The 72,089-nt window shown below is 36.7% G+C and overlaps 3 protein-coding genes and 1 long non-coding RNA gene across 5 annotated transcripts in view; 1 reads left to right on the forward strand and 3 right to left on the reverse strand.

The window, feature by feature from the left end:
* The window catches only part of LOC145111293 (Single-stranded nucleic acid binding R3H protein), a 2,336-nt gene extending 886 nt beyond the window's left edge, over positions 1 to 1,450 (reverse strand). The window contains exons 1-2 of one of the 2 annotated variants that reach the window (XM_079047586.1): positions 929 to 1,450; positions 1 to 336 (exon numbers count right to left, since the gene is read on the reverse strand). The exon at positions 1 to 336 is cut by the window's left edge and continues 223 nt beyond it. In XM_079047586.1, coding sequence (XP_078903712.1) covers positions 1 to 336; positions 929 to 1,049 — 457 coding nt within the window. In that variant the 5' untranslated portion in view covers positions 1,050 to 1,450. The remainder of the gene's footprint in view (positions 337 to 928) is intronic. The other variant, XM_079047585.1, reaches the window with a different exon arrangement.
* A 19,568-nt stretch (positions 1,451 to 21,018) lies between these two features.
* On the forward strand, positions 21,019 to 22,970 carry NUDT16 (nudix hydrolase homolog 16). Its single transcript, XM_079047587.1, has 4 exons — positions 21,019 to 21,711; positions 22,245 to 22,359; positions 22,437 to 22,520; positions 22,661 to 22,970. The coding sequence occupies exons 1-4, from the start codon at positions 21,641 to 21,643 to the stop codon at positions 22,922 to 22,924; spliced, it is 534 nt and encodes a 177-aa protein (XP_078903713.1). The 5' UTR covers positions 21,019 to 21,640; the 3' UTR covers positions 22,925 to 22,970.
* Positions 22,849 to 23,846, reverse strand: LOC145111295 (uncharacterized). The gene is made up of 2 exons (XR_013710236.1): positions 23,742 to 23,846; positions 22,849 to 23,636 (listed from the first exon to the last, which is right to left on the reverse strand). It is a non-coding gene; the product is annotated as an uncharacterized LOC145111295 (long non-coding RNA).
* Positions 23,847 to 32,268: 8,422 nt separating this feature from the next.
* Positions 32,269 to 33,114, reverse strand: LOC145113906 (uncharacterized). Its single transcript, XM_079049947.1, has one exon. It carries the CDS (start codon positions 33,112 to 33,114, stop codon positions 32,269 to 32,271), a length of 846 nt encoding a protein of 281 aa, XP_078906073.1.
* Between the last annotated feature and the right edge of the window lie 38,975 nt (positions 33,115 to 72,089).

Genomic DNA, 72,089 nt, shown 5'->3' on the forward strand with positions numbered 1-72,089 from the left:
AATTACACTTCTTTCCCTGATCATTTGTTCCATCAAAAGACGATTTTGGCCTTGGCTTTAGAACAATCTTCACATCTTTCTTTTCGTTTTCAGACTGTTTGGTTGGGATATCGGATAGACAGATTGAAGGGTATTTGGATTCGGGTAGTTTCTTGACCAAAATCCGGGTCCCTTGACCATCTGTGAAGTTATCAAGAACCATGGTTTGAAGCCCATAGTGTTGGGCCACACGATGGGCTGCTAGGCGAAGATAGGATGTAGGAAAATGTTGGAATTCGAATTGATGTTGTTCATTGTTCTGGATGAACTTCTGAATGTCAAGTTCCATTCGAAGAACTGAAATGAAATAGAGAAATTTAGTTTGAACTTTGAACATTAGAACAATGTGTAAGATGGAGGTTTTGAAGGATATATCATTCCAAAAAAGTGTTGAATTAAATGCTGGTTTGAATATGGTTGCTAGTTGCTACAGCTGTTCATGGTGTATTAGATTTGGGGGACTTCATTCCTATTAATCTGTGAAGAAATTTAACGTGATTGATGGATTTACTTCACTAAAATAGAAAATTTTCCCAACAAAATGTTGGTTTAAGAAAAAAATCCGATGAAAAAAGATCTGGTACAGAATGCAATGGTTATATATAGTATTAACAACAGATGTGGTATGTGACTTCATTGACAACAGTAATTGATGTAATCCTCCGTATTATGCAGGATTCCTATGTACGATATCAAGCATCAAAACCAGATCTACAGCTCCGCTAACCCTAATCATCATATAGCTAGAAGAATCAAACTTTGACGCCATGAGAAACCACAAACAAACACAATCTAACACACCCGATAAAAAAAGAAACGAATAGATCGAGAAATCAGCATCTAAATTTAGGGCAAAATTGAGAAAAATAAAATTGAAAAAATAACTAACTGGAGAGACGATGACGAGGGTTCTGGAGAGCCTCAACCAAGAAAGGATCCACCGCCATAGTCGCGTAAGAAGGTTCCGTCGTCGTTGTGGTTACTGACGATACTGAATTTTGGTGTTCCATCGTATCTTTTTTTTTCTATATTTTCTCCTCAAAAAAAAGTTAACCAATTAATCGAATCGCTAACCTAATATCTCATATGTAAGTATTGGTATCTGATAATTGTTCTCCAAAACCCAGATTGGAGAAACAAAGAATCTTCTTCTCTCTCCTATATCCCGAAAGGGAGAAGGTTTAAGAAGAAGAAACTTGTAGGCTTGTGCAGGGAGCGTCGTTTCGATTGATTGCTCCTCTTATCTTGAGGCGACAGGTCCCAAGAGAGATAGAGAAATACTCGGGGTAAGATATTTTTTTGCCATTTTTGAGAATAGGGTTACAGATTCAATTTTCAATGTGAAATCTTTCGTCAACGCAGTAGCCCAATCGGAGTTATGGTGGGCTTTGTGGTTGGTGACAACTCACTCACATAGTCACATGCCTTTGCTTTGGGGTTGGTAAGAATCTTGTTGCCATTCATGGCTCTTCCCATGTTTTATACAAAACAATCGGATAACAAAACTATTTGGGTGCCCATGTTTTCCCATTTTCTAATGTAAAACTTATTGTTCACATATAAGTTGAGTAGGATTTCTTTTTAAAGACAAAAACGACTTATTATGCAAAACGATATATGTGTGTACTTATGTTTTTCGATCTTTTGAATGTAAAACGAAGTTTTCATATAATGCGAGAACGGTTTTCTCTTCTACAAAGACGAATATTATTTGTAAGAAAGTATCGCAGGATTGATTTGGACTCTATCTCTAACATTTGATTACTTGAAAGAAAAAGAATCTAAAAAGCGCAAGTATTGTAGTTGTTTTTTGTTAGGATGAAAACATCTTCTTTTACTTGTATGAAAATCTACGAAGTAAAATCTCAAAATGTTTGAAATTTGAATTAATTGAAATATGTTATGTGTTTGTTTGACATGGAATATAATTTATTCTCTACTTTATTTGAGATTTGTCAAAAAAAAAATTATGTAATATGATCAAAATTAGTTTTTATTGATTTCTTGCAACTCAAGAATAAAAATGATAAAAACTTACATTTATTAAACTCTTATCTGATCAAAACTATGTGGGCTTGTTGGTGTAGGGATAGGCGAGTGCTTATGGGTATGAATGTAGGTGTAGGGGCATGGTGGGGTGGGCATCGACTTCGATGTTGGCGTGGGATTTTTGGTGTGGATGTGTCAGTGTGCATGTGGGTGTGGATAGGGATGAGATTTAATGCCATAAAATCGAACCAAAACCGTTAGAACAAAAATATGTAGAATCGGTCCGGGTTCCGAGTTTAAAGAATGACTTTATCCGGATTTCGGGCAATCCAGGTTTGGGTTATTCGGGTTCGGGTAAACCGGATTTAAGAACCGGAACTGGTGTTAGGAACCCAGAACCGGTTTTAGGAGCTAGAACAGGTTTCTTTGAAAGGTTTAAAACATGCATGTCTCATTTGTTTAAAGTCGGATTGGCATGAAGTTTTTTCCAACACATAGTTTAGAGTTTGTACGTGATTATAGACTATATTATGACTTACAGTCCCCCAAATTCGGGATATCAAAGTTGGAAATCTCCACTTTTTCATATTTTTGTATTCAGTGAAAATTGTAAAACATGCATATATATATATATATATATATATATATATATATATATATATATATATATCAGTTTCATTTGAAATCGGATTAGCGCGATGTTTTTTCAAACGTATAATTTAGAGTTTATACATGATTTTAGACTATAATTTTGATATTTTTAGTTTATATTCAGTGTCTTACAATCCCCTAAAGTCGGGAAATCAAAGTTAGAAATTTCCAGTTATTCAATTTTTTTTTTTTTTGTATTCTGTGAAACTTTTAAAACATGTATATATCTAATTCATTTGAAGTCAGATTAGCATGCATGTAACGGTACAAATTTCAAACATTTTTTTTCATTTTAAAATTCTCGAAACATAGTTCATAGCATCAAGCTGGTGTGTACAATCATGTCAGTGCCTTCCCGCGACCCTGTGAAGTATTTGAAACACATTAATCAACATTGTAAGCACAAAGCTTAATGAGTTCCCCAAAATACCATGTATACAAGTAATTAGCCTCTCGTGGCTAAATCTCAATAAGGACCCTCCGGTCATGTGTCTTAGTGAAGACCCTCCGGTCTCACATCTCGGTATGGAACCTCCGGTCATTGCTTAATAAATACACATAATGACATAACAGCATAAGTCATAAAGACAAAATGCATAATAACACATAAATAGATAAGACTCGCCGGTCAGTAATACAAATCAGACCCTTCGGTCACACAAAAGTTACCACACAAGTAAGTATAGTGAGAAGACTCACCTCTCGTAGTGTCACACCCCCAAATCGGAACGGCGGAAACATTCGGGGAGGAGGACGTCATGTACAGTACCACAACAATTGCATAATAGTAATCAAAGCAAACACAACCATTACATTGATAGAATATAGTGTTTACATCTGTTCAATACATAATTTGTATGACATCAAAAATGTATAGCAAAAGTATAAAAGACGCGACTCTACAAAGCTCCGTCTTCTCAAAACCTGTGGGTGTACCTGTCTACCGGTTCCATAAGAATACAAGTGGTTTTGAAAGTGTATCAACATTTAAGTTGGTGAGTTCATAAGTATGTTTTGAGATGGGAAGCTTGTCTTTGTTCTTTGAAAATGTTATAGTGTACTTCCAGAAAATCCATTATTTTCTTTAGTAGATGAAATATAGTCTTAGGACTTAAGACCAAAATATATGTTTGTTACTGTACTCTGAAATAGTAAACTGTACTCTGGAATAGTAAATTGTAGTCTTATTAATATATAAAACTATATCATAAATGTTTGTTGAAATTGTATGTTGTACTAGTGTACTTTGTACTGAAATAGCAGTGTATCGTAGTAGTGTTTGTATGGAAACCTTTTGTATGTGTTCCTGGAATCCATCAGCTGTAGTGTAAAATAGTGTACTGTGGTTTCATTATTTAAAATAAAACCTTTTGTATGAGTGTATGGAATCCACCAGTTATAGTGTAAAAATAATGTACTGTAGTTTCATTATTTAAAATAAAACCTTTGAAGTAGTGATAATCTCGTAAACAAATGTTTTAGTTGATACTATTGTGAGTTTCATATAACTATGCTGGTATCGCCTAGTGACCTCTACGACATTCTTCAGGCGTCGGAATGTTATGACATTTATCACCCTAGGCCTACCGGCCTAGCTGTTGCAAGCAGCTCAGGTGCGGGATTGTCAGTCTCGTATAGATCTATACACAAATTCACGCTCTCCCTCCAGGAGACTCTGTTTATAATTTATAGGACTTGGACATGTACCCCGATGGGTACAACGAAGTAATGCCTCACAACTCTGTATTAACTAGTTTACGTGTAGTGTAGTAGTGTTCTCTTGTACTAGAAACTGTATATATTACCTTGTAGTAGTGTACTTTGTAATGTAAAATAATTATACTTAAATAAATATTTTAGTAGTGTATCCTTGAATTAGTGAAATAGAGTAGTGTTCCATAAACTATACATTTTATAGTTTATATACTTGTTTCTGTATAGTGTTCTTGAGCTTGTAAAATAGTGTAGTGTTTCCCAAACAATACCTATTATAGTTTAAATGTATGTTCTTGTATCGTTTATTGAACTTAGCAAAATAGTGTAGCGATTCACAAACTATACCAACTATAGTTTAAATGTATGCCCTGTAATGAACTGTAGCATTTGCAATTTAACAGTGTGTATAAAGCGGTAGTAAGAGATTTATGAAAAATTCCATTTTGCTCGACATGCTACAAAAGGGTTATATATATATATATATATATATATATATATATATATATATATATATATATATATATATATATACAGCGATAAATCGGTTTGAAACAATTGCAAATGGTTTGAAATGGTTTGAAATAGTTTGAATGTTAACACAAGAGTCCTTGTGTTTAACTTGTACCCCCCCCCCCTAAAAACATTGAAAAATAGTGAAAACGTAGGGGTATGAACTCAGCTCTAGTGTGTGTTGTGTTCAGGTAGCGAAATTGTAGAGATGATCCTCGGGCTAACGTATGTGGAAATAACGGTATCCTAATAATATTTAAACATGTAATCGTATTTAAATTAGAGAAATAATTTATTAAAGTGTTAGACAACACTTAATTTATGTAAGGAATACTTACAAAAATTATCGAGAATTATTTGGAGTGTTGCTAGGTGATTTCGGTCTAGCCCTCACCGAAATCCCTTGATTTCGGTCTAAAACGTCAACCGAAAACCAAGTTCACGGTCTTAAGGTGTTCTCGGTCAGGAAGGATGTCGGTCTAGTGGTTCTCGGTCCAGATGGTTTTCGGTCAGCTTGAAGAATTGAAGATTGTTCTTGGTGTTCTTGGTGTTCTTGGTGAATTTATGAAGATTTGAAGGATTATGCTTGAAGATTTGAAGATTCTTGGATGATACTTGAGAGCAAAATGAATGTGTTTTCGGTTTGAAAAGTGAGAAATGATTCATGTTTTCGGGTGAAATCATATATATAACGAGGGTTTTCGGTCGAGGGGAGTTTTCGGTCGTGGAGGGTTCTCGGTGGGGTTTGCGGTCCGAGAGTGAGGTTTGCGGTCCGAGTTTTCGATCCGAAGAGTAGGACCTTTCGCATGTTCTCGATTCCTATTTTTGGCCCCAAAATTGTGTTTTGGTCTAAATGTTTTTATCCTAAACATTAAAATACTTATATAAAAACATCATTTATATATTTTAAATCATATTTAACCCTTATGATCTTAACAAAATAAACAAAACTCGAATTTTATTTAGAGGGTTTGACTTTTATCGACTTTTGTTGACTTTTATTGACTTGAAAATAACGGGTTGTTACACGTAGAAAAGCAAGTAACCCCGTACCCGAACTGCCGGTCTAGAATCCTCCTAAACGTGCCACATATAACTCTAATTAATAATAATATCAATAACCCCAAATTGCTAGACCAATCCTCTAAACTAAATCTAAGAAGGGTAAAAGACCATTTTGCCCCTTATTGGTCAAAAGTCCTCCTAAACTCAAAAGTCAACGAAAGTCAACACCCAGTACGCTGGGCGTACAGCTGGCAAAGCATGTAAGGGGATTCTCCACCCTACGTTGCGCGTAGCTGGGATTACGCACGACGTACTCCTCAGTCTCCCTTTTCTCACTTCTTTTGGTCTTAACCCGTTAAGACAAACATTCCACCCATGGATATGGGCTAAATAAGACCTACTCCTTCATAAAGTTACTGACTTTGACCCTTTGCATGGCTAGTCAAGACCCAATCCCAAAAACTCCATTTTTCTCACACAAAAGGTCATATAAGTCATGCATGGAAGGATAAAAACGCCCAAGCACTCATTTTTATGGACTAGAACACTCTAATACACCTAAAGGTGGGGGTGTTCAAAAGTATCCGCATCCGGAAAATCCGATCCGAAAATCCGATCTTATATTATCTGAAGTTTCGGATACCCGAATTTTCGGATATCCGAAATTCGGATATCCGGTTTTTCGGATTCGGATACAGATAACAATTTTGTAAAATTTCGGATATCCGAAATCCGAAAAATATGATTTTATTTTGTGTTTATTCTTTATTTCAAAACACTTATATCTTACAGTATCTTTATTAATAACTAAAACTATTCATAATATCATTAGTTAAACTACTTATTTAATACATCTGCCTTTGTATTGAAATAGCATGCTGGTCACGAGAATTAAAGAACAGAAGCATTCATGCATTTGTTTTATTTTAATTTGGCGTAAGATTAACAAATTAGTACTATCATATAATATTACATATAAAATGACTATCAGTTGATGATTATGTATGTGATTGAAGACTCAATGCAACAACTTTTTTTACATGTACAAAATAAAAATGAATTGGTTTTTGTTAATAAAAAACAAACTGTTTATAAATTTATGTGGTGTGGATGCTTAAATGCAATATATTAACATTGATATTAAATGAATTGGTATTTAGTAATTACAAAAGTTTAGACTTTTCGGATATCCGTTTTGGTATCCGAATCCGTATCCGAAAATTCGGATATCCGAATTTCGGATATCCGGAATTTCGGATACGTATTCGGATATTAAAAATTCACTATCCGAAATTTCGGATATCCGAAATTCGGATATCCGAATTTTCGGATATCCGGTTTTGAACACCCCTACCTAAAAGGACAAAAGAATAGCTCAGGAGTTCACCAGACTCACAAAGTTCCAAACTTGGGACCTAAAACCATAAAAAGGACCCAAAACAAGAACTAGAACATAAAATGAACAAGTTTTGAGTTGGATACCTCTGCAAGATGCACAAATTGAGGTAAAGTTCACATCCACAAGCTAGAAGCACAAGCTATCCTTCCTTCAAGGTTCCTTCTTCACCAAAAGCTTCACAACAACACTCAAATGAGCCACATAGCACTCACACAAGCTATGGAAACGGGATTAGGGTTTGTAGGAGGTTGGAGGCTGATAATGGTGGCTAGAAATGAGGTCATCTTGTTCTTTAAAGAGGGACACAAGAAGATATTAGGGTTCCATTCCGAGCCTAGTACGCCCAGCGTACTAGGTGGCCTCTGCGTCCATGATATGTGCATGAGTACGCTAAGCGTACACATGCGTACGCACTGCGTACTCAATTTCCACCTTTTTCACAATAAGGGTTGAACTTGACATACACATAAAAGATTAAGGTTAAGAAATTATACCTCCTTTTTGGGGATGTTATAATGCAATTTTTTCCAACGTATAGTTTAGAGTATGTATATGATTTTAGACTATACTTTTGTCATTTTTTGTTTACTATTCAATGACTTACAGTCCCTCAAATTCGGGATATCAAAGATATAAATTTTCAAAGTTCAACCCACTAAGTACTTACCAAAAAATTATGGTTTTCTCGAGTTTTTCGGTTCTAGACCCATTTTATCCAGTTCCACCCAACCCACTTTGATGTTTACCGGTTTTTGTAGTTCTAAACCCACTTTATCCCATATTATACCTGGAACCGAACCGGAACAGGTTCCTGCATACCGGTCTGGTTTTCTGTCTTACAAAATCATGTTAACCGATTTCCGAGTTTGGGTACATCTGGGTCGGGTTTGGACCACTTTCATCCCTAGGTGTAGGTTAGGGGTGAGCAAAACCGAACCCAAAAACCAAAAATTGACAAAAATCAATGAAACTGAAAAACAAAAACTAAACCAAAACCGTCGATTTTGGGTTCAGATTTCAAAAACAGAAAAACTTGGTTTTGGATTTGGTTTTGGTTCAGAAACCGACCCAAAACCCAAATTATGATTGTTTAATATTTGATATATAATTTAAAAAAATAAGAAACTAAAATATGAAAACTAACTGTAACGTCCCATTTTTTCAAGGCAAACATTTCGATTTGTATCTTAAGAAAGAATGAGCCATTTTCATAAAGTAATATTATAAAAGCATTGTTTCAAAAAGTTTACATTCCAAAAATCAGAGTATGATCCTTAATGCGGACATGCTCGGTCCTGACGGTGGGCAAACGGGGCGACCGCCTAAGGCCCATGTCTTTAAGGGGCCCAAATTTTCTAGGATACATAGTGTGTGTGTGTGTGTGTGTGTGTATATATATATATATATATATATATATATATATATATATATATGTGTGTGTGTGTGTGTGTGTGTGACAACCTGAAAATTTTTATCTTGTAAGTCCAGCCAATCAACCAAAAGTCAGACTCATTTCTATTGCCTTCTAGCCTTGTTAAGGGTCATTCTAAGGAGTTTTAAGCCTAGTACACTTAAGGATTAAGTGTATGGAGGTGTCAGCTTAAATTCTTCAAGTTGCAATCGAGCCGAAAACTCCATCACTTGGAGTTTAGGGCCGTAAACTAGAGATTACGGTCGTAAACTCTTGGTTGGCCGTAAACTCCTCCCTTATACATGATATTCCTTCATTTTTCACACTTCTCACACTTCCAAATCAAGAAACTCGATTCTCTCTCAAGTATCATCAAGAATTTTCACCTTGATCTTCAAAAGTGTAAGTGATTCTTCCATTTATAAGTTGATATCCTTCTTAATCTAGTAGAACTCTATGATTTCATACATGAAATTATCTCTTTTGGTTAGATCTTCAAACCTTCATCACTTACACCAAGAACACCCACTTGTTCTTGGTGGCCGTGAACACCCTAAAGCCTTCCAAAAGTGAGTATTTCTTCCATAATCTTGTTAACCACTAGAAACACTCAAAGCCTCATGAAACAAACTGTCACACCCCCAAACCGGAACGGCGGAAACGTTTGGGGGCGGATGACGTCATGCGTAGTATCACAACAATTGTATCATAGCAATCATAGTAAACACAACCAAACATCGAATACATGTATGAAAAAGGTTTACATTTGTTTAAGTCTTGTTCGAATACATCAAAATTGTAGATAAATATATAGACACGACTTTATTCACTCCGACTTCTCCCAAAACTCCAGAAAGGTACCTGTCTACTGATTTCCTGAGAATACAAGCAGTTTTGAAAGAGTATCAGCATAAAGCTGGTGAGTTCATAAGCGATGTTTGTGTATGGAAAACCGGTTGTTAACTCTGAAAAATGTTTGCATGACTCCAAGAAAATCCAATATTTTCTTTAGTAAAAGTGAGATAATCTTAGTAAAATGTTGTATGATTGGACTACCACTAGGTGTATTGTAGGATGAACTTTGTATGAAAAACCGTTGTATGAAAGGTTCTATTTGAAAACCCTGGTTACTACCAGTACGTATAGTAGTTTTAGTTTTCCTTGAGAAACCATGTATTTGTCCGTACTTGTGCTAAATAAGTATTGTTCATGTGTTATTATTACGTAAATAAATCGTTTTTATCTACACTGTGAGTGTCATGACCATACTTTGAATTTATATGGCGCGAATCGGGCACTAGTATCTTTTATGACTTTGTCACCCGTAGACCTGTCGGTCCTACTGTAGCTAGCAGCAAGGTGCAGGATAGTCAGTCCCGTATAGATCTATACACAACAGTCACGCTCTCCTTCGAGGAGATTTTGATCATAAGTGCTAGTCCTTCACTCAGTTAAGTTTGTGACTGTTCCAAGGACGTGTCTCCAACTAGACTAACAAATTTACAAGTAATAATGCTGAAAACCCTTTTTGTACATAACTGAAAGGTTTATAAAGTATAAGTTTGTAAACTGTTTAATGATTTCCCCAAACTATACCTAATATAGTTTATGTGTACGTATATATATAACCTTGTATGAATTCCCAAACTATACCTACTATATTTTATGTGTTTGTATGTGTTTAACCTTGTATGAATTCCCAAACTATACCTACTACAGTTTGTGTGTTTGTATGTTTTTAACCTTGTATGAATTCCCAAACTATATCTACTATAGTTTGTGTGTTTTTAAATGTAAAACCTTGTGTTGATCTGAAAACTATGTGGTTAAGCTTGTAAGTTGAAAACGTCCCTTATGCTTAGCATAATACAAAAGGGATAAAATATCTGAATATTTTGTAAAGCTGTTGTAACTACATGTTTGTACTAATTTCATCCGTTTTATGTTTACTGAAATCCGTTTGTATAACTTTCATAAAATTATTTATGTTTGGCTTGTATTCCCCCCCTGAAAACATTAAAAACTCGGAAAATGCAGGGGTATGAACTCACCTTGAGTGAGTGGTTTGCACGAAAGACCGGTATGGGATTTTGAGTGTCAAGTGAAGCCTCGAACACAATTTGATCCTATTTATCATGTAATAACACATATAGGAACCAAATTAGGGTATTTCACCACTAGACAAGATAGGAACCACCCTAGGGACTTGGGAACACGTGGACTAAGTGTTAAAGCCACATGGGATTGAGTGAGGGAGGTGTACGGCCACCCTAAGGGTGTGTACGGCCATGAGTGTACAGCCCATGAGTGTACGACCATACACTCATGATGGGATGTGCCTTTGAGGTGTTTCCAAGGTTCATACTAGCATCCACGAAATGTTCTAGGTCCATGCTTAGTTGTAGTGCAAGTTTGAGGTCAATAAGGATCATTGAAGTGGGTTTACGGCCCTATGAGGTGTGTACGTACGTACATAGGGGTGTGCGGCCATACACCCTTCATGTTCATGCCCAAAATGTCGACTTTAAGGTGAAACAAGGCTAGGGTCATGTCCAACTTGAAGATAGGGGTCAAACTCTCACTTTGGAGAGCCTTTAAGGTGTGTACGGCCCACCTTATGAAGGTGTACGGCCGTACTCTCTTCAAGACATGAAGAACATGACGAATCTTGTAGAATCAAGGCTTAGATAGAGTGGTCTTTCAAGGATAACAAGTTAGAGGATGGATTACTCACGTTCTTGAAGTTTTTGGAGGGTTCACAGTTGAAGAAACTTGAGAGATAAGAAGTAGTGTGCGGCCAAGGAGAGAAAGGAATGAAAGGAAATGGGTCTACCCTTTATATAGGAGTGGGTGTGCGGCCATGAGGGGGGTGTACGGTCGTACACTCCTCCTAAAGGAGTGTATGGCCCAATTTTGCTACTATACGACTTGCTAACTCATTCCTGATCTCAACCTTGGTTGTACTCAATCTTAGAACACTTAAATGAACCCTTAAACAGTGCTAGAAGTTAACAGAAATGAGCTTATCATTGATTGAATCGACTAGATGTGCAAGACATAAGTTCCGGGTTGTCACACAAACACCCTTTAAGCTTGAACACAGAACCAATTTGCACCATTTTGGAGAGTTTATAGCCATGCAATCTCCCTTGGCTGTAAACCCTCATCAAGATCTTCCTTGACCGTAAATTCCCATGGCTGTAAACACGATGACCGTAAACCACCATGGCCGTAAACACCTTGGCCATGAACACCATTGGCCGTAAACACACTCTTGTGTGTGGCTGTAAACCCCCTTTAGTCAATCACATGTGATTGTAACACTTCATTCCAAGTGTTTCCTAGTCCCTAAGGTAGTTTCCTCGCATGTTAGTTGCTTATAAACACTAATTACATGCCAATATATGCCATCATATGTCATCTAGGACTCGTTTGTGTCTCGGGACTTCATTCATGGAACTTCTCATCCTTACGCGCATATTTGATTGAATCACCCACATAAGGTGAGTTCATACCCCTATAATCAATCTTTTAAATGTTTTAAATGCTTCAAAGGGGGGGGGGAATACAAGTTGAACACAATGATAATTGTGTAAATGTTTTGTGATAAACATCATTTTAAAGGATTGCTTATGTATCTATAAGTGATCAAATCATTTCAAAAACTCTTTTAAAGTTATGTTACTTTATTGTTTATAAAACTCTGTTTTTAAAGTACAATCATAACTTAGTAGTTAATCGAGTATTTTCTACAAAACAGATTCAGTTCAAGTAAACACTAGTAAACTATAAGAGGTATAGTTTAGGAGTTCAGTTCATATTATAACTAATACAAGGAGGAACATACTACACTATGACAGAGAGAACATACTATACACTATAACAAAGAGAACATACTATACACTAGAACAGAGAGAACATACTATAACTAGTTCAGGGAGGAACATACTATAACAAGAATAAGATAAAAATAATGTGAAACCACTACTTCACGACTTAGCAATCCACTTGTTAGGTTGCGTTTTGTAACCAGAGTCTCCTGGAGGGAGAGCGTGAGTTTGTGTATAGATCTATATGGGATTGACACCCCACACCTTGATGCTAGCTACAGTGGGACTTGCAAGTCTACGGGTGACAAATGTCATACCATTTTCGACGCCTTTGGAGCGCTGTGTTTTATACTAGTCAAATCGAGTATGGTTATAACCTCATCACATTTTACCTTAATAAAACGAATTGGTTTAAGGTAGTCAGTACTTCAGTAGTCAGTTTAAAAGTCTACTTCATACTTTCATTTTCCCATTACATTCAAATTGTGATATTCTCACATAAAAGGTAATACAAACTATTTTCGAGTAAAGATAGTTATAAACTAGGGAAAACTTACATCATTACAAGCGACAAACAGAACAGTCGAGTCTTAGTACATTCAGTTAAAAGGGGCCCTATAATGCTAACTTTATGATTCCTCGGTAGATACATCAAGGATATATATTAATTGAATCCGACAAGTAGTAGGATGTGTGCTTTCCGCTTCATTTCATGTTCCTTGTTTGGTTGTGGGCTTAGAGCAGATTCACCCAGTCTACTATCTATTCGATCTTAGCTTTATATATATATTCTGTATACACCAAGTAATCATAAGGAGTACCAGGTATGGTTCAGGTCATAGTATACTAATTCAATACACCGTTTTCTAGTACAAAACATACTTTTCAAATAGAACATTTGGTAGACAAAACTAGAAACTTACCAATAAAAAGGGTTTAATCCATTTTATTAAACCAGTATAACTTAAAGGACCTTTAGTGGTTAATTCTATAATACCTTAGTTTATACATGAGGGTTATATCTAATTAATATCCGATAGATAGTTGGATGTGTGCTTTCCGCCTTACTTCCTGTTCCTTGTTTGGTTGTGGGCTTAGGGCAGATTCACATAATTAACTATCCGTTCGATATTAGATTATATATAGCTAGTATAAACTAAGTGATTATAGAAGGAGCTATTGTGGTTACTGTTTTACTAAAAGAAATAAGGGTTTTCTTAAAGAATATTTTCATCAAGTATAAAGGAACTATTACAGTTAACTCCGTAAGTACCAAGTGAATACACCAGGGTTATATACAACGATGATCTAACAAACAATGGGATGTGTGCTTCCGCCTCATTTCCTGTTCCTTGTTTGGTTGTGGGCTTAGGGCAGATTCACACAATAGATTGTTTGTTTACTCTGGGTTTTATATAGCTTGTATCCATTTAGTACTCATAGAAAGGATTGTAGAGTCATTTTACTTATCTTTCATCAAAGCAGGAAAGATAGGATTTTCTGGAGGAACAGGCGAACTTTTCTAAAAGAACTTACAACTTACTTACATCACTAAAATACTTATGAACTCACCAGCTTAAATGTTGATCTACTCTTACAAAATAACTTTCATTCTCAAGAAACCAGTAGACAGGTATGCGCACTGGGATTCAGAAGATGGAGCATAGTAGCTCCATGTCTTGTTTTGTTAATTACTTTTGTAGTCTATCTTATGTGAACCACATAATTTGTAAACACTTTCTTTCTAAATGAAATGTTTGTTTGTTACTTTGATTACTATGATTCATGTCTTGTGATACTAAACATGACGTCCTCCGCCCCCGAACGTTTCCGCCGTTCCGGTTTGGGGGTGTGACAATATATATATATATATATATATATATATATATATATATATATATATATATATAAAATTCTAATTTATGTACATATTTCTTAGGCCCCAAGTTAGCTCAATTACTCAACACGAAATTGGCCCAAGTAAACATTTAACATTGAACAGATTTACCAAACTTGAGCATGTATGTATTTGGGATTGAACAATAAAAAGGAATTAGGGCGCATATAGGAGAGAACTAAATCGGCTCCTCGTGAATCTGTAAATAATTAATCGAGGCCTAAATCTCGACATTATAAGACGTATATGTAATCTCGCCTTCCTGCTTCTATCAAATGTAATCTCGACATCACCAATATCGTTTCTCTAGTGCTCTTAAGTCTTACATTGTAATTCTCTAGTTTCTTTCTTGTTATTATAGTCAAGTCGTTATATGTTTCTCACACAGTCATTCTCAAATCTTTATAATATTGCATTCTCTTTTTGTTCGAACTGTTGATTTTACGACTTCCCCCATTGAAGTGTTAGTTTTGCCTACCCTTGGCCCTTCTGTGATGAAATGCTACTTTCTAATGTGATTTGGAGATATCAGATAAGGTTTGATCAACATCAACGCTTTTGATTTTTATTTATGATTCTTATTTCTTTTCTTGTTTCTGATTTTTTTTTTGTTTCACATTCTCGATCTGCATATCAGATTTTTGTTTCTCGAAGCTTATAATTTCTTATTCTTGTTTTATTTGTATATCATATCTCTGAAGTCAATTTCTTTAAAGTTTCACCCTAAAATAGTGAAACTTAATGCTCTAAGTTTCAATTTTTTTCACTAAATAAGGTTATATATGTGTAGATTTTTGTATCATTATATGTAACTGTATAATCAGAAGTTTTATTTTCCAGGTTTTTTTATGTTTGTTTCTAACTTGATTTGATTCTTTCAGACTTTCATCTTCTAACTATTAGATTTGTAAACTTGATAATGTAATATGTGAATCATGATTTTTGGTTATCCAAATTTTGTTTTTTATTTTACAAAAGTATGACTTTTGTTACTGATTTTACTTTGCAACTTCCTTTGATATGAAAGCTTCTACAAATTTATGACCTTTGCATTTAGCATCTTATTAACCATTCTTGTTATTTGTGCATTGTAGAGAGAAGTTTCCTCAATTATGAAATTATCCATGAGTTACCTAAAGCCATCAATGATGTGACATCCTCAATTTTGACGGTCAGAAAAGACCTTTTTATTTGTGCTTATTTTAAAACATAGTTTATTTATAATTGTAGAATTTGTCCTGTAAAAGTATTTCCAAAGAAATGTTTTTCATTGATTATTAAAGACTTGGGATGTCATAACTGATACAATAAACATAAGCACAAAGTAGTCATTATAGGCCTTACAATATATTATTATACTAATGACCTTTATCTCCTCAAATCTCTCATCAGATCACTATCCGTGTACCTTTGTACCGATACCTGTGATATAAAGAAACTAAGTGGGTCATGTTGGGAAACCTGGTGAGATACATAGGGTTTTCAATCCCATAATACATATCTTAAAATCTGCAAGAATCAAATTTTATCATTAACACAAATATCTTTCATATAAGCAATAAATCTCATCCCGTCGATCCTCATATATAGATCCTATACAATGACCTTACGACATTTAACCAGAAGAGATTATGTAAACAACCATTTGACTATGCTACTTCGAGGATTCCTTAGCAGTAGACGAGGACCAATAGAGATAGCTGGGAAAAAGTATGGAATTCTCGAATTATTATGCTTAATCCATAATCTTGGATCAGTGATGAATGATTGTACCTAATCCATACTCTCGGACCAATGATGAATGACTATAACTAATCCATACTCTCGGATCAGTGATGAATGACTATACCTAATTTATACTCTCGGATCAGTGATGAACGACTATACATAATCCATACTCTCGAATCAGTGATGAGTGACAATACCTAATCCATATTCTCGGATCAGAGATGAATGATTGTACCTAATCCATTCTCTCGGATCAGTGATGAATGACTTCACCTAATCCATACTCTTGGATCAATAATGAATGACTATCGACACCTAAAAGTGTCACAGGACATAACTCTACTCTCCGTTCCTAACCTACACACATTCTCCGAATGAGACTACCCAATATCAAACTTAATTGAACTAGGCATCGATAATAAGTCTTATCTCATTAACGGGAAAAACTACTAGGCTCCTAATACCAACTCCTCTTACTCAAAGAGTAATTCTTTCTCAAAAGGACAAACCCAAGAGACCAAAATATGCCAAAAATCACCCCAAACTAGATTTACTCAAAGAGATGCCAATATAAGAACTTTTTACCTTCAATAGATTACAAAAGAGGTGACAATTCTAGATCTCTAAGCTTCACTCCAAGTGATGAATCTTCAATAGCCTTTAATCTCTTCAAAATGCACAAGAACACACTAAGATTCCTCCCAAGAGCTCAAGAACTCAAAGATGGTGGCTAAGGGTCGATATTAGGGTTTAGGAGATATGGAGGCTGATAAGAGACAAGGCTCAAGGGACATAATGAGCTTAAATATGGGTAAAACCCTAGATATTAAGGTTTTTAGCTGTTTGGAGTACGCCCCGCATACTCCTGAGTACGCCCGATGTACTCGAAGGTCACCCACGATCAATCTCAACACTACGCATTGCGTACTCAAAGAGTACACCTCGCGTACTAGCCTAAGCTCCATAACACTCCTAACTTCAATCGACCATAAAATCCTTCGTTCTAAGTCAAATTTCGATGTTCTTTATATCCACGGAAAGGTAATGAGAATCTCTATAATTCTATGAACTCTCCTTTGCCTTAAAGCTTTCCGAAGTTAAATCCAAAATTCATAAAAGGCCCGAACTGCCACTTTACGAATATACCTTTAGGCTCCAAATCATAATTCGAACTCCCGGATCATCTAACCTACATTACCCACACCCACATGGGTCTAAATCCCCTCTTTCCCAAAGGCCCTAAGCCTTATGATAACCGATCTTCGGGTCACGACCCCTAATTATGAAACGATTCGAAACATGGTGTTACAAATAAAATTCAAAATTATCAACAAAGTATTACATTAAAAATTGCTTAATGTTACAACTTGATATTTTTTTTTAAAATCCGTGTAATACACGTGTCTTATACCTAGTGTGTGTGTGTGTGTGTTTATATATATATATATATATATATATATATATATATATATATATATATATATATATATATATATATATATATATATATATATATATATATATTTGATAAATATGTTACCAAAACGCCAATTTAAATGCTCCTAAATGGTCATAAATATTGTTTAAGGAAATTTAACTAAATCTATTAATATTACAAACATTATGATCGACTACCTTAATAAAAATGCAAATTGGCTTATCACGATAATTACCTTTTCATTTTGTTCATATTTGATGTAACTTGCTACAGTCGGTCATAATGGTCATATGTGAACACTTTCAACAAGTTCGTTACCTAGATGTATACAAAAAAATATAGTATTCAGATGTGAACAAACCGAAAAGTTAATTAACTTAATATGTCAATTTCCCTAATAGATTTAAGAAAATGAACTATTTCGATAACAATAGAAAAAGTCACGGACTAAGCCATGCATAGAAACTTAGGAGGGCTTAAGTTGCCAAAGTAAAAAAAGTGAGGGACCAAAATCATGCCAAACAAAATGCTTAACAATAAACAATTAAACATAAAAAAAGATTTACATCGAAACATAGACAAACTTGAAAGATGAAAATGTAAAAAATATTACGTCGAAACGTAGACAAACTCAAATTTATACCGACACACACATAGAAAAAACAAGTAAGTTTTTTTTTATAATTAAATGTCGAAATTTCTAAATTTACGTCGAAACGTTGACCACCTCGAATTTATATCTACACATATATAAAAATAAACACATAATAGATTAATTTTTTTATAACTTAATGAATTTTACAAAGTTCAAAGCCGAGGGAGGTGAAAGTTACATTTTGCAAAGTCGATGGTGGTAATCGTAGGAGAATCAGATTATGTATACTACCAGGTAAACATGAAGGTTTAAAAAATGGAGGGATGAAAGTGATATTTTAGAAAGTTTAAAACTAGGGGGAGGGGGATAAAAGTAACACTTAAAAAAGTAGAGGGTGAAAAAAGAAAAAGGTGGAAATAAAATTTTAAAAGTTTCAAAAGGGATAAATCAATATTTTAAAACGTAAAAGAATGGAAATCATCTTTTCTAAAGTAGAGGTTAAAAAATGTACGTGGGTACAAAGAAGAGGGTTGAACCTATCCAGGTATTTCGAAAATATATAATGTGAAAATCGAAAAACCATAATTTTTTTATTTTTATAACATTGGAAGAGAAAAATATTATAATTGTCCATGTGGATTGTGAAAATTGTGCGTTTCGTCCGTTTCTTTTTGCACTTAGACTGTCTATAACATATTATTTTGTTGCGTTTTTCGTCTCTAACCAACTTGAAATGACCCTTTTGCCTTTTGTATTTTTTTTCAGATTTTTTGTTATTTATTAATTACAAAAAATAAATTATATAATTAATAAATATATAGGTCATACTCCCAACCCCAACCGAACCATCTAATTCTCTTATCTCACATATTATCTCTGTCTCTCTCTCTCTCTCTCTCTCTCTCTCTCTCTCTCTCTCTTATATCAATCGAAGGATATAGAAACCTAAACCCTACCACTAAAACCGTCGGTTGCCGTTAGATCGTTGTTAGAACCATTAGATCGTCGTCACACCATCAGACCACAATCTCTCCGTATTTCTTGACTTTCTCTTCCCACTGCTTTTCTCTACCCCACTATCTCGCTGGATACCGATGTCGCTCTCTACCTATCTCGTCGGAAACCGTCGTCGCCACCATCGTTGACTCTCTATAGTTCACCTTCTTCCTCTCTTAGCTAGATCTGCATGTTCACCTTCTTCTTGAACTAGAACTGTTTGGCAGCGGTCGATGGTAGTGATGGTGGCTTCAGGCAGCAGTGGCAGTCGATCTTAAAACTGAGGGGAGGGGGATAAAAGTGACACTTAAAAAAGTAGAGGGTGAAAAAAGAAAGAGGTGGAAATAAAATTTTAAAAGTTTCAAAGGGATAAATCAATATTTTAAAACGTAAAAGAATGGAAATCATCTTTTTCTAAAGTAGAGGTTAAAAAATGTACGTGGGTACAAAGAAGAGGGTTGAACCTATCCACCGACTTCTGGTATTTCGAAAATATATAATGTGAAAATCGAAAAACCATAATTTGTTTATTTTTATAACATTTTTGGCACCCAAGAGAAAAATTATTATAATTGTCCATGTAGATTGTGAAAATTGTGCGTTTCGTCCATTTATTTTTGCACTTAGACTGTCCATAACATATTATTTTGTTACGTTTTTCGTCTCTAACCAACTTGAAATGACCCTTTTGCCTTTTGTATTTTTTTTTTCAGATTTTTTGTTATTTATTAATTACAAACAATAAATTATATAATTAATAAATATATAGGTCATACTCCCAACCCCAACCGAACCATCTAATTCTCTCATCTCACATATTATCTCTCTCTCTCTCTCTCTCTCTCTCTTATATCAATCGAAGGATATATAAACCTAAACCCTACCACTAAAACCGTTGGTTGCCGTCAGATCGCTGTTAGAACCATCAGATCGTCGTCACACCATCAGACCACAATCTCTCCGTATTTCTTGACTTTCTCTTCTCACTGCTTTTCTCTACCCCACTATCTCGCTGGATACCTATGTCGCTCTCTACCTATCTCGTCAGAAACCGTCGTCGCCACCATCGTCAACTCTATATAGTTCACTTTCTTCCTCTCTTAGCTTAGATCTGCATGTGTCACCTTCTTCTTGAACTAGAACTGTTTGACGGCGGTCGATGGTAGTGGTGGTGGCATCAGGCAACAGTGGCAGTCGATCTGAATGCGATGGTGATGGTGGTTGTGGTGGCAACATATCTGAATCCGATGGTGGTTGTGGTGGCTTCACAACGACGATGGTGATGTCGTGTGGTGTTCAATGACGTTATGGTCTCGCCAAAGTTGATACTGGAAACTAAGAAAAAAGAAGGGTGAGATCTTGGATTTAAGTTTTAGGTTAGGGCAGAAGGTGTGGGTGATGGTTTTTTTCATTGGTAGGAGGTGGTTTCCTGACGACAGTCTAATGAAAGGGGTTAAGATGGTAGTGGATAGTGTTTTAGGGTTTTCTATGGTGAGAAGGTTTAGAAGAGGAGTGTGGGAGGGGGTTGTGAAACAGACCATTTTAATTTGTTTTATTAAATAAATATAAACCAATAATAAAACTAAATAAAAAAAATCAATCAAAAAGTACAAAAGAGTAATTTCAAGTTGGCCAGAAACGAAAAACACAACAAATAATACATTAGAAATGACCTAACGGTAGAAAAAAAAGAACTTTAGAACAAACGTGCAACTAACCACAATGACGATTTCCGTTATTTGTTATTGGCAAAATAATATATTTTCTAATAATACCAAAAAGTGAGATATATCGCTTGAATAAAATCCAAAATCAAAGCATAGGAAATAGAGTGGAGCTACCAAACGCTGCAGATGATCTTCCATGGTTTGCATGGGATGGAATCTTGATATTTTGAGTCACAATTTGTTCTTTGTCAAGATTTTAGATTCATTAACACTCTATATATGTAACCGACCCTGTTGCGTCCCCCAACTTGACACCTTCCTTCCGATCCAAACACACAAAATCTCCGATCCGTGCGCCTACCCCTTTCCCCACTTTTCTCCTTTCTCCTTTCTCCTTTTTCCCCTTTCTCTCTCATCTCTTCAATCCCTCTTTTTTCTTTTCTCTCTTTATTCTTCTTTTTGTTTCCAGTAAAATAAGCAATAGAAATCAAAGAATCAAAACGGGATTAATGGCATTGAGAAGGAGGTGAGGTTGGGCGACACGCATTGGGAAGGAATCGGAATCTTTTTGCTGCTGAAAACAGGGTTGAATTCGTCCGGAAAAGGAGCTCTAAAAAACAAGTTTTTTTGTGAGTGGTGTTTTGTCTTTGTTTGATTCCCCAAGAAGGGTATAATAGCAGACACAAAGAGAAAGAGAAAGAGAAAGAGAGAGATGATAAAAGGGCATTATTAGGGATTAAACTGTTTAGGTATATGTATTGATAGTGAAATGTCTGAATTGGTGGCCCGCACTGGTCGTCATCAGCAGCGTTATGAGGCCGGTTGCCGTCTCATCGCCGGGTAGACTGTTCTCCCCTTTCTTGTTCCTCTTCGTGTTTTAATTTATAAAATTTCCCATTTGCCTTTGTTTAATATTGAATCCAGAATATTCCCCTAACTATTTCAATCTTTAAGCTTGTTTATAAGAAGAACCTGCATTCTCTTTCCCCAAATTTAGATAGGTTATTCCCGATTTCTGCTTGTTGTTGAGTTATTCATACATCTGTCAGTAGTTGTGTGTAATCCAGGGAGTCGTAATGAAAGGATTTCTGTTAAATTGCTTAATTCTTCATTCGATGCTTTCTGTTATCATCTTGAATCTTGCTTTCTGTTCGACTATTCAACTCCAGTAGGGAGTTTAAGACGCTATGGCAGCTATTGCATATGAAGTATGAACTTCCCCAAGTTTCTCCTTGTTCTGTAAATTAGCTTCTGTGGTAATTGTAATTGTCCATTTTGGTATCTGCAGACTGCAGTTCATTTAATAAGAGATAAAATGTTGATATATGAGTTTCAATAGTTCTCAAAGTAACTTTCTTTATGATTATGATTAGGTGCATCCCCTTCAGGTTTCGGTACTCTGAAGGCAGTAATGGTAACAAATCTGAGAAGATTTTGGAGGTACTAATGATCAACTCTACAAGTGGACCTGGTCTTTTGTTCCCAAAGGTACTAATTACAAACAACTCCATATTAGTTATTAGTCATTTTGTGTTTGATTTTATGATTTGGTTATGTATTATTAGGGTGGATGGGAAAATGATGAAACTGTTGAGGAGGCAGCTGCACGTGAAGCATTGGAAGAGGCTGGAGTTCGTGGGGAATTAATGGTCAGTTTAAGAATGGCTCCCTTTTCCCTCTTTCTAACTTTATGAGTAGTCTAGATGTTATTTGTCAGTTTTTTAGGCTTGAAAACATGTAGTTTGTATCTTTTATGACATAATCTAATAGTATATCTATGTATCAACAGCATTTTCTGGGGCACTACCATTTCAAAAGCAAAACACTACAAGATGAATTTAGCCCTGAAGGCAGGTGTCGAGCAGCAATGTTTGCATTGTTTGTGAAGGAAGAACTGGATTCATGGCCAGAACAGAGCCGTAGGGTCAGAAGTTGGGTCACAATACCCGAAGCTGTCGAGTGTTGTCGCCACTCATGGATGCGTGAAGCTCTTGAAAACGCCTTCAAAAACTGGACTGCTGATGCTATGATCATATTAATGGAACACCACTAACCAACCAACTTTTATCTTTTCATCAAAAAAAAAGCATATTATCATTTTGGCTTTGGCTTCTTCAACCAGGTTTCTTGTTTTTTAGGTCTCAAGAAAGAAGCCACAACAAACTGTTTCTATCTTTTAACTGTCTTTGGGTGAGATTTTTTTTTTTTTTTTTTTTTTTTTTTTTTTTAATCAGTTTAAGACTAGTGTTGACACTTGAAACTAGTATTTACCCTTTTCTTTCCTTTCTTTACTTTGGTTACAGTTTTCAAACTAAAGAAGATCGGGTTGAGTTGATTCTGTAACATACAAGATTTTCTTAGACAAAACAAGCCCGATGAAAAAGCTTTTGTGATAAAAACTTAAAGTTGAGTATGCAAAAGGAATAGTTACAATTATAAAACATAAGTGGTAATATATAAATTTAGTATTATCGAATAACAAAATAAGAGTTCATGAATTTAAGGATGAAATCTTTTTTGTTGGTATCTTTCAAACTATCATCATTGTACTTTGAGAAGCATAAATAATTACAGTCTACGTCTTGCCTAAAATTTGAAGAATTTGTTGTTGGTTCAAAAAATTATAACATGTAATTTCACATGATATGAAATGAATTTCCGTACTATATCATGGAATTCGAATGTTATCGGATAAAGTTTATGTTATAATATGAAATACATATTTACCTTTGGAATTGCAACACAGCGAGTTCACACAGTATAGCCTGGAATATACATATAATAACATTAAATTCACATATTAAAAAAAGAAAATAAGATTTAATAAACTGTAATCTGTTTCGGATCCTATGGGTGATCCAAACGATTACCTTAGCAATCCAAACATATCCTGAAAAAATATCAAACATTTGGTCCTATAAACAAATGTAAAACCCAATAACGATAGGGATAACAAACTAGGATGCGAAAAGACGATGACAATGTTTAATAATGAGAGCAAAATGTATCAATATATAACAAATGAAAATGGCAAACAAATAAACTTATGGACACGAGCACTTAACGTGGTTCCACAATAAGAGTGACTGTGTACATTCACAGAGAGAGAAACGGACAACATGTATTAATTAACAATCAAAGTGGGTTACAAATAACTTACAAGTGACCAAAATAAAAAAACAAAACCCTTTGTCTTCAAAGAAATTGATAGAGAGGAAAGAGAAAAACTAGCCAGAGCTAGAAATCTAGAATTTTTTGGGTAACTTTAAATTTTTATTTAAACAAGTTAATAATACATAAATAAAAATTAATAAATTTATATACAATAACAAAAATTAATCATATTATTAGTAAAAATGACAGACGGAGAAGTTAAGAATGCGTTTGGTTATGAAAAAATTTCTAGTTTTCCATGAAAATTTTCAAATGAAAATGAAAATTTGGAAAACGTGTTTGGTTGATTCAGTTTTAAAAAAATTTCCAAGAAAATGTAAATTTTCTGTTTTTCAAATTGTATGTAAATTATAAAAGTGATTTTTTTACAGTTTTTTAAAGATTTCTAAATTTCTAAGATGAAAAATGAAAACTCACCATCTCCACCCAAACGTGTTTTTCTAAAATTTTCATTGAAAATTGAAATAAAAACTCAACTCTATTTTCTAAAAACATTTTCTTGAGAAATGAAAACAGTTTTTTACAACCAAATGCATCCTCAATGTTTAAGTTATAACATTTTGGGTTCAATGATTGAAAGTGTCAAAACAAGGAAAGTGTTTTGACGAAAGAGTGGACCCAAATATGGAAGGTTGGACTATTAAAGCATACTATAGACGAGGAAGGACTGGTTGGGTTACTATCCAAAGTTAAAAGTCACAAATATGTAGAAAGTGGTGGTTTTAGACAAATATGCAATCTTGAGGTTAGAATTCAAAAATATGGGAAATAAGATGCAACATCCCCCCTCTCCCTTGCTTATGTGTCGATTTCGATGATTGGAGCACTCTCCATGGCGATTTACCTCTTCCATTGGTGTGTTGAAGTAATAGATGGTGATCTAGTGAACAAGCATTTCCTCATCAAATTCTAGCTCTAGGAGCATATCTCAACATAAAATGAATGATAGAATAGGGATGGCGATTTTGAGGTTTTAAAAGGAGCCCTATGGTTGGAGTTTGAAGTTCAAATGAAGAACTGAATATATGAATCAAAGCATGGGAGGTGTAAAGGTAAAAATCCTCCTAATTTACATTGAAAATTTAAGTTAGGGTTTTGGCTATGGAGTCAAATCCGTTTTTAACAAGTATTGATAGTTAGGGTTTTGCTTTCTAACCCTCATTGAGTGGTTTATATGGTTCTAATCGCAGTCTTATCATTCGCTTGATGGAATTAATGTTTGGGTAAAATCTAACCATGAACCCTAGATTGCAAATCGAGGATTAGGAAGTTGTTAAGATTTGTAAATAGAATCAATGATCATAGATATGGTTTTAATGCAATAAATCCATACTGGTTGCACAACCCATTGAATGAAAGAATCTAAAGCTTGAAAGATGGAATTGGGACTTCTATTGTTGAATCATGATCGTATTGTGATTATGTAACATCCTAAAACATACATATTTTTTTATTTTTAATTCATCAAGTCACATAGTATTTGTCCAAAAACCCATCATAGTAACAAATGTATCATAATCATCAGAGTACAATAACAATTATCAATGCAGAAAAAATCATCAGGGGGATAATGCTGTGCAGTAAAGTCGGGCCATTCCCTTTAGAACTGGAAGTACCTCAACTATTCAAACCACAAAACCATAAACACAAAGCTTAATGGGTTCTCCAAAATACCACATATCATACAAATGGCCCCAACCCTACATATAAATGGACCCCGACCAATATGCAAATGGACCCAGCCTAACATAAATGAAAATGGGCCCAACCCAATATACATACCAATGTGTAACATTCCAAAAATATTAACATAAAATTTCATTTTTAAATATTTAAGGAGTATCATCAATTACTTGTTTCAAACCGATACATTACAATCAGAGTATAAATCCCAGAACAGGGTCAAATGCGGAACATAAAGTGTACTCTACAATCATCCCGAGCTCTTCCATTTTGAAAACCGAAGTACCTGAAACATAAACTGAAAACCGTAAGCATAGAGCTTAGTGAGTTCCCCAAGATACCACATAACACACATACGTAAATCAAGTACTGGGCCCCGCCCTCCATCGGGCCTCGCCCGGTCTCGAGTCCCACTCGGCCTCGGACCCCGCCCGGCATCGAGCCCCGCTCGGATTACAGATCTGTCATTCTCCAGGCCCCGCCTGACATTGGGCCTCACCCGATACTCACATAATCATATAACCATATAATCATGTAAACATACAACCTACCAACACATGCAATAATCACAAAGACTATAGCATTCCATACAGTCATCGATCCCCGCCGGGCATCGGGCCTTGCCCGGTAATCATAAGACACATACTGATAATCAACATACGATAACCTCCTCAGGCCTCGCCTGGCATCGGGCCTTGCTCGGTAAACAATATCATAATATAACACGTACAAGAGTTGAACATATATCTAGCTTCCTAACATAAAACCATGGACCGACATTGGTGCCTTCGACCCATTAAACCCAGTGAGGAGACTCACCTCGCACCGACGAATCACACCGACGATCTCTGGCTGTTGGCTGACAGATTCCTTGAACTGTCAATATCAAAACAACACCTAATTACCAATTGGGTTCCAAACCATAACCATAAATTCATACTCGGGGTAAAAGACCATTTTACCCCTAACCTAGCTTGATCTAGGACCAAGGCCCAAACTCATAACCTGAAAGGCCCAAAAGTCAAATAACCAACCAAGGCCTAATTTTCCGAATTGGGCCCAAACCCCATACTTGGGCCTTACCCTAAAGCCCAACCAAAACTCCTGGTCCATGACACTCATACTCATATGGCCCAATAAGAACTCAAACACCCAATCCCAAAAAGGAAACCCAACACGAATCCCAAAAGGCCAAAACCCTCCCGACAGAGTACGCGGGGCGTACTCAGTTGTACGCTAAGCGTACATGAAATCTGGCTTGTACGCTGCGCGTACAGACTTGTACGCCCATTGTACTCTTCCTTTAAGCCATATTTTACATTAAGCTCTTAATGCTTAAGTCCAGAAGTCCAAGCCATAGATCTAAGCCATAAACATCGTTTAGAACCATAAAGTCACTGACTTGGTGACTTTGCATGACCCAAACGAACCCAAATTCAAAATATAACCTTCTACTTCCATAACAATGGTCATAACTCATGCATGGATGGTTCTAAGCCTCAAAGGTGACAACTTTATGACTCTAGGACCAAAAGAACACCAAGAGTAGCAACTCTAAGCTTCAAAAATGATAATAATCCACAAGATCTCATCTAAGGGACCAAAATGGGTCCAAAACTCAAACGAAGGAGATCTAAGCTAAAAATGAACAACATTCAAGCTTTTTACCTCACACAAGTTGGAAATGAAGCACATAATCCAGATCCATAAGCTCATTCTTGATTCACAACCTTGCATCAAACTCCATCTTCTTGGAAATGACCCAAAAACACCAAAATTCACATCATGAGCTCATAATCACAACCATGGAGGCTTAGAGATGATTTCTAGGGTTTTGGGGACTTGGAGGCTAGTAAAGAGGCTAACCCTAATGACTAAATGTATTTATATAGGGTTCCATACCAAAAATTAGGGTTTCTTAATTCCCCTCGTACGCCCCGCGTACTCCTCGTACGCCCCGCGTACTCCTCGTACGCCCAACGTACGAGGCTTCGCATTCCCGATCAACCCTCGCACTACGCTCAGCGTAATCCACACTACGCCTCGCGTATCCTCCTCTGCAGCAGTACGCGCCGCGTACTCCCTAGGTACACCCCGCATACTAGGGTTTCCCCTCAAACCCTACACATTCTGAAGGCCATAACTTCTTCGATATATTTCTGATTCCGACGATCCATATATCCATGAAAAGGTAACGAGAAGCTCTATGCTTTAATCAACTCGTACCCTCCTTACCATGTCCCGGAAAAACATCCATTTTCCATAGAAGCCCGAGGTGACAAATTACCGAACTACCCTTTAACCCCAAAACACAAACCAAATACCCGGATCATCCAATATATATCATCCACCTCCAAATAAGCCCAAAAGTAACTTCTCCAAGGATTCTAAGCCCGCTAATACCCAATCCTTGGTCACCACCCTGAAATGGAAACGATCTGAAACTAGGCGTTACACAATGGGCCCAACCCAATATACATACAAATGCAAGAGTCACAAAGACATCTAGCGTCCTACATAGTATAGTGAGAAGATCCACCTGACTCACGAAATCAGCTAAGAACACAACTCACTGCCACGCAGACAGTGCTACGACTCACCTATTGAATCAAACAAGGTCCCACCTTAGCCTAACCTCTAAAACTAGTTATTTTGACCAAAAGTCAAGCGAGGTCAACAAGTCAACGGTTAAGGTCAAAATCAACGATCAACACTTCCATTAGCCGACCCTCACTTCGTGACCAACTCATGGTCACGTCGTGGGAAACGGACTTAACCCAGTCCTAACTCGGTCACGAATCAAGCAAGGTCCCACCTTAGTCTAACCTCTAAAACTAGTCATTTTGACCAAAAGTCAAGCCAGGTCAACAAGTCAACGGTAAAGGTCAAAATTAACGGTCAACACTTCCATTAGCTGACCCTCACGCCGTGACCAACTCATGGTCACGTCGTGGGAAACAGACTCAACCCAGTCCTAACTCGGTCACGAATCAACTCAGTCTCGATCCAAACCATCGTCACGTCGTGATGTACATGTCATCACATCATGACAGAATCAGTTCAAGTTAATCTGGGAAAACCCCATTCGTCACGTCGTCACATCGTGAAAACTAGTTATCCTAGCTTAATGGATCAAGCCATTTTCTATCGATTCCATGCACTCCAAATCTCATATCTGATTCTCCCCAAGGTCTTAATGGATAAAGTTTCCAACTTTATCTATTAGGACATCCCTCTATGCCAAGATCTCAAGTCCAAGGTCCTTTAAGGCAACTTGATGCATAAAATCAACCATTAAGCACTTAATTCATAAAGTATTCAATCCAGAACATACAACTGGGTTGTAGGGACACTAATGATCCCTAAAAATGCAAACTTTATGGACATGCATGCCCCATGCATGTCCTTTCCCAAACCTAGGTGAAAAGAAGCAATGTGACCAAAAATCCATTCAAGGCTCCCAAATCACCATTACAACCTAGATCTATGAGATAATATACACTTGGGACACAAAGAGATCATAAAGTTGCAAACTTTATCTCTTCTAATCATCCCATCACCATAAATGGGTCCAAATATGGAATAGAGCTTAGATCTAAAAGGCATACAACGAAAAGATGGAGTTTGAGTGATGGGTTTTACATGTAATGATGCGGAAAAATTCCTTATACTCTTAATTATACATGAAACCTATTTTGATCTATGTCATAACACTATTGAAGCAACATACTATTGAACGACAAAACTAATAAACATTAGTAGAAATCAAATTCATAATCAAGAACACGTACCTTTTGTAGATCCCAATCAAGATAATCGAAGTCTTGTAGTCTCTTTGGAAAACCTAGCTCCAATAGTGTGCGAGCCTCTAATGGTTTACACCCAAAATGCAAGAAACCGTAGGATTGAAGGAGAGAGGGGAAAGAGGAGGAGAATTTCGTTCTCCCCTTTAAGTATAAGATAGCCACGAAAATTAGGTGCCCAAGGGTCCTATTTATAGTCTAGGTAACTTAGGGACAAAACAAGATTTGAATGATTAAATAATAGATTTAATCCTAATCTAAATCCTTTCCTTATATACCATCAGGAGGCTTCTGGAAACCTTTAAAAAAGCTCCAAAACCATCGATGCCATGAACTATTCTAGAATTGCCTCTTTTTTTCAACTATTAAACAATTACAGCTCACCCATTGCACCTTTAATTAATTCCAGTTAATCCCGAATTAATTCTAGATTAATTTTGATTAATAATTAATCAATTTTGACTATTTCCAATTAATTTATTATTCATATAATAAATTAAAAAATCATTAATTAACAATTTTGATTAATATATTAATCGCATAATATATTAACAAACATTTTATCTCTCTCTCTCTCTCTCTCTCTCTCTCTCTCCTTTGATCAATCCAAGCCATTTCCTGGTTATGAGGGCAATCCAAAAAGCACTTTACTTTTATTCATCAACATTATACCAAGTTAGTTAGGACCTTAGACACTGTAAAGCCCATGTTCCAGAATGGTTAAGCTTACTTATATCAGGGATCGAAGATGAAGTTTTGGGGGAAAACACTATGCCACGAAGTGGTGAACGGATGCCTACAATGTGTCACTAATTAAATGGACCACACGTTTTATTGGACCACCACGTGGTGGCCAAGGATGACCACGGCGTGTCAGCTGTTCTGGCCTAAGCCCATGATTATTTTTGGGTTTGCTTCATATTTAAACCCCTTTAAGCCATTTCTGGGGTTCATTATCAGCCTCCATGACGTGCTAAAAATTACCCACTAGTTTTAAATTTATAACCTAACGAACTTAACTAGCTAAAATGCACCAGGCAGTGTACCTAGTCAAATTATAGAATAGTTTAGGTAAGTCGGGTGTCCATCACAGGGAACAGTATTTAATTAATAAAATAACTACTAAAAACTAAACTAAGAAAAACAACTAAAATGGGGGGTTTTTATCTGATTTTACAAGTTCAGAAAAACTTAAGCACTCAACTAAAAATGATTGTAATCAATATATAAAAAACACTTTCATTTAGTTTCGAATCCACATTTTCATATGGTTAGTTCTTATTTATGGATTAATGAAGTTGGTTACCAAGTTATATGTAATTAGCAATTCAAGTCCAATTTTACTAATATTTTCACCAATTCATGAACTACCTTGTATGGTCATACACAAGCAAAACACAGAATTAGTTATTCATTATAGATGGGCTATGTAAGATTTATCTAAGCAAACACAATAATGGTCACAATTATGTTCTCCAACATAGCTAAATTTGTTAATTTTATTACTTATCTAAGATTTGGTCGATCCTAGCTATAGCAGTTTAATGGTCACTAAATCACTAGGTAAACAAGTTCATGTAATTTAATGGTCACTAAGCTACACTAAACTTGAATTTAAGTAACAAAGTCACAAACTTTCACATGCTAGGTAATGATAATCAAACACATGCATAAATCAAATTCATATAATCCATAAGGTAAGAAACTAACTCATAGTTTTAGGTTTCATCTAACTAAACGAAAGCAATGGTTTTTAGCTCATAATCACAGCTGATGAACACATAAACATAAGGTAAACTAAGCTAAACATCATTAAACTGATCAAACCGAATGTGTAGATGCGAATCCTTGCTCCAATGGACTTCCTAGCTTCCAAAATCGACCCCAAAGGGTTCTTAGAAGGGTTTTTGTTGCAATACTTCTCCAGAAAGTCACCTCCAAGTCCCCCAATTCGTCATAATGTTCGGATATATACTTGCCTAAAATTTGTCCACCACGACGTGGTAATGGCACCTCGTCGTGGTCCTCGTGTTTATCCCGTAATCCCCAAGCTAGCGTCAAGAATCGCGAAGATTCCATTCACCACGTCGTGGTTGGTGCACCACGTCGTAGTTGGAGCACCACGTCGTGGTGGTTGGAAATCCGACTTTTCTCAAAACATGAAAGTTGTCTGAAATTGTGTCTAGTTTTCAGACCATTTTGAATCACCTTAATCGGAGTTACGAGTCATGAGATATGGTCAAAATACTGATGAGGGGTCAAGCTGTCCAGCAACATCCTTCTTGTGTCTTCTTCTTGCCTAAGCTCTTCATTCCTGCTTCCAGCTTCCATACTGCTTCCGAGAATGTCTTTTACGCTACATAACCGATATTAAACATAATAAGTACCTTTTGTTCTATAACAAGCATAAATATAGCTAATAATATTAAGATATGATATAAAAAATATATGTAGGTATGCACATATCACTCCATCACCCTCAAGTTTCAGAAACTCTAACCCCAGGCCCGGCCCTGACATTTCGGAGGCCTTGTGCAAAAACTAAAATGAGGCCCCACAAAAATTTCTTGTAAATATTATTAACTACATTTGCTACCACTAATTCAAAACATAAAGTTGCTAAAAAACATCTCATAAATTCACTACCACAAAATAATGTCTTCATCACTCATTAGTAATCAAATAAAACTGTAAAACTGTTATAGACAACTTTTCAACAAAAAAAAACAACGCATTACTATTTTCTAAACATTGACCTTCTAGCATTTTTAGAAGAAAATTCATCTATGAGACTTTCATAATCAAGAAACTCGTTCTCAATCGAAATCAATGCCAAAGCGTTTAATCTCTCTTGAGACATGGTCGAGCGCAAATAAGATTTTAAAAGCTTTAGTTTTGAAAAACTTTTTTCCGCTGATGCAACTGTAATAGGAATAGTCAACAATATTCTGTATGCTAGACAAGAAACTGGATAAGTGTTCATCATTTTTAGGAAATTTAGTATTTCGTTAGCTGTATTGTGTTCAACCGGTAAATGTTTTTGTAACAACTCCAGTTTGTTGAATAAATCATCAACATTAATGTCTGAGATATGACCATTTTGCAGCCTCTTTTCCAGATTTTTGCAACATGACTTTAACTCACTAGTATTCATTGACTTCAACTTTTCTGTTGTGAATAAGAAACCAAAAATGTCTTCATATTGTTTGTATTGTTCAAACCTTCGCTCCAATGAACCAATAGCTTGATCAACTATGTACACAAAATATTGAATCCTAAATGACTCTTGAGGTGAAAGTTCATGTACCGGCTCTGATGACCCAATGTCATTCTCATCAAAATGTCTTTTTTTAACAACTTTTCTTTTATTATTTTTCTCAACAAACACTGGATAAATTTCCAAATCAGAAACTATAGCTCTCGCACAATCCAAAGCCTTCCCAAACCCATTCTCTCGATAGTCTTTAAAAAACTCAATAAGTGCTCCCACACTACTCATTGCCTCATCAATACGCATAGTCTCAGACTGAAGTTGTTTGCTCAGGTTATTTACTTTAGCCAATATATGATACCATATAACCATACCTGTTATAAAGTCAAATCTGCCAGGTTCATACTCTGCTAGACAAGTAGCTTCACTTATGATCTTTATGTCTGTCTCTTCTTCAACAAGTTTATGCAGAGCTTTTACTATTTCAGGAGCTTGAGTAACTATGGCTTTCACACTTTCAATCCTACTTTCCCACCTTTTAGTTGACAATGATTTTAAAGTGAGACTTTGTTTCGGTAATTAAAACGCATCGGAGGCCAAATGTTAAAACGCATCTAAAATTGGAACCAAAAGTTACCGGGCTAATTTTATTTATTGATAAAACATAAAAATATATTTTACAAAAATACCAATACTATAACTATAAATTATCCTAAAAATCGGAGGCCCCCTAAAATCGGAGGCCTGGTGCGACCGCACCGCCGACACCACCCCAGGGCCGCCACTGCTTAACCCTAATTCCTCCTTGTAAGTTGTGAGTCCATTTTTGTGACTTTGGTTGCTTATGAAGAACGAAGAGGCATTTGAAAGGATTGTGGTGCTTCTTGGTTGAAGTAAAGACCTCTTTTGGGCATCTCTAGACCTTTGTAAGTGTCTAAGTTCCTTACTTTATGGTTTAAAGTGGCTAGATCTTGAATATTGTCCCATGTTCTTCATTTTTGGGCAAGTTTGGAAGGAAGGAGTCATAAAGTTGGCAACTTTATGACTCTCCCGAGTCCCAAGAGCATCATATGTTGTGTATCTAGTCTTTGGTAGAAGTTCTTGTCATTTTCTTAAGTTTTGGTCTTTAGAGCTCATTTTGACCTAACATGGATTTTCGACATGTATTGGACATGCATGTCTATAAAGCTTTCATATTTATGATAGATATGGTTTTAGAAAACCTTATGGAGTGGTTGGGGGTAAGGACTTAATGGTTAGGGATAAGGATCTGCTCAGGAATGTATGATAGAATGCTAGGAGAAATGCCTTTACATGCCTGTTAGTTGAGCTTTAGAACTACATGCTAGTATGGATTACTGATGATTAGATATAATGGCATGATTAGGTGATGTGCCGGTTAGATTTTTTCGATGCCCAAATGTTGCTTGCTTTGTGCTTTGTTGAACTCATGTTGATGTGAGTTAATTATTTCATGAATATGTTAATTTTCATGTTGCAAAGGTTAAATAATTTCAGAGTGATTGATTTGGCCCTATTACGCAACTCTCGTTTGAGTCTAACCGTTGTAGGGTTGAGTCTTTTAGTCGAAGGATTATCTAAGCCTTGTTGCATGTGATTGTATTCATGAAACGGTTAGCTTATATTAGTGAGATTTCTTTAGCAGCTAATGGTAGGGTGGGGAACCTATGAGAGCCTAGGAAGTGTTTTAGTGGGATTTGGATGCGCTTTTTAGTGAGTACTTGGAGTACCAGTTTGTGAAGGTGACTTAGAGGATTCAGGATAATTCTAAAGAAAGTAAGGGTAGGTATGGAAGGTAGTATTGGGTCCGTAGTAGTGAAAGCACAAGATCCATAATCGAATCAAGGAAAGTGACGGAGATCCTCGGAAGCTTGTAGGATGAGGAATTTTGTAGGTATGTTCTGATTATTGTATGGTTTCTTTTCAGAATGGTGATCAACACTCATGGAGGAGGATCTGGTTCAGGCTCAGGTGTTGGTATCGAGCCGACGGATGAGCAGATGCGGGAGTTTATCTCGTCGAAGATCACGTACGGTATTTTGGAGTTGACTCTTGTGATCTTCGGTACGGTCAAGGAGGGGATCATGGAGATTTTGGACAAGAGTCTGGACACGTTTCGCACCGGGATTGTGGATGAGCGATTCAGGGCATTCTGGGCCGAGGCCGCGACAGGTCAGTTCGGAGCTCGGACTCCCTCTTTTCGAGAGTTGAAGGCATGTGGAGCTCCAGAGTTACTTGGGGCTAAGGACCCCATTGCTAGCCACCTATGGATCGCTGACATGGATAATGCTCAGCGAACGAGTTTCTTCCATGAGGGGGCAAAGGTGGGATTTTCATCTTGTCTTCTGAGAGATCGAGCCCGAGATTGGTGGGAGGAGGTCAGTCATGCTGTAGGATATGTGGTTATGGTGGCCATGACTTGGCAGAAGTTTGTTACGAGATTCGAGGAGGAGTTTGCACCAACGATAGAGGTGCAACAGCTGGCGAGGGAGTTTCAGGACCTTCTCCAGACTACTGAGTCCATGGTAGAGATCACTGCCAAGTTTTAAGAGAGGGCCTTGTTGGTTCCACAGTATGCTGATGACGAGGAGATGAAGAAAGAGATGTACCAAGATATGTTAAGGGATGACATCATAGAGGTTGTTAGGGTGTAAGACCCTGAATGATATGATTGCTAGTGCTCAGGAGCGGGAGATTGAGTTGCAGCTTCGATTGAAGCGCGGACTGGAGGAGGTTCAAACTGCAGTGGGCCATGAGAAGAGGCCCAAGACTCAGGATTCACGATTGGGAGGCCATTAAGTTCGAGGACATTATGCCAAGTGTGGGAGGACTCACGAGGGGAGCTCTCGTGAGAAAGGAAGGGGTTGTTTTAGTTGTGGTCAGACTGGTCACTTTAGCAGGGATTGTCATCGAGGCTCGATTCTGATGTGTTTTCACTGTAATCAAGTGGGCCATAAGAAGGCCAACTGTATGAGGTTGATGGGTGGAGTGGTGAGTGCACCTACTCCAGTTACATTGAGGATTACTGACGGCTGTGAGGGCAAAGCAGAGGCTACAACAACGAGGAGTCAAGCATTACAGTTGAAGAAGGGGGAGACTCGAGTTTCATCAGATGCTATCGTGGGTACATTTCATTTAGTTTTCTTCATGCCTTATATATATATATATATATATATATATATATATATATATATATATATATATGCTATTGGATCATGCGATTGTTGTGTAATTATGTTTGGTTTAGTAGTCTCCACCTAAGAATCATAGTTCCTTTTTGATTGCATGGTTATTATTATCGAAGGATCTTCATATGCCATTTTGGATGCCGAGAGTTATGATTAAAGTGTTTCTGGATAAGTTGGTTTAAGACATTGGGGAGTTTCTGTGTAAGTTCGTTTGATTATTGGATTTTCGGATGGTTGCGGAGTGTAAGGATTGGTCAGATCGTGAGATCAAGGAAGTTGATGCCAGATTCATGTTTTCAGGATTGTGATTGTGGCACTCGCAACATAAGTTCCTTCAGGCCAAGATCTCATGGTAGTTGGCTGCCCCTTTAGGGAAAGTGAAGTGAGAGTACCTAGTAATTTTGTCGCTCGGGTTGAATTTCAGTTAATGGTTGATTAGTTCGTTGAGCTAATCGCTACCTTCCGTAGGGTAAGAGTATTGGCGATCTATCACTACTGGATGTGGGTGATACTTTGTTTTCATGAGCTTGTTCAACCATTGGAATGGTTATGAGGATTCGAACTGTATCTGTTGGCAACATTCCGAGTGCATCAGACTTTCGACAAGTGAGTTTTTGGATTGGAGATCCATCCGATTCTATCAAGGGTTTATTCGTCTTTTGTGAACAACCGAAGTTACTCAAGGACATGGAATTGTATCGGGGGAAGGTGCTTTGGGTGCAATGATGTTTTCCTGCAAGGGTAGTAAAGTGTCTGATCCGGTTAGGGGAGTGGATACCCCATGCCTTTTGGTATTGGAATCTTAGCTCTTGTAAGTTCAGAAGGATATCAGTGGAATAGTAAGGTTGTGAGATGGTTCGGAAATCCATCAATTAAGTGGTTGGAAAAGCATAGTTGAATAAAAGTGAGGGAGAACCGTTTGGACTGAGGTTTGTACGAGGAATGAGAATTCAGAGTATCTTGCCGAATACGTGAAGCACCAGTAGTGGCGCATGATGTATATGTGAATAGGTTCAGGGTGAGGGTTGTATTAGAGCCTTTCTACTTGTTCTTTTCTGATAAAGGCTTTGGGGTTCGAAGCATGACCCAAAAACTTGATTGGAGTATATTCGGATGAGGTTTCGACTCATGATTTATTCTAGTTTGGTATGGTGGGTGGATGGCAAGACCATAGGGTAGGCTCATGGCTGATATGGAAGTGTTGTAAGATTACAGGATAGCCGTAGCATACACAAGGTTGATAGGATGTTGTGGAAGTGTTGTAAGTCTATGATGTGAGTCTTAGCATACACTAGGCTAGGTGAGACCCATGGGCGTGGCCCGTTCGATTGAGTGGATTGGGTGAGACGTGTGGGCGAGGCCTGTTTGGTTATGATAGGATGGGTGAGACCCATGGGCTAGGCACAAATGGTTAGGTTAACTTGGATGAGTTAAACCATTGGAGGATTGGTTGTGAGTCTGTGGGATGGCCACAATATTCATGGGATCGAGGAAGGTTGTAGCCCGCTTTGGGTTCGGTTGTGATGCAAGACTACGAATAAGTCGGTAGCATTCACCTAGGACGAAGTGGATTACCTTCTTATTCATGCGTTGGTCGGTTATGTCGTCCCTTAGGGACTGTTGGAGCCATGTTGGAAAACATGCTAGGATAACCATATCAGTAAGACTCTTGGGCGGAGTCTCGTGGTACGACCAAGCACGAGGTTGTCAGTCTCAGTGGAAGGATGGGGATTCTACATCCCAGTTTAGTAGAAGGCCACCATAGAATCAGGAGGTCTCGGATAGAATGAATATGTGAATCTTTGGTTATCGGGATGTGAGTTAGATATTGGCTTGGCACTTAGGGTTGTGACTCATGTTGGGAGTCCCCCTTGTTTTTAAATGGAAGGTTTCAGTAGCAATGATTGGTCAAGGATTCTGTTTTCCAGTGGTACCAGCAGGATAATTCAGGGTTGGAATGTATACGTTCAGTTCGGGAAGCACAATTGAGTAATATTGGTTGTGTTTCAGAATGGTTTTTCTGCTTGTAAGACAATCAAGGTATTGGGTTACAGAATTTCAAGTAGAGTAGTGATGGTTACTCCTCACCGGTTAAGATAATTGGTTATGGATTCGGTCTTCGTCATAATATGTGATCTTTGCTAAGATTGGGGATTTGATATCAGTAACAGAAGGCAGTCTTCTACTCAAGAAGACCTCTCAATCCTGGTTAGTATCCAGGAAGGTTTGGTAGTGATGTCGGGTTTGACAGAGAAAGTTGTAAGGAATGATTTCGAGGACGAAATCTAGTTTAAATGGGGGAGAGTTGTAACACCCGTGTTCCAGAATGGTTAAGCTTACTTCTATTAGGTGCTGAAGATGAAGCTTTAGGAAAAAACCCTATGCCTCGACGTGGTGCAAGGATGCCCACGACATGGCACTAATTAAATGGACCGCATGTTTTATTGGACCACCACGGCGTGGCCAAGGATGCCCACAATGTGGCAGCTGTTTTGGCCCAAGCCCATGATTTTTTTAGGTTTTGCTTCATATTTAAACCCCTCTTAGCCATTTCTGGGGTTCATTTTCAGCCTCCATCTCCCTCAAGTTTCAGAAACCCTAACCCTAATTCCTCATTGTGAGTTGTGAGTCCATTTTGGTGACTTGGGTTGCTTGTGATGAAAGAAGAGGCATTGGAAAAGATTATGGTGCTTCTTGGCTGAAGTAAAGACCTATTTTGGGCATCTCTGGACCTTTGTAAGTGTCCAGGTTCCTTGCTTTATGGTTTAAAGTGGCTAGATCTTGAATATTGTCCCATGTTCTTCATGTTTGGGAAAGTTTGGAAGGAATGAGCTCATAAAGTTGGCAACTTTATGACTCTCCTAAGTCCCAAGAGCATCATATGTTGTGGATCTAGTCTTTGGTAGAAGTTCTTGTCATTTTCTTGAGTTTTGGGCTTTAGAGCTCATTTTCACCTAAAATGGATTTTAGACATGTATTGGACATGCGTGCCTACGAAGCTTTCATCTTTATGATAGATATGGTTTTATAAACCCTTTTGGAGTGGTTGGGTTAAGGACTTTTGCAGATTAAGGACTTAATGGTTAAGACTTTGTGGTATTTGGCTTCATTTGAACCCAGGGTTAGAGATCTTGATCTCTTTGGGTGTCTTAATAGATAAAGTTGGAAATTTTATCCATTTAGACCATAGAATGGACTAGATATGAGCTTGGAGCTCTTGGAATCAAAGAAAACGGCTTAATCCATTAAGCTGTTAGAATTCCAGTGCCCACGGTGTGGCCATAGGTCGCCTCAACATGGGGACTGGGAATTTCCTGTCTGTGTGATTGTATGAGGGACACGACATGGCCAAGGAAGGCCACGATGTGGCGGTTGACTAAAGTCAACGATGGCCATTGACTTTTGACCTAGGTTGGTTTTTCGTCAAAATGGTTGGTTTTAGTATGTAGACTAAGGTTGGACCTTGTATGATGTGATAGGATTGCTGTAGTAGTGGTTACAAGGCTTGGAGATGTGTTTTAGCTGATTCGTTAGTCAAGTGAGTCTCTTCACTGTACCCGTGGGTCGAAGGCACCAATGTCGGCCCAGTAGATGCTAACTGTCTTTATGAATCTTGCATTGTGATGTGATATATATATATATATATATATATATATATATATATATATATATATATTAATTGCTCTAGTTTTAAATTTATAAAACTGATTTTATCGCAACCGGACTAACACACATACACTACACAGTGAATCTAATAGTGTAATAGTATAGTCGTGGTAAGAACAGGTGTCGAACACAAGAGGAACGGTGGTGAATTAATTTGGAGTTTTTGATTATAGGTTACACTAAACACACGAAAGGAGTAGAGAAAGGGTTTTATGGAATTAAAACTCAAACAAACGACTAAACACCAAATCTCGATAAACTGATCAAAGACAAATCACTTTAGGTACTTTGGTTTAGATAAATCACATCTTAAAATCATAGATAATTGCGCGCATAGATTTATTTATTCTTGTTTACCGATTCCAAAAATGACTAGCTCTAGTTCTAGATAACTAATCCTTTGATTTTAGCACAACTATTAATCCATTGATCAAGTGAACAAACAATCATGCAAATCAGTATTTAGTTCGTATTAAACAAGATTTGATCTTTATTAATCCTAATGGTCATAGGAATTAATTCATGCATAGATTGGTCGTCTACTCATGCATACACATTAAAATTCATCACTTATTTCCAAACCCTAGGTTTTGGTCAAAATCCTAGTATATAGATTTGATTCAAATTAACAAAGTTAGATGGTCATCTAAACACCATTAATTCAGCAATAAGGAATAAGTAACAATCTTAACACATATGGATCTTGCAATCAAACTTGACAAAATATAGTAAACACGAATAAACAATCCAAATGACAATTAATCCACAAATTCAAGGATTCATCTAATCATAAACACAAAGTGAAAGGTTTTAAAATGCAAATCAGAAAGTAAAAACATACTGGAATCAAGTAGAATGCTAAACATGGTCATGATAACAAACCACATGATCTCCGGCATGAATCCGCTCTCCAATCCCTCAGATCTTTGCTTGTGTCAGCTTAACGACCTTCCGACCGCCTTCTAGACCCTCAAAACAGATTCTTGAGGGTTTATAATCGCAGGAATCGATCTAGGGTTCAATATATATATCATTAGAGCTAATTTTCGGCTCGATTTATAGATTTAAGTGTCAACACAGCGTGGTTGATAGCCAACACGCCGTGTTCTTCATTAAAATCACGTATTCTCCAAGTCAGCATCAAGAATCGCAAAGATTCCATTCACCATGGCATGTTCGTTGGGAATCAACATTTTATCAAAACACAAAAGTCGTCCAAATTTTTTTCTATTTTTCGGAACATTTTGAATCTCGTCAATCGGAGTTACGAGTCATGATATATGACCAAAACGCTGATGAGGGGTCAAGCTGTCCAACAACATCTTTCTTGCGTCTTTTTAGCTCATTTTTCCTCCTTTTGCATTCCAACTCCCATTTTACTATATTTGAACATTTCAAAGCATATTAAGTATATTTTAGTTCTAAATAACATAAAAACATAGTATAAAATAATTAGAAAACGTCATAAATATATGCATAAAATAGACGTTATCAAACTACCCCACACTAGCCTTTTGCTTGCCCTCAAGCAAAACTGATTTTATTATTATCATATCAATACTTTAGCTACCAACATCGCACAATACAATCCATTTTGAGCCTCTCCATTACTCCAAGACCGCAATGCATGCATTTGTGTCTAAATTTTCCTAAGAACCTCCCTAATCCTAAATACTCAGAATCTTCATAAACACTAGCCCACTTCTTTTGAACAACACTCATTTTATGCATCCCTCAAAATCCATCCCCAAATACAATAAATAACTTGACAAATTTCGCCTTATTCTTGAGTCTTTGATGATTCTTGATGTTCATAGCTTTTTAGACTCTTTCAAACTTTGCAATTCTTTTTTTATCTTTCTTTTTTTTTATCTTTTTTTTATCTTCCTTTTTTAATAACTTTTTTCAATTTTTTTTTCTTTTCTCACTTTTTTCACTCAAAACTAAAAATCCTAAAAACATATGCTTAAGAAAGGGAACGTAACTTCAATCCTTATTGGTTAGAGATATTAGTCTAATGTGCAATGACTACATAATCTCTATTAGATACATTTCTGGTACACAATGCTAAACATATTGCGACTCTCAAACAAAGCAAGGTCGTGTTTTTGTTCTATTATCTCACTAGGATAGGGAAGCCACAAATACACTATAACATATATTGGCTCAAATAAACATTGAAACTCGCATCGGATCGTCCCACACAACGCTAGCAAGCTAGATCTCAACACAACAATTTTTCACTAAATTTAGTTTTAGATTATTATTTCAAATCTTTCTAATAAATTTTAAATCTTAGTCAATTTTCAAAAATTTAATTTATTAGTAAGCTTGTATTCCTATATTCGACCCCTACCCCACACTTATTTGATGCAATGTCCCCATTGCATGCTAAAACAATTAAATAACATAAAATTAAAGAGAGAGAGTTGGAACAGACTCCCATGGGCTAGTTGTGACGATATCGAATGGGGCGGCTAAAAGTTGCTCCAAAAATTGTTGGAAGACTAGAAACTGGAATGTTTCTTCTGAATGTGCCGGAAGACTTGGACATCTCGTATAATGGTTGGAAACAATACTTCTAGGCTCTTCTCGCATGAATGCAAATGTGCCGAATCAAAATAAACCAAAGACCATCTTCAAAAAGTGTGCTGATCCTCATCCACGACATGGGAAAGCAGCGCCACGTCGTGGTGTCGAGTGAGGAGTCATAATGATTGTGAAAAATAAGAATGCCACGACGTGGTCTAATGGTTCCACGTCGTGGTGACTTCTCAGAATGTCTTTAAGAACCAAAATAATGCATCTTTTGTTCTTAAGGTCTTAGGACCATTACCGAACTCTTCCTTCTATATAATTCCTTCAAAAATCTTCTCTTCATCAAGTAGGGAACCCCACACTTATTCAAAAATATGGTCTTCAATTGAATCTTCAAAAACCGCACGACTTTTTCTCTCGTGACAATTCAACATTCAACCCCGATTGTTAAAATTTTTGAAAGCATCCGAAGGGCAAAAATTCTGCAAAGATCTGAAACATCAAGAGCATCAACATGGAAAACAAAAATTTAAACAAACTAAAAATAAAAATAAAAACTCACTAAAATAACTAAAAAAACAGCAAACCAAAATAACTAAAAATGATATCACGATCACTCGTCTTCGTCGAAATCAAGCTACAATTGTTGATTAAATCCCTTGCATGCAAGAGTTTGTGAAAACAAAAACTTTCGGGATCTATCAGACTATTTCCTTTGTTTTCTTTGCACCATTAAATAATAAGTAGAACAAGAGTTGACCCAACTAGTCAAGAGTAGCAAGAGTTCGGTCTTCCACTTAACCACCTTGATGCGTCTTGCTATACTACGCCTCATGGATTGAGTTGGAAAAATCACCAAAGTAGTAGACTAAACAAGTCAAGAATTCCCTAATCGCTTGTAATCTCGAAACCCATGCAAAAAGTAAAACCAAGCAATGCGTATGATCACGAATTCCTACACATAACAACAAAAACCTTCCCGACAAGTGACATGATATCAAAAAAAATAAAAAGAAAAATAAAATAAAATTAAAAATTAAAAACAAATAACGAATAATCAAACAAACTAAATTAATTGAAAACCATTCCCCGACAATGGCACCAAAAACATGATGTGTGATATATATATATATATATATATATATATATATATATATATATATATATATATTAATTGCTCAAGTTTTAAATTTATAAAACTGATTTTATCGCAACCGGACTAACACACACACACTAGGCAGTGAACCTAATCGTGCAATAGTATATCTGTGGTAAGAACAGGTGTCGAACACAAGGGGAACAGTGGTGAATTAATTTGGAGTTTTTGATTATAGGTTACACTAAACACACGAAAGCATTAAAGAAAGGGTTTTATGGAATTAAAACTCAAACAAACGACTAAACATCAAATCTCGATAAACTGATCGAAGACAAATCTCTTTAGGTACTTTGGTTTAGATAAATTACATCTTAAAATCATAGATAATTGCGCACACATATTTATTTATTCTTGTTTACCGATTCCTAAAATGACTAGCTCTAGTTCTAGATAACTAATCCTTTGATTTTAGCACAACTATTAATTCATTGATCAAGTGAACAAACAATCATGCAAATCAGTATTTAGTTCGTATTAAACAAGATTTGATCTTTATTAATCCTAATGGTCATAGGAATTAATTCATGCATAGATTGGTCGTCTACTCATGCATACACATTAAAATTCATCACTTATTTCCAAACCCTAGGTTTTGGTCAAAATCCTAGTATATAGATTTGATTCAAATTAACAAAGTTAGATGGTCATCTAAACACCATTAATTCAGCAATAAGGAATAAGTAACAATCTTAACACATATGGATCTTGCAATCAAACTTGACAAAATATAGTAAACACGAATAAACAATCCAAATGACAATTAATCCACAAATTCAAGGATTCATCTAATCATAAACACAAAGTGAAAGGTTTTAAAATGCAAATCAGAAAGTAAAAACATACTGGAATCAAGTAGAATGCTAAACATGGTCATGATAACAAACCACATGATCTCCGGCATGAATCCGCTCTCCAATCCCTCAGATCTTTGCTTGTGTCAGCTTAACGACCTTCCGACCGCCTTCTAGACCCTCAAAACAGATTCTTGAGGGTTTATAATCGCAGGAATCGATCTAGGGTTCAATATATATATCATTAGAGCTAATTTTCGGCTCGATTTATAGATTTAAGTGTCAACACAGCGTGGTTGATAGCCAACACGCCGTGTTCTTCATTAAAATCACGTATTCTCCAAGTCAGCATCAAGAATCGCAAAGATTCCATTCACCATGGCATGTTCGTTGGGAATCAACATTTTATCAAAACACAAAAGTCGTCCAAATTTTTTTCTATTTTTCGGAACATTTTGAATCTCGTCAATCGGAGTTACGAGTCATGATATATGACCAAAACGCTGATGAGGGGTCAAGCTGTCCAACAACATCTTTCTTGCGTCTTTTTAGCTCATTTTTCCTCCTTTTGCATTCCAACTCCCATTTTACTATATTTGAACATTTCAAAGCATATTAAGTATATTTTAGTTCTAAATAACATAAAAACATAGTATAAAATAATTAGAAAACGTCATAAATATATGCATAAAATAGACGTTATCAAACTACCCCACACTAGCCTTTTGCTTGCCCTCAAGCAAAACTGATTTTATTATTATCATATCAATACTTTAGCTACCAACATCGCACAATACAATCCATTTTGAGCCTCTCCATTACTCCAAGACCGCAATGCATGCATTTGTGTCTAAATTTTCCTAAGAACCTCCCTAATCCTAAATACTCAGAATCTTCATAAACACTAGCCCACTTCTTTTGAACAACACTCATTTTATGCATCCCTCAAAATCCATCCCCAAATACAATAAATAACTTGACAAATTTCGCCTTATTCTTGAGTCTTTGATGATTCTTGATGTTCATAGCTTTTTAGACTCTTTCAAACTTTGCAATTCTTTTTTTATCTTTCTTTTTTTTTATCTTTTTTTTATCTTCCTTTTTTAATAACTTTTTTCAATTTTTTTTTCTTTTCTCACTTTTTTCACTCAAAACTAAAAATCCTAAAAACATATGCTTAAGAAAGGGAACGTAACTTCAATCCTTATTGGTTAGAGATATTAGTCTAATGTGCAATGACTACATAATCTCTATTAGATACATTTCTGGTACACAATGCTAAACATATTGCGACTCTCAAACAAAGCAAGGTCGTGTTTTTGTTCTATTATCTCACTAGGATAGGGAAGCCACAAATACACTATAACATATATTGGCTCAAATAAACATTGAAACTCGCATCGGATCGTCCCACACAACGCTAGCAAGCTAGATCTCAACACAACAATTTTTCACTAAATTTAGTTTTAGATTATTATTTCAAATCTTTCTAATAAATTTTAAATCTTAGTCAATTTTCAAAAATTTAATTTATTAGTAAGCTTGTATTCCTATATTCGACCCCTACCCCACACTTATTTGATGCAATGTCCCCATTGCATGCTAAAACAATTAAATAACATAAAATTAAAGAGAGAGAGTTGGAACAGACTCCCATGGGCTAGTTGTGACGATATCGAATGGGGCGGCTAAAAGTTGCTCCAAAAATTGTTGGAAGACTAGAAACTGGAATGTTTCTTCTGAATGTGCCGGAAGACTTGGACATCTCGTATAATGGTTGGAAACAATACTTCTAGGCTCTTCTCGCATGAATGCAAATGTGCCGAATCAAAATAAACCAAAGACCATCTTCAAAAAGTGTGCTGATCCTCATCCACGACATGGGAAAGCAGCGCCACGTCGTGGTGTCGAGTGAGGAGTCATAATGATTGTGAAAAATAAGAATGCCACGACGTGGTCTAATGGTTCCACGTCGTGGTGACTTCTCAGAATGTCTTTAAGAACCAAAATAATGCATCTTTTGTTCTTAAGGTCTTAGGACCATTACCGAACTCTTCCTTCTATATAATTCCTTCAAAAATCTTCTCTTCATCAAGTAGGGAACCCCACACTTATTCAAAAATATGGTCTTCAATTGAATCTTCAAAAACCGCACGACTTTTTCTCTCGTGACAATTCAACATTCAACCCCGATTGTTAAAATTTTTGAAAGCATCCGAAGGGCAAAAATTCTGCAAAGATCTGAAACATCAAGAGCATCAACATGGAAAACAAAAATTTAAACAAACTAAAAATAAAAATAAAAACTCACTAAAATAACTAAAAAAACAGCAAACCAAAATAACTAAAAATGATATCACGATCACTCGTCTTCGTCGAAATCAAGCTACAATTGTTGATTAAATCCCTTGCATGCAAGAGTTTGTGAAAACAAAAACTTTCGGGATCTATCAGACTATTTCCTTTGTTTTCTTTGCACCATTAAATAATAAGTAGAACAAGAGTTGACCCAACTAGTCAAGAGTAGCAAGAGTTCGGTCTTCCACTTAACCACCTTGATGCGTCTTGCTATACTACGCCTCATGGATTGAGTTGGAAAAATCACCAAAGTAGTAGACTAAACAAGTCAAGAATTCCCTAATCGCTTGTAATCTCGAAACCCATGCAAAAAGTAAAACCAAGCAATGCGTATGATCACGAATTCCTACACATAACAACAAAAACCTTCCCGACAAGTGACATGATATCAAAAAAAATAAAAAGAAAAATAAAATAAAATTAAAAATTAAAAACAAATAACGAATAATCAAACAAACTAAATTAATTGAAAACCATTCCCCGACAATGGCACCAAAAACATGATGTGTGATATATATATATATATATATATATATATATATATATATATATATTAATTGCTCAAGTTTTAAATTTATAAAACTGATTTTATCGCAATCGGACTAACACACACACACTAGGCAGTGAACCTAATCGTGCAATAGTATATCTGTGGTAAGAACAGGTGTCGAACACAAGGGGAACAGTGGTGAATTAATTTGGAGTTTTTGATTATAGGTTACACTAAACACACGAAAGCATTAAAGAAAGGGTTTTATGGAATTAAAACTCAAACAAACGACTAAACATCAAATCTCGATAAACTGATCGAAGACAAATCTCTTTAGGTACTTTGGTTTAGATAAATTACATCTTAAAATCATAGATAATTGCGCACACATATTTATTTATTCTTGTTTACCGATTCCTAAAATGACTAGCTCTAGTTCTAGATAACTAATCCTTTGATTTTAGCACAACTATTAATTCATTGATCAAGTGAACAAACAATCATGCAAATCAGTATTTAGTTCGTATTAAGGAAGATTTGATCTTTATTAATCCTAATGGTCATAGGAATTAAATCATGCATAGATTGGTCGTCTACTCATGCATACACATTAAAATTCATCACTTATTTCCAAACCCTAGGTTTTGGTCAAAATCCTAGTGGATAACTTTGATTCAAATTAACAAAGTCATATGGTCATCTAAACACCATTAATTCAGCAATAAGGAATAAGTAACAATCTTAACACATATGGATCTTGCAATCAAACTTGACAAAATAAAGTAAACACGAATAAACAATCCAAATGACAATTAATCCACAAGTTCAAGGATTCATCTAATCATAAACACAAAGTAAAAGGTTTTAAAACCCAAATAAGAAAGTAAACACATAATGGAATCAAGTAGAATGCTAAACATGGTCATGATAACATACCACATGATCTCCGGCATGAATCCGCTCTCCAATCCCTCAGATCTTTGCTCGTGTCAGCTTAACGGCCTTCCGACCGCCTTCTAGACCCTCAAAACGGCTTATTGGGGGTTTATAATCGCAGGAATTGATATAGGGTTCAAGATATATCATTAGGGCTAATTTTCGGCTCAATTTATAGGTTTCAGCGTCAATACAACGTGGTTGATAGCCAACACGCCGTGTTCTTCATTAAAATCCCGTATTCTCCAAGTCAGCGTCAAAAACCGCGAAGATTCCATTCACCACGGCGTTTTTGTTGGGAATCATCATTTTCTCAAAACATGAAAGTCGCCCGAAATTCTTTTTCTAGTTTTCGGAACATTTTGAATCTTGTCAAGCGGAGTTACGAGTCATGAGATATGGCCAAAACACTGACGAGGGGTCAAGCTGTCCAACAACATCATTCTTGCGTCTTTTTAGCTCCTTTCTCCTTCTTTTGCATTCCAGATCTCATTTTAACTATATTTGAACATTTCAAAGCATATTAAGTATCTTTTAGTTATAAATAACATAAAAACATAATATAGAATAATAAGAAAACGTCATAAATATATGCATAAAATAGACGTTATCACATTGTATGTTGGAATGGGCCCACTGGCATGCATGTAGGGCTGTTCCCATGTACATGAGTGGGATGCGCCCATGGTATGATGGGCTAGACCCATTTTTATAGGGGCTAGGCCCATTATCAGGGGTTGGGCCCAATGTGCGGGCTAGGCCTAATGATATTTATGATATGTGGTATTTTGGGGAACTCAATAAGCTTTGTGCTTACGGTTTAATGTTTATGGTTTGAAAGAGAAGGGCCTGGCATGACTGCACAACATCCCCCAGAATTTTCCGCAATGGCTATTGATGATAATTACTCTGATGTTTAAATGATATAATCACTTTGATTAGTTTTGGAACAACTCATTTGTATGGTTTAAGTGCTTTTAAAATGAAAATTTTACTATGAATTTTCGGGACGTGACATACACTTAATCTAATAGTCTTCCACTTGGATAAGTCGCTAACTACAATTGCAAGTACAACTCCGAATAACCAGTAAAGAGTGTTGCCCAAAGACACTGCCAAACTCTGATTAGACGCTGGTCCTACGATAAGTGATAAGCTATCCCTTCTTTCTACAACATATTGTATCGACATGAGACATGGATTAGAATCAATCTCACAGTCCAAGATGCTATTTCTTGATTTCCCGATTTTGTGACGACTAAATTCAGACTACTAATTAAACACAACAATTTAGTCTGGGCTCGGCTAAGCACTTCAGATGTCGAAAACAAATTATCGAGGGGACCAAAGATATCGCTTTTCTTGTTAAGGAAAAAAAACGATTAAACTTCGATTATATAATCATAAATTTCATTCAGCAAATCATGCATGAAATTACACATTATAACACTCAGTTATGAGATGCGTTGGTGTAAACCAATGAATAACATATTTGTAAAATATGATTTATATATCTCCATTTGAAGAATAAAAGATATTACTCTATTAGAATTACTCGTGATTGAATCCATAAAGTAATCTCTAAGTGCAGGTTTAAACAATACTCAAAATCTCTATTTTTAAAGTACTCATGAATATTGCAACAATGCATATGCAATGTCCAATCCTTATGGACAAATCTACAATCAATTCATGACATTGTTAAATCAATTCTTACTCCTAAAAGTATGACTGAATGTGGCATTTCAAATAAATTAATATTCAGGAAGTAACACGCAAAGTGAAACACAATAATAAAATAATTGTTCTATGGCTGCACACTCTTTGAATCTAAATAATTCACTATTATTTAATCATCATAACAATTACAGATTTGTCTATTGAAAAAAAAATGTTTTGGTGAAATCGACTTAACAACTAAACTTGTTAACAATGCTCATGGAAATGCTCTTAGCATGCATATCATGTTATCCTTTGGTCATCACTATTGTGAATGAATCATCAGAAAGATATTCACTTCTCAACTTTATCTTATATGTAATGGAATATTCTCCTTCTAAGCATTGACTTTCTGTAATCTCAAGAATCCTTAATCAACATGACTGCACTTTCATAGAATGTTTCTAATGGAAATTTGTCACTAAAAACAAATCCATGGTCAAATATGCACTTTTCTAGTCCAGGTACACTCCTTGGATACTTCACTTGCACTAATGTAGTCTTACCCACATTGTCGAATCTACCACCATCTTCTACAGGAAACCTTTCATGCTACAAATTAAAAAGAATCTCCATTTAGACTATGACTCAAAGTCATTTCTAAAATTCATGTCACTATAACTCTTCTCAATCATGTTCTCTATTGTCTATAAGCAACTATTCCTTGGTATCTTTCAATACCTCAAAATGTTCTTGACAGTCGTCTAGCGATTCGGGCAAATAAAATTTATGATACAATCTCACGATGCTCAAAACATTTGAGACATCAGAATAAGCACAAGTCATAGCTTTCATGATCGATCCTATATATGAAGCATATGAGACTCGACTCGTCTTGTAATTTTCATGAACAAAACAAAACTTTGAGATTTTCTCAAGTTCTTGCTATGAAGCATATGAACAATCCCTTTTGGAATTTGAATACTACATCCATAGATATAGGGAATATAACATTGATATGCATGATCCGTTGTACTCTATTAAGAAGCTCCACCGCATCCGGTGCGAGGAAACCAAACATATAAACACAAATGGTATGAATAGGTGTTGATTTTACATGCACAATTTGTCATGTTTTATGACCTTTCATGTAGCAACTTTTAAAGCAGCATGTCCCGCCTTGAAACTCCCAGTTGTTAAGCCCACGAGAGGTGATACCCATATAAGGTCCACACATGTCTGTTTCCCTCCAACCCATCCAAAAATCAAAACGTTAGACGGTCTAAGGGTTGACCTTCCTTCTGCCGAGTCAGTCAATAAATTCACATGTGCCTCTCTTTTGGCAGAAACCTCGACACACTTAAATATGTCAAGCAAGCATCTATAACCATATCATACATGTATTTGAACCTAAGAAGTGTAACACTCGCAGATTCGGGCTAGTCAATTAAGATATAATAAGCGTTAAAAATGATTTTTTTGATAGAAGATTATCTAGGATAAATAATCTAAACCAAAGTAATAGTTAGGGTCAACAATTGTAACCTATTTGACGTAATAAAGAAGAATTATATGAATATTATGTGTTTCATGATTATTATAATATAATAAAATAGGAAAAATCTACCGAATCGTCCCTAAATCGTAAAAATAAGTGCACCAAAACATATATATATATATATATATATATATATATATATATATATATATATATATACATAAAGTACACGTCTTCCGATCCCTAAAATATAAATTTCGTAGAAATCCGACTTCGTATAAATTAGATATGATTTTTATAAGATATAAAAGTCAGCCGCACACAATGAATGTATGACGTAAAAAACTACGAAGAGAATGGTTGACTTTTAGCTAAAGCCACCAAAAAGAAAATCGTAGTACTCTTTAAAATAAGAATTTTGAGAAAAAGAATGCCAAAAACGGAGTCCGTACGAGAGAGTTATGATTTTAGCAAAATCATTTAATTTTATAAAAATATGGACGAAAATAAAGTCAAAATTTGCCGACGGAGTCTAAACGAAAGTTGTAGATCTCGTCGATAGCTACGCATGGATATAAAGAACGTCAAAAACGGAGTTCGTATGAACGAACTATAATTTATAATAGCATATTTACGAATTAAAATAAAGTATAAATCATATATACGTATACATATATATATACATATGTATATATCATTAGAAAGGTATCGACGATGCGGTCGTTATAAGACTAGTGTTAAGTACTTTCGACATTAGTTTAGTACAAATATCATTAAATCTATTTAAAATACTATTATAAATGGATATTTAGTCATTTAAATAACTATAAGGTCATTTAAGTAACTATAGATGGTGGTTTTTGAAAATTCATTTACTATAAATAAGAGGCTGTAGGCTCTCATATTTCTTGCACCATTCTCTTGATTCAAGAGTCTTTCTCTTCTTATCCCCCGAGCATTTCGGTCTCTCGTGATTCAACTTCTCTTTCTGTATTTTAGTATAGTAAGGTGAGCGCTGAAGCGCTACAAAAGTCTTTTTAGAAAGATTTAGCGACGAAGTTCTACCCGCACAAAGCCCAGTTTCTCGCTAAACCACCTATAAGTGAGTTATGCTTACCGTACTTTAAGTATAACTTATGTTTAATTTTATTATCGTTATTATGAACCTATAAACAATATATGTGTTAAGTATTATAAATTATACAAAGTGTTATTATAATCCATTTTAACTGCTCACGGTACGGGGAATCTGGCTTGAAGGGCCGCATAGGGTTGTTGGATTTCAGAACAGCTTAAATGTCAAAATGGTCCTGCCTTACAGTGTTTCATGTCTGGCCCCTGTCTGTACATAGTAGTTGAAAAGTATTGTTTAACACTTATATAATACAAGAAAAACAATATTGCTCGTAGACCTTGAGTTAATGATAAATCTAGATTAATAATTAGTCGCAATAAATATTAGACTAAAATCTAGTAATAATGATACTAGGTTTCATCGAAGGAAAAGACGATTGTTAGAAGCGAAGCGCTTCCCGAATTGCGAGTCATCACTTTAACAAATGAGTGCATAGTTACTTTCATCTTACACATATATATGAAGTATTTATATTAATACATGCTATATGTGTTTATTATCTGTGTTCCTGATATATATGCTAGATGAACGATTTATACATGTTTTACTTGAATTAAACTGTATATGTATTTTTATACCTATAAATATATTGGGTAAATATGGATAGATAAAAGATGAAAGATGAGAGATGAAAGATGATATAGATGATGAGAGGTGAAAGATGATGAGAATCCTTGACCTTAACGATGATCCAGTCATCTAGCAGAGTATGGATGACGACCACAGACTATTCTAGACACTCCAATGGAACGCTAGCAGGTTCGCAACCTGTTGGTGTTGTGAACGATGTGTTCACCAGATGTAATCTAAAAACCCGGGCATCTATGGACTTAGTGCCTTACAAATGAACGTTGGCAGCTATGGATTTAGTGCCCTATAGATGGACATTGGAAGCTATGGACTTAGTGCGTATCAGATAACATCGGCAACTATGGACTTAGTGCCTATTAGATAAAACCTGGCAATGATGGACTTCGTGCCTATTCCTTAGGACAATCCTTAGGAATGAATGAAGGAAGAACAGATGATTCTTAGGGTAGATCCTTACAAATAAAGAAGATAATGGGGATGGGAAGTTGAGTTAATTGTTTGATGATTAAACATAATGACTATATTATTGTGGGTTGAAAACCCTATGTACTTACCATGTTTCCCAACCTGACCCACTCAATTTATTTGTATCACAGGTATCGATACAAAGACACTACACTGAGAGTTTAAAGGAGATGTAAATCATTAGTGTAAATGAATGTAAGGTCTGTTTATGCTTATGTTTCTATATTGACGATAACATCCCAATGTTTTAATATAAATAAAATACATTTCTTTGGAAATGCTTTGATAATTTAATATCATGTTTTTCTGGGAACAAATTCTGCAATATTATTCTTCAAAAAGGATACTCTAATTTTTAAATAAGCATAAATAAAAATTTTAAAATAACCGTGAATTTGGGGATGTCACAATAAGTTCTTTACAGTGAAATGTATGCTCTCCAAAAGAGTCCAAACATGACTTGCGTCACACCGGTCATATCTCGTCATCTGGAAATATTGGGATCATGAGCCGATATTTAAGGATAGTACGATATTCCACAAGAGCTATATTTTGGCCAATCCCATCTATAGGGATAGCTAGAAGAAAATTTTGAGCATGTGGTACACAAAAACACTGGAAATTTGCTTTATGTCGAGGTGACATGTCAAAATGCACTTCCATATCTCGGAAAATCTTAATAAAAAGGGCAGTGTATTCAGGGATTTAGCGGGGGGGGGGGGGGTGTCCTTAGTAGTAAAACTGCTAACATCAATGTCTGGAAGCTTGTTACGAAGAGAAGCCAGTGCAAAAGCATAATCAGAATCCATACCATATATGCCGCTATCACGTAAGATGTGGTCTTGTAACACCCAAGATTGGGCCCTTGAGGAAACAAAAGCATATGAGGCAGCCTCTACTGCCGAGTACATACCCAAACCACCAAACCTAATGGGTAGGGAGGCAATTCACCACTTTATGTCGCTAAAGAAAGAACCACCACAAAGCACAATGTCGTCAATTTCCCCGCACAAGCCTTTGTCAAAGAATAACGCTGCCTCCTCCATGTGAACGGGTTAGCTTTACCATACAAAAGGCTTAGTGGCGCGACTTGTTGCCCGTTTTCCTTCTCACTTGTTGTACTGTGATAACTGAGTTTATATAAATGAGTAAAGTTTTGGAAATTTCATTGTTGAAACCTTTCAAAACATTTTGCTTTGACTGAATCCTATTTCAATCTATATCCAAAAACGAATTATCAATGTTGCTTTCCCTTGTCCATCACAGTGAAACAATTCCCGAGCTTTTGCATCTTGAAACTTAGGACAATGTTTCCTATGAGTGATATTGTTAACATGCAATATCAAGAAGACAAAGACACTCCCACTAGATTTGACATGTACTCAAGTCTAATATGAACTTTTAGGATGAAAAAACTCTTGCTTTTCTCATAAAAGAACAAATTCCTGCTACGTGATGCTTGTCTAAATCCATGAATAGATTTCTCAAGCCTAAAAACCTTATTTGGATACTTTGTATGTTTAAATACTTTCAAAAATGTCATATATTCTTTGAAGGTATCCTTTTGAGGAAAGTCATTTAAACATCCACTTTACCATATCTTTAATCAAAGAATGCAACAATGGTAACAAATAACCAAATAGACCTTTCTCAGCTACTGGTGAGAATGTTTCCTCATAATCAATATCTTGAGTATAAGCGGAACTCTTTTCCACCATACTAACTTTGAATGTGTGTACATTCCTATCCATGTTAGTCTTCACATTGACGATCTAATCGCAACCTACTGTCATAAGACTAGGCTTTAGATCAACCAATTTCAAAATTACTTACCCTTCATGGATTGAATTTAGATATCCTTAGACTCTTATAATGCCAGACATAAGGCCCACAATTGCATCCTAGTAGCTAGTAGACTTATCCAAATTGATCAATGTCTTATTATTAATCAACAAATCTCCTTCCATAGTTAGATGATACTCATAAAACTTGGAAGGTGCTGTAACTTTACTATATCTTGCGAAGAGGTAAGGCAATGTCATTTGACTCAGCTAGTTTCTCAAGTTGAGAGCTAGTGTCAAATATAGGTTCATTGTCGGTCATATCTCGAATTTCTTCAAGTTCAATATGACTCCCACTGATTTCTTGATATCTATATATTCTTTTTCTCGAGGAACATTCCTTTTGAGTTATAAGGCCAAATATCAAAAGTCTTCAGTGAATACCCAACAATGTAACACTTCATAAATCTCGATTCAAGTTGCTCATTGGTTTCTCATCTAACGAAAGACCTCACAACACAAGTTCTAAATGTGAGGGAACTTTCCAACTCTACATTTCATGAGGTGTCATCATAACCTACTTAGTTAGATACAAGGTTTAAAATATGCTCTACTATTTCAAGTGTATATTCCCAAAAAATTGTGAATGGTAGCGAAGCACGATTCATCATAGATCGAACCATATCTCATTAGATTCTCCTTTTAGTAACATCATCACATTATGGTATCCGTGGAGAATCCGGTTATGGAAACCATTCCTTAATCTCTAAGATGATCGTAGAACTCGATACTAAGGCATTATCCTTTCCTTTCAGATTGAAGAACCATTATCTTCTTTCCCAATTGATTCCCTACTTTGTTATGATACTCTTTGAAACTTTTCAAAGTGTCTTAATTACATTTAATCATATAAACATAACCGCATCTACTGAACTTTTCAATAAATATGACATTGTAGTATATGTTATCCCTTGTGGTGGATCTGATGGGTCTACACACATTTGTGTGCATACAAGATCCAACAATCCTTTATCTCCATTACATGTTAATGTAAATGGTGACCACATCATCTTTCCAAAATTCAAGATTCAGATATATCATCCAACTCAAGGTCGAAGGTTTCTAAGTCCGGTCCAATTGGAGCTTGGTGATGCGATTCTCACTTATGTGGTCAAGGTAATTGTACCACAAACATGATCATATCTGAACTATTTAGAAGAATCAATAATCAAGTCATCACTATTATTATTAGAAACACAAACTACAATTTAATAAATGCCAATTTCAAGAAGATGTTTTAGACATAAAACCATCATCTTTATAAAATAGAATTATCACCTTTCCATTTGCAACTGAAAATTGAAATCCATGTTTATACAATGCATAGGATGAAACTTTGTTTATAGACATCTCTGAAGAGTAATAGCAAGCCACTAGATTTATCCTAACTCCATTACTAAACACAAGCTCAAGATCTTCAATCATTGAGACATGCAACATTCGTCCATTCCAATGATTAGGTTAAGCCTTTAATGCTTAACTTACTTCTTTCCTATAGATTCTATAATGCGATCCAAATGTGATTACCACATCATGCATCAAGGTTCCATGAATTGGATGTAATTGGAGTTTGATTATTCAAGTACTTGATGTAGATTTAAACATTTTACTTTACCATCTCAAAGTACTTAGGGTAACTTCATTTCCTATTATCCTTATCATTGCATTAATTACAACTTGCCTCTTTTGAATCATGGTTGGTGGAATAGAGGACACACCAATTCGATTCATTCATAATGGGAAGTTCTGGCCGAAACCATTCCGTTCCATTTAGAATTTGAACGTTTCCTATTCATTCCACCAACATTCAAAAGCGATAAGTGGAATTGGATAAGAATTCTAATTTATTTCCAGTTTGGATAAGGTTTAAGAATCTCATCAATGTTTTCCTCCATACTGTTCATATGATAAATCAAGTTGATATTATTATAAGAACTAATAAAATATCCAAGCACAAGATCTATAGCAAGACTCTTGTCAAGTGCAAGATTGGGATTCTCGAGTTTGTCATACAAACTCTCTTCTTCAATTCGAATGAAATTAGGAAATTTTAATGATTTTAAAATTACTCTTGTCTCGCCTTTTGGTGAAACATTCACTCAAATGCAAATTCATTTCATATATTCACATGTTCACAAAAGGTCATTTTGGAACATCGAGGACATAGACATAATGATGCAAGAGAACCATATTTGAAAAATCTACATTTTATGGGAATAACAAGTTATCTAAAGTTGACGCATTATTGATCTAAGAGATATGATCCTTATGGACATTTTTCCCAATATAAAAAATAAGGAAGAACCCATAACAAATGAGCCATTTTCGAGGGAGAACATAAAGAAGCTAGAATGTGAGTGAGGAGGTAGGAGAGTATTCCGTTTAAGCTAAAAGAGAAAGTTTAATTAAGTCAATTTATTCCTTAAATATTAACCTAATTTTAAATTAAGGCTAGGGTACATAAATATGACTCGTGACATGAAAAGGGGTGCCGTAATCACATCAAGAATATATTTTAGGTAGGTAAAGCACTTACCAATTCAATCAAAATGAAACTCCTAGATCTATTGATATCATTGAACAATCAATAACGTGTTAATCTTCGATTATGCTCTTCAATTTGTGACTAGGATGCCGAGGATCACAAATACGATGTGAATAACCATGCAAACCTGCTTAATAACCTTGAAGTATTTTATCATCTCAAATTTGATGTGCCGGTAAACCACACACGCTCCATTAACTAGTGATAATTTTTGATTTGTGTCATCATAACAACTTTATAGTCCCAAATTAGTGTGTTGGTTAACCACACACGCTCCACTAACGACTCATAATGATTGATGTGTGTTTTCATGGATTAACATACAATTTCACATTTTCCTAAAGTAACTAGAGTGGGATTTTAAAGAAGGTTCTAGTAATTTATATCATTATACTTTTAATGACGTTATGTCCTATTGAACCTGTTAGGCTAACGACCTTCCACCGCACAGGAAAGCGGTGGGTGAAAGAGACACCCATTCAACGATCATTTTATAGGTTGTTTCTTTATACTCTCTTTATAGCATGGCTTCATGAATGAGGTGTACTAGCGATTCGACTGACTTATGTTATACATATAGTATTAAACTTTTAATATATAAGTATAAGGGTGTATTTTAAACATTTTAAAATCACAAGGTTTAATGTTAATTAAATTAGACTTTTAAATTAATCAATAATAATCCATTAATTAATCAAACAATTAACTGTGATTAAATTATGAGGACAATTCACAAATTCAAGATTTAGGATATATGATTATCAAGTTAAATATTCAGATTTAATACACTTAAAATAATATCAACTTAGGTAATTATCCTAATCAATTTGAATTAATCACATAAAAAAATCCGTTGATCAGATGCTCCTCATGACGTGGCAGAGGAAAGCCCATGTCATGATAGAAAAGAAAAAACACGGATCAGAAGATCGCCACGATGTGGCAGAGAGATGCCCACGTCGTGGCTGCGACAGATTGTCGATTTTGTTTTCTTCAATTGGTTCAAGTTCAACTAATTCATATTCAATTGTTAGACAACCTAATTCTCTGATATCACTGGTTGGTTTTACATGTAATAATGCGGAAAATTATTTATACTCTTAAGGGTACATGCAACCTATTTTGATTTATGTCATAACACTATTGAAGCAACATACTATTGAAAAACAAAACAAATAAACCCTAGTAGAAATAAAATTTATAATCAAGAACACATACCTTTTTTAGATCCTAATCAAGATAATTGAAGTCTTGTAGTCTCCTTAGAAAACCTATCTCCAATAGTGTGCGAGCCTCTAATGGTTTACTACAAAAACGCAAGAAACCCTAGGATTGAAGGAGAGAAGGGAGAGAGGAGGAGAATTTCGTTCTCCCCCTTTAGGTATAAGAGATCCACGGAAATTAGGTGTCCAAGGGTCCTATTTATAGTCTAGGTAACTTATGGACAAAACAAGATTTGAATGATTAAATAATAGATTTAATCATAATCTAAATCCTTTCCTTATATACCATCAGGAGGCTTCTGGAAATCCTAAGAAAAGCTCCAAAACCGTCCATGCCATGGACTATTCTAGAATTGCCTCTTTTGTTCAACTATTAAATAATTACAATTCACCCCTTGCACCTTTAATTAATTCCAATTAATCTCGAATTAATTCCAGATTAATTCTGATTAATAATTAATCAATTTTGACTATTTTTAATTAATTTATTATTCATATAATAACTTAACTGTTGAATCATAAAAGTGACCCTCTTGAACTTAATCTACCGCAGCTCTCAAGGATCCGCAGTCAATCTTCATCAGCAACCCTATCCGAAGTCATCATCATCAACAACTTTAGCTTTCTTAGTTTAACTTTTTATCTACTTTATTAAAATACTCTCTATTGTCCAGTATGCCTTGCATGGCTACGCTTAGAGAATTGATCCAATGTAATTCTTGAGTCTCTATATATAGAGCTCAATCTTTCTTATTCAAACACAAATTCCATGACATCAATTACATCTCTTACATCTATCTGATTACACATCTTGAATCTTATACTCTCTCCTTCTTACTCTCAAAGTTCACTTGAATATAACTGAATAATATTTCTCTTCGGAGCAAGTCATTCGTGACTTAATCACTAAGTTTGATCTCACTTACTAACTTGGTCTGAATGCATTCCTTGTTAAGAATCAACTTATGTGTATACTTGATATAACACCTGCTGTCATTTATATTTCCTTACATTTCCGCAACTAACTCTCTAATTATCTAACTCGTTAACTTATTGTTATTGTTGAGCTTTTAGATACTGTGAGATAAACTATTCTGCAACTATACTTGTTCTAACGTTTGTTCAAGTGTGTCTCAAGTTTTTCTCTCAACAATTGGTATCAGAGCCATAGTGGTTGCTTTTTGAAAAACAAAACTCTGATTTTCAAAAGGCCTTCAATACCACTGAAGCTCATTTCTTAAAAAAAACTTAAAAAAAAAACAAGGAAAAATGGCACAAGCACTATCTCTGAATGTTTCCAACAGTGTTGGTGGTTCAAACCGAGCCCCAATATTGGTGGCAAATGAATATCATCACTGGTCTCAGAGAATGGAAAGATACTTAAGGAGACTTGGTAGAGATGTATGGCGGTTCGTAGAAAAAGGACCACATGTCCCTGTTCTTACACCAGTTCAAACTGATGGCGCCACAACCAGACTAGGAGGAGGTCAACCAGTCATGAACCGTCCCACTAAAGATGACCTCGATAAAATGGAAAATGATGTTGTTGCTTTTTATGAAATCTCTTGTGGAGTTGCTCCTGACAACTTCGACATTATCATAAACTGCAAATCAACAAAAGAGATCTGGGAAGTTCTCAAGAATTTGTACGAAGGCTCAGAACAAGCTCAAGATAAGAAGCTCACAACTGCACTCAAGGAGTTCAACAATTTCAAAGCTCATATTGGCGAAAGTTTAGAAGACTCCTTCAAAAGGTTCAACATGATAGTCACCAAGTTATCGAATGCTGGCACCATCCGCAGTAACCATGAAACAAACATTCAGTTTCTCAATGGTTTGGGAAGACATTGGACTACTGCTAAGATGATAGTTCAAGGGGATAGAAAGATTCATTCTTTGTCTCTCTACAAGCTCTACGGGGAACTGCAAGCATAAGAATCCACCATACTCAAAGACCGTGCTGACTTCGGAGGACCACTTGCTCTTATAGCACAGGCTCCACATAATCAATCCTACTCTCCCTTGTATGACACTACTCCGCAGTCATACGAAGCCGACTCAGAGTATGATGATGAAGAAGAATTTCAGAAGGCTATTGCTCTTGTTAGTCAACAGTTCAACCGGCTACCACCTCCTTCTTTTCGTAAGAATCAGCAGTTCAACAAACCTCCATTCAACCGTAACTTCAACCCGCACAATAACCATTCTCGATATCCCAAAAGTTCTCATCCACCACCGCAATCTCAAAATACTCAACCAAAGGAGGCACCGTAGTCCATCCAAACCGCTGACTCCGGTACTCCCTCAGAAGACAAAAGTGATGTTGTGATTTGTCACAAGTACAACAAAGAGAATCATTTTGCAAAAGATTGCAAGGCAAATGTAGTGAAAGACAGAGCATTCTACCTAAGAATGACTCAAGAATTGGAAGAAAAGGAAAAGGCTAGGGCATACGTAGCCCATGTCAAAAGAGACCATCAAGTTTGGTCATCCGGAGATGAAGAAGAAGCCATCAGCAATGTCAAAGGAAAAGGCAAAATCTGCATGCTGGCAACTGCGGATGATGTTGGGTCTACAAAGCTGGAAATGAACTACTGCTACATGGCAAAGGATGGAACTCTAAGCATCGTCGAACAGGTAAAACTCTTGATTCAAACTCTAAACTATAGCATGCATGACTGTCAACCCTTCATAGACAATCATAATGACACATGTGCTGCCGTCCTTACAGACTATAACAAAGCTTTAGATGAGAAGAACATAGCGTCCCAAAAGATGTTTCATGTAAGAGGACGAATGGACAACAAAAGACTCAAAATGGCTATGTTAGAAAAGGACTTAGAGTTAGAAAAAGATGCAAGAATGTTGAGTGAAACACAACTAGAGATAGCTTTGAACCAAAGAGATTTAGCTCAGAGTGAGATTGTACGCTTAAATCTATTAATAGAAAAACTGTTCAATGAAAGTGAAGCTATTGAAAATTTGGTGAATAATGGAACTGTGGACAATACATACAATTGGGGTTGGTCCAATGGATATCCTACCGCAAAGGATTCCTCACCCCGGTTTAACAAAGATCGACTGTATGTCCCTCCGGACCGAGAATTTCATTTCCCAGTCAATGACAAAACTTTTCCCGAAGACATCAGAACACACTTCGGTAGACTTCATAATCTAAGTAATAACTGTGTCATAGAGGAAATTATGCCTGAGGTTTCGGGTCACACATGTGATCAAACTCCTATCTGTGGCACAATCTATCCAAATTCTCAGACTTCATCAGTGGTTGATGAAGAAATTATCATAGAGAGTCCCAAAGCCTCACATGACTTCCCATCTCTACCCTCAGACCGCAGTGTCTCTCATTGTAGTCATGAGCCGCAGAAGTCCCACAAAAGTCCCACAAAAGTCCCACTGAAGTCCCAACTCAGTCTTACTCTGCGGTAGTCAAATCATCCTTACCACAGTCCTCCATCAAAAGCTCTGTGACGCTTCAGCCAATTCATCATGAATTACCCATAGAAAACTTTGAAGTGGGTCAATGCTCGCAAAACCCTGAATCTTCCAGTTCGGATGAATCTAGCCCTCGTTTTCAAAAATTCTCTAAGGCTTCCAGGAAACCGCAGCTGAACACCAATGACTGCGATTCTCCAAAAACCTTAGCAAAAAAGGCTTTCAAAGAGGAATTTCGATCCCGAGGCACAAATCGACAAATCTTTTCTAAAAACAAAAGACATATCAGATTTCCAAAATCTAAGAGTCCAGAAAAGTTTGTTTTCTCACACTATTTTTCAAAAAACTCTCCCATCAAGAAAACATACAAAAAGGAATGTACTGTTTCAACAGTCATTCCAAACTCATCTGACACAACCCAAAAGAAAGTAAGGTCTTTTCGAAGCAATGGTTTTCAAATCTATTCCTCAGATGATCCAAAATGGAAGGGTATCTTACCCATTCCAACACTTTTAAAATCACATCAAAATTTTAACAAGTGGAAGGGTATTTTACCAAACCCAACAAAAAGGTCAAAAAAATCTACACGTGCTAAATCTTTTTCAAAACAAACTTTTTCAAATTCCAACAGCACCAATGTCATATCTTACCACCCTCGGACCGGTCACAAGCCTACCTCATCCTTTAGACCGCTGACCAAACACAGTGTCAGAGCAAAAGACAAAATTTCAGCATGTCAATGTCAATGTAGTTGTCAAAATGGTTCATCTCATGTCAAATCTGGTCCTTTTCAGAAACCTCGTAACTTTTCTAAAAAACGCAACACTCCAAAAACTCACAAACACCCAGGACTAGGATCAAAAGTTGACACGAAACCAGTCCCTGCAACCTCGGTTCATGCATCAATCAGAAAATCATTTTTTGTCCCAGGCTCCAAACTAGTTTGGAGGCCTAAGCTAACCGTGTAATTCTCAAGCCTTTTGCAAGGAGGACCAAGAAGAAGAATGGTTAATCGACAGTGCCTGCTCCTTGCACATGACCGGAAGGTTAGAATACCTTCGGGATTTCAGGCCAATTTGCAACGGTGGAAATGTCACATTCGGCAACAATGCGAATGGGATAATCCGAGGTTATGGTGTTCTTACTACGGGAAACTTCTCTATTCAAAAGGTTGCTTATGTAGAAAGCCTTAAACACAATCTCATCAGTGTTGGTCAACTATGTAAGGCAGGCTATCGAGTTGAATTTGATGACCAATTTTGCTATGTAATGACAAGCGATAGGAGCACGTGTCTGATCAAATCCCGATCTGAAGGTACTATGTATCCTCTGGACGTGTCTCTGATCATAGGCAAACCGCAGGTAGGCTTCCTATCCAAAGCAGTATCCAAAGTCAGCTGGCTATGACACCACAAGCTAGCTCATCTCAACTTCAGATACATCAACAATTTGGTCACCGGAGAACTAGTCCGAGGTCTTCCAATCCTCAAGTTCAACAATGATACTCTCTGTCCTGCATGTGAATGTGGAAAGCAATCCAAAGCAAGTCACCTCATGGTGATTGACTCCTCAATTTCTGAACCACTGGAACTATTACACATTGATCTCTGTGGTCCATCTACCGTAGCCAATCTTCATTACAAGAAATACATACTGGTTATAGTTGATGACTTCACACGGTTCGCCTGGGTTTCTTTCTTAAGACTCAAATCAGAAACTCCGCAGATGCTGATCAATTTCATCAAGGAAATTGAACTTCAGATCAAGTTACCAGTACGACGCATCCGAAGTGATAATGGAACCGAGTTTACTAACCATCTCTTAAATAGTTTCTTGATTTCAAAGGGCATCACTCACAACTTCTCAGCTCCCTACACACCGCAACAAAATGGGGTAGTAGAGCGAAGGAACCGCACTCTGGTAGAAGCAGCCAAATCTATGCTCAACTTCGCACACCTTCCTCTCTACTTCTGGGCTGAAGCAGTGGCCATTGCATGCTTTGTACAAAAACAAAGCATTGTATGCAAGCGTCTGAGTAAAACTCCTTATGAGGGCCTCAACAACCGCAAACCAAATGTCCAATTCTTCCATATATTTGGGTGTAGATGTTTCGTAATCAACAACAGAGACCACCTTAATAAATTCGCACTAAAGTCTGATGAAGGCATCTTCCTTGGCTACTCAACAAACGAAGTTGCTTATAGGGTTCTCATTAGACGCACAAGGCTAATAATTGAAAGCTTCGATGTGAAATTTGATGACTATCACATCCGCAACACCGCTCCATCAACCGAAACCACAACAATCCTAGAAAGTGATATTCCTGCTTCTTCAGGTCCACTAAACCTAGTTGAAGTAAACTATGACGATCTCTTTGACCTTGTAGAAACATCCAAGTTATCCGGAGTTCTTGTGTCCCCGGAAGCTCTACAACAACATGCTGACGTATTTGGTCCTACACCATCTGATGAGGTATCACTAAATACTTCCACCTCGCCGGTTGAGGGGGAAAATTCAACTCCGGACCATACAACAACCATCGAGGTTCCAGTACTAGAAGACACTGCTCCAATCCTTATCCACAGAGTATTTCAATCATCAAACGTTTCTTCGGACTCGGATGATGAAAACATAGAGAACATTGACATAAGAACAGACTCGAGGATTATCACACTCCCATCCGCAATCCAGGGGGAATCTTCTCAGGTTCAAGGGGAACTCCCGTCTGCAATCCAGGGGTAACCTTCACCATCTGCCCAAGAAAACTCTGATCCCACCTTTCCAGTTCAAGACAATTCAGCAGGATGTTCTCAAGTCCAGGGGGAACTGCCATCTCCAACCGCAGAGTCTTCCGATATTGAAGACATTCCCTCTTCCACAGTTGCTGATCATCTGCAACCCCGTTTACACGTATGGACGAAGGACCACCCACCAGGTCAAATCATCGGCAACCCATCCACAGGTATCCAGACTCGATCTTCCAAGGATTTATCTGATCACTATCACTATGCAGCGTTTATGTCCTCGGTCGAGCCCCAAACGATCAGAGAAGCATTACTAGAACCAGACTGGATATCCTCAAATGCAAGAAGAGCTAGAAGAATTTGAAAGAAACAAAGTATGACAGCTCGTTTCGAAGCCGCAAGGTCACACTATTGTTGGTACTAGATGGGTATACAAGAATAAGTTGGATGAATCCGGTGCGGTCTTCAGAAACAAGGCAAGGCTAGTTGCCAAGGGATATAGTCAACTTGAAGGTATTGACTATGATGAAACGTATGCTCCGGTTGCACGAATGGAAGCCATCCGAATCTTGTTAGCATATGCAGCGCACAAGAACATCAAGGTACATCAAATGGATGTGAAAAGTGCTTTTCTCAACGGTGAATTAAAAGAGGAGGTTTATCTTCAGCAACCTCCGGGCTTTGAAAGTCTTGAATTCCCAGACTACTGCTACAAGCTTGAAAAAGCAGTCTACGGTCTAAAGCAAGCCCCAAGAGCGTGGTACGAGACTCTCTCTGAATTTCTTGTCTCGTCCGGATACAAAAGAGGAGTGATTGATCCCACCTTATTTAGAAAAGCAAATGGTAATCACCTTATGCTTGTACAAATATATGTGGATGATATCATCTTCGGATCAACTGATCAAGAAATGGTGGATGAATTTGCTAAGCTCATGACCAACAAGTTCCAAATGAGCATGAATAGAGAGATTAAATTCTTTCTAGGACTTCAAGTGATACAAGTCCCTCAAGGGATATTCATCCATCAGGAGAAATACACCACTGAACTGTTAAAGAAATATTCAATGGACAACTGCTCTTCGGCTAAGGTCCCCATGGCCTTCGGATATAAGATATCTGCTGATCCCTCAGGCGAATCAGTGGATCACAAGACTTATAGAGGTATAATTAGCTCATTGATGTACCTCACCGCAAGCCGACCAGACATTGTTTTTGCAACAGGTGTATGCGCAAGGTACCAGACTGATCCAAAAATGTCACACATGACCGCAGCCAAGCAGATTCTAAGATACTTAGAGGGTAGCAAGACTCTTGGTTTATGGTACCCCGTAGGGAATGACTTCAGCCTACAAGCATTCACTGATGCGGATCATGACGGATGCAGACTAGATCGAAAAAGCACCTCCGGTGGATGTCAATTTCTGGGTGGAAGACTCGTCAGCTGGTCATCAATAAAACAAAATTGTGTATCACTGTCTACCACAAAAGCAGAATATGTGGCCGCAGCCAGCTGTTGTTCACAAGTCTTATGGATGAAAACACAACTTATGGACTACGGATACAGAATGCTGCGAATACCAATTTATTGTGACTCTTAGAGTGCTATAGCGATTTCTCACAATCCAATTCAACACTCTAAGACAAAGCATATTGAACTACAGTATCACTTCATTAAAGACCACATCCTGAAAGGTAACATTGAACTAATTTTTGTCCAGACTCATGAAGAGATTGCTGATGTATTCACAAAGGCACTTGACTCTACAAAACTCAATAGTTTCTTACAAATGTTAGGAATGATGAATCCGGACCCACAATTCTTTTTGAATTGATAGGTACCGCAGACCATCATTGGTCTCTGTTGCGGTCCTAATTGAAGTTATGTATGATAGATAGTTTTGGTATATCCTGTGTACCGCAGTATACTCTATGTACCACAACTATATATCATATTTATCTTTCAATGGTCCTTATTGTTTGTTGTTACTAATTTTTGCTCAAGTGTTCTCCTCAGTTCTTCTACTGCAGTCATCTAACCATCCATCCACAATGACAAAAGATCCATCCGTAATGACAAAAGATCCATCCGCAATGAAGTCTCAATCCGCAATCACATTGATTGATTTCTCAACTGTTTCATAAATTCTTGAAATGTGGTGTGCTATTTAATGATCCTTCATTAAATAAGAAAAATATTAAAAAAAACATTCCTTGTGTAGCATATCACTGTCTCATTTCCAGTTTTTGAATAAACCTTGTGTCAGACCTATTTTGGGTATGATGACAAAAAGAACGGTTTTCCATAAAAAAATCCTTTTTTAACTTGTCTCTTCCTATTACCCCAAAACGTCAAATCCGTTACATCTTCCCTTTTATACAACGGATTAACCCCCCACCACACGTTCCTCAGACGTGATGTTTTAGGGACTGACATTTCATTAAATGCTAACCCCTTTTGAAAATCTCAAAAAAATAAATTAAACCTTTTTCTTATCTGTGGCTGAGATTTCCTTTCCTAATCAAAGAAAACAACCCAAATGTTTATACCTTATTCAATTTCACTTAGGGTAAAAACAATAACTGTTTCAAATCCGCCACTATAAAACCCCCTTCTTCTTCCCCAAGAAAGTTTTACGCTTTCTGAAAACTCGACGAACTTCTTGTCCTTCTTCTTCTTGCACTCTGTTTTCCTGCAAGTTCTTCAACTCCTCAAAAATGGTGAAATCCGGTATCTCGAAGAAACATTCCAAGGCATCTGCCTCAGCACACCCAAGTGGTTCAGACTCTGCCTCAAGAAACCAAATGCCATCAATTGCTTCAAGCAATTTTAGGGCTGTGTTCGAAAAGCATTCATCTTATAATGCTCCGATCAAGTTGATGATCAAGTTCCTGTCCAATCACCCATTGTTTGGTCCCTTCGATTCCTTCACAGATGTGGTTCCTCTATCAACCCTCTTCAAATGTGCCTTCTCTGCATATCGACCCCTCGAAAATCTTCAAGAAGTGCATCTGAATCTGGTGAACGATTCTTTGGTTATTCTGACCAAAGAAAAATTCCTCACTGCCATCAACCTGTTAGTTCATCCTTCAACCAAGGTCTTCACTCCAAGCATGGTAGACATTCTTTTTGCACTCTACGAAATGGGTTACGAAAAGAAGCTTAAAGGCATAGGCGAATTCAAGAAAAACCAGTTGCCTGCGGTGTGGCACTTCGTTTGCCACTTCGTGATCCGCAGCCTGTCAGGAAGAACCGGAGGCACTGATAACATGGGCCTCAAGCTGTTAGAGTTAGTATGGAGTATTTTCACTGGCCACGATGTCAACTACGGTCAGATCTTGTGGGATGACTTCTTGCAGTACATTCCCAAGGAAAGTCGAAAAGAAAACCCTACCGAGCTCACCTTTGCTAGATTCTGGTCTCTATGCATCTCAGATCTTCATGCGGATGCAGGAGTAAGCATGGGCGACGATGTCAACCTCTTCATCACCAAAGATCTAAAAAGGTACAATCCCTCTACGGATCAATCTATTTTTGGACCCATTAGACGGCTACCAGTCCACATTCTGTCTACCCTTGGACTTGAAACCATTGATGTCACAGACCATATAGAGGCTACGGAAGGTATTAACCCATAACTTTGTACCCCGCCTCTACCTAAACAAGCCACATCCGCACTCACCATCCCTGGTAGTACCGTAGTCCCATCCTCCACCACTCTATCCAACTTGTCTTTATCAAAAAGACGCAAGCAGTTAGCCTCAGTCCACCAACCCCCCCGTAACATCACCAAGAAACATGGAACCCCGAAGAAGAAAGATGCTCCCAAACAAACTGAACCATCAAAGAAACGGAAACAAACTGTGTCCACAGATGACGAATCAACCGAAAACCGATCTCACTCTCCCTCTATGAGTGATTCTGATGAGGATGCACAACCCATCTCTATCCTCAAGAAAAGAAAGACCAATCCCACTGACCAAATGCGTGACCGGACTGATGCCGCAGCCTCTCAAAAGGCTCCAGTAGTCCTTGGGGTGGCCGCAGACCCATTCAATACCACAATCGAATTCCACTCAGACACAGAAAGTGTGTCTGTTTCAACTGAACGTGGAAACTCACCCCCAACTCACTCCCAAGGGGATGGAACTGGTTCTCACCCTAAGGTCTCCAGGGCATCCCGTCTACATTTCTTTTCTCCCGAGGAGTTGAACTCCATCCTTTTGTCTGTAACCCAAACACTGTAAACACCTTCCCAACCGCAGGGCAATTCTTCCGCCCTTGCCAGAACTGAGCCGAGGCCAGACTTGACCACGAGTCAAGGAGATCGAGGAAGCTCAGGAAATCCTACTCTACTTACATCTTTTACAGGTGGTTTAGGCATAGTGAGCACAATTGTGCAAGGTTCTGAAAGAACCCCTTTCCATACTTTCATATTTCTGAAAGACCCAAACTTTCATACTTGACAATATAGTTACTCCAAAACATGCTACATGCATATTTATAAAATAATATTTTTACATTGATAAAGTCATTACAAAATATTGGATACAAACCGAATACGTTTTAATATTTTACATAACTACCCAGGATATTGTAAATCTATACAAACCTAAACCAAAATACAAAAAAAATAATCTTACAACTATTCTAAGTCTTCCAACTATACTTGGTGCTTATTGCCTGCATTATGTTAAAACATTGGGAGGGGTAAGCGATAACGCTTAGTGAGTTCAATAATAGATACAATATAACATTATGCCATATATATACCAATATGGCAGAAGCAAATAGGAGCAAGGAACAACAAAGGCATAATGTGATAAGCTTTCCCTAACAATCATTGATTTAATTCAAAGATATACAATCATTTAGACATAACAATTTCCATACTTGATAAACATCAATAATGCTTCGGCCCAAATGGCACTGAAGACAAACAATTTCTGATTAACATTAAGGTAGATTTCAGGTTTTCACGCCCTGTCTAACCATATGCCAATGCCATAGAATAGAGTCATTCACTTACTGGGGGACATGCTCTACCTGGCCAGAGGCTACATACCAGTGCCGCTGTGAATCTGAGTTCGTAAACTGATCACATGGTCAAAGGTATAGCTTTGCTATCATAAATAGCAGAAATAAAAATAACACGGGAAAATACTCAAGAATAACATTCTACCGAAGCCAAAGTGATGCCTATGTCATACACTTCATGGTCAACGGTTCATACCAATACCCAAGTGATGCCTATGTCATACACTTCAAGTCAGAGGTACAGCCTTGCTATAAAAATAGCGGGTACAACAACTCGAGATGATAACATGGAAAAGCACATAGCACATATAACACATAACATACAATTGTTTCTACATATTAAACTCACCTTGAATTAACCGGGGGTCAAAATAATAATTTGGGCAGCATTTCGGCTCTAAATATGACTTTCGTCGTTGAAAACCGGGAGTTTTCTTGAAAATCGGGCCCTGCGAAGGTTGGGCTTCGAAACCGAAAAGATAAATTTTCCGGGTCTTCGGGCACCTCGGGGCGTGTTTCGGGTGCTAAAGTTGATACCGGGGCTTCGAGAGAAATCAAAATGGTAAAAATATTGAAAAGGGGTGAAAAAGTGTGAAATTTCCAAAATTAGCCGGGAAGTCTCGCAAGGTTAGTATTTATAGAGGAGGAGATCCGGAGCTTCGGATCCGAGGCTGGGAAGCGAGAGGCTCGCATGCGAGGCTCGGACCAGCTGTCAGCAGGGTGAGGTTCGGTTCGGACACCTGCTCGCTTCGGATTAGGCCTCCTCTTCGGTCGAATCAGAAGCCTACACGCGGGTCGGATCACGTGGGTTTCATGCGCGGATCACGTGGCTTTCTTCGGACACCTGTGCGACACGCGTCGCTCCTCGGGCATGCCACGCAGCAGCTTCAGACACGTGGCCAGCTCCGAGCGAGGGTGACGTGGCAATTACTATTCACACGATTTTTCTCGAAAATTGTGCCAAATCTTGTAAAATCCATAACTTTCTCATACGAGCTCCGTTTTTGACGTTCTTTATATGCACGCGTAGAGAAAATTATGCTCTACAACTTTTGTGTGGACTTCGTCGGAAAATTTTGAATTTATTTTTATATTATTATTTTTAACAGACCGGGACTGATAAATCCGTTAAAAATTTATAACTTCTTCATCCGACGTCCGTTTTCGTCAGACTTTTTATCGTTGTACTACTAATGATGAGACCTTCGATTCTCGTTTATGTTGTGTCGGCTAAAAACCACTCGATCTAAAATTCGAGTTTTTAGCTGTCTACTGCTAAGCTGAAACTTGTAAAAATCATAACTTCCTCATACGAAGTCAGATTTTGGCGTTCTTTTTATCGAACTTCTCGGTTTAACGAATACTACGACTTTCATTTAGATCACTAAGGCTAAAAAGTAGTTTATCAAAAACTCACTTTTTACGTCATTCGGCACCGTGCCGGTTTTATCACAGATCTTCGATTGGTCATAACTTCTTCGTTATAACTCGGATTTCGACGAGGTTTTCGCCTACGTGTTTCTAACGAGATTATCTACAACTTTCATTAATAAAATTTTACTTATTTCAAAGTTTATATTTTCGCTAAATTTCACTATTTGGCTTTTAATTGGAATCTCATAAGACTTCCAACATTTAATGAGTGATTCTAAGCATAGTTTTACTTCATTTGTAGTAAAAACTATCTGTTAGAACTTAACACTCAATTTCTCATAATATTTCATAATATTATTAACTTTTTAATTTACATAACACGATTTCAAAACGTGTATGTTACAAATACCTCCTCCTTTTGAGGATTTCGTCCCCGAAATCACAACGATTTAGACAAATGAGGATATTCGCTCTTATCTCATTCTTATTTTCCCTAAGTATAATTTTATTATCCCGTTTCACCTTGGATAATGGAACCGTTTCATCATACATGCTCAAGCATTTACGTAGATATCTTACATGAAATACATCATGAATACCTGCCAAATCTTCATGCAATTTCCAAGCGATATGCTTG

The sequence above is a fragment of the Lactuca virosa genome, chromosome 5 (genome assembly GCF_052849685.1).
Source record: "Lactuca virosa cultivar CGN04683 chromosome 5, Lactuca_virosa_CGN04683_v6, whole genome shotgun sequence".
Classification (NCBI taxonomy): domain Eukaryota; kingdom Viridiplantae; phylum Streptophyta; class Magnoliopsida; order Asterales; family Asteraceae; genus Lactuca; species Lactuca virosa.

Excerpts from the sequence above, each read along its gene's own strand:
- NUDT16 (XM_079047587.1), top strand. The coding sequence starts at position 21,641 with ATGTCTGAATTGGTGGCCCGCACTGGTCGTCATCAGCAGCGTTATGAG. Across the intron at positions 22,360-22,436 it reads CTGGTCTTTTGTTCCCAAAG|GGTGGATGGGAAAATGATGA; the intron begins GTACTAATTACA and ends ATGTATTATTAG. Across the intron at positions 22,521-22,660 it reads GAGTTCGTGGGGAATTAATG|CATTTTCTGGGGCACTACCA; the intron begins GTCAGTTTAAGA and ends ATGTATCAACAG.
- LOC145113906 (XM_079049947.1), bottom strand. The coding sequence starts at position 33,114 with ATGGTTATATGGTATCATATATTGGCTAAAGTAAATAACCTGAGCAAA.